This window comes from Sorghum bicolor, chromosome 4, assembly GCF_000003195.3.
Source record: "Sorghum bicolor cultivar BTx623 chromosome 4, Sorghum_bicolor_NCBIv3, whole genome shotgun sequence".
Taxonomy (NCBI): Eukaryota; Viridiplantae; Streptophyta; class Magnoliopsida; order Poales; family Poaceae; genus Sorghum; species Sorghum bicolor.
Window position 1 is genome coordinate 6882615 of NC_012873.2, and position 71815 is coordinate 6954429.

Below are 71815 nucleotides of genomic sequence, written 5' to 3' on the forward strand. Positions count from 1 at the left end.
TTCGCAGCCTAGGTCATTGCAGGTTACCGCTTTGATCGGGCACCAAATCTTCCTCGGGGCTCGCTCTAGAGTTTTTGGCAAGACCAGGTGATCTGCTAGAACTTTTCCCATCACCTGTGGTTCTAGCGCACGAGACCTCCTCCCCACAGTGCCACCGATCTTCACTCCACCGTGCTTTGCCTCCGGTCAACTTCAGCTTCCCCATCAGACCCTCCACGCCTTCCAACATCACCATGTCAGCAGATCGACCACAGCAGCAAGACTGTAACTGATGCCGGCTCTGCCAAGGGAGAAGGAGAGCACGACATCGTCTAGCCGGATGGGCCAAGGAGAAGCGTGCGTGAAAGGCATCCTAGTACCCATGTTTAGGGACCGGAATGGGAGTTAGCCCACGTGAGTAGAGAGGATCAACATTGACAACAGTTTTGTAACAACTATTCCCCAAGCACTCATCTGCTCTAATCAAACTCCTCTGATGTATATTCGTGCTTGCTTGCTACCTGTTTTACTTCTATCCTACCATCTTTGCATCCTGCTTACATCTGGTATCAGACTTCTTCGATTCTACTTCTCTACTATCTCTGATTTTCTCCGACTCATCGATAGCTCGCAACTGCTTTGGGTTGTTGAGATTGGCGTCGAATTTCTTCGATCCGATTTTTGTGTTTCCCAATCTTGTGACTTATACAGTTATACTACCCGCAACTGGTTCCATGAAGCACTCATCGGCAGACAGGATTTTTGGGTTTCTGTCTTCCATTTCGAGCCTTATGTCAGGGGAGTTGGCGAGAACAATCGACTGCACGACCTGTGACCAGTGCCGGCCCTGAGGTTTTAGGGGCCCAGGGCGAAGCCGAGATTTAGAGGCCCCTAATATACACATGGATGAAACACCTTTTTTAGAGAAAAAGATAGAGGGACAAAGTTTTAAGTCTCTACCATTTGAAAATGGAAAAATGGTACAAAGTGAATGAACTAAATTTATATAGAGAGTGTTAAAGATAAATGCTTAGGTACAATGCATATAAAAACTTTGGAGATATTTTATACAAAATATTAAAACTAATAAATAAAGAAGTAGGTTAAGCCTTGTCATATTCATATGCGCTTGGAGGAGGTAAGATAGTGAAGAAATCTAGCAAATTGCTCAAGCTTTCATGTCTTACTTAATAGAAGATGAAGAAAGCAAGTTAGCAGCGTAATGTACTGTCTCTGAAGAATAATATACATATTTTTCTTGAGCAAATAAAGCATAATATGTATAACTAAACCTAAACTATTATATGCTGGAGCCATAAGGGGCCCACCAGACAGCTCAAGAACGAAGTATTGTGAGAACCGAGAAGTAAATACATACAAGTACATGCATATACTCATGTGTGATAGATAATTTGGCACAATATACGTGCTAGTATAAAGTGAGCTGCATTTGTTAATCCTGCTGGCTAGCAAGTAGCAAGATGCAACGCCGGCATACATATAATGGTATACCTACGATGGGGCCCCTACGATGGGGCCCCACGGGATTGGAGGCCCAGGGCGGCCGCCCCGTCCGCCCGCCCTCAGGGCCAGCGCTGCCTGTGACAGAGCTCGGAGTTCATCCACATACAACCTGGTTTGTGAGTCGAGCTTGGAGAAGGGGGGTACGGCCAGCGGCCAGCGCTTCATGGATGGAATCCTGTCTGCCGGCGAAATGACTGCACAGGGCAGTGAAGGTAGCTGCTAGTAGCCCTGAGTACTATTCGTTGATTTAATATTATTTGAGAAAAACACTATTGAATGAATGATAGATACGGTTGATAAACTCAAACAAACATACTGAATATAGCTTCCTACCATGTGTCGATAGACGTACCGGAAGCTTACTGCGGTATTTGTTGGTGATTACACATTGTGTTGATGTCCCGTTGGGATAGACCGGGAAAGGCCATGAGCAGCCTGCCCTGTGTGTTGTCCGTGTGGACCATAGAAGCAACAAAATGATCTCTTATGCTATACACTACTTCATATATATGTTTCAAATCAAAATAAATAAACATATGGTATTAGAGAAGTCAACCAATTAATCTTAAATTTCATTAAATATATATAAAATACTAATGTTTATAATGTTAAATAAGCATCATTTTAATTAATCATATTATATTATTTTTATGCTAAACTTATTTAAAGCTATAAATATCCGCTAAACATAAGATTAATTAGTTGACTCTTTAGAATCTGGGATGCACATATATTGAGGCGAAGGAGTTGGCAGCTGCGGACAGCCAAGAGATTACTCGTCTCTGACAGTATAGATGCCTATTTGCCGTCTCTCTCCTACAGGACACCACGTGTATTCACGTTTCATGGATTCTGTATGCTTTGAAATCTTTTAGTTTTTTCCCCTTGCTCATATCGGGATGGAGATCGCGCGTGTATTTATTTATGCAACGTAATCTTACTATAAGTGTTTACACGTACTTCTACATTGACCTGCAGGTGGGTTATTACTCAACTCGGTGTTTATAGTCTTCTTTTCACAGCTAGCTAGCTAGCATTATCATGTTCAAATATTATTAGCAAAATTATTATACACCTCTGTTACAAATTACAAATTATTCTGACTTTTGTAGATGCACAGTTTTATATATTTAGACACATATTATATACTATGTGGGTAACAAAAGCTATATATTTAGAAAAAAAATAGAACGATCGATAGCATATGTTTAAATACGGTAAATCTCCTTAATACAATACACTTGAAATCGTGTTCTAGAAAACAAATAAATACAATAAGGTCTTGTTTAGTTTCCAAACCAAAAAGTTTTCACTCGTCACATTGAATGTTTCGACGTACACATAAAGTATTAAATATAAATAAAAAAAATAAAATAATTACATAGTTTAGTTAAAAATCAGAGATGAATATTTTAAGCCTAGTTAGTCTTTGATTAGTCTTAAGTGCTATAGTAACCTACCTGTGTTAATGACAGATTAATTAGGTTTAATAAATTCGTCTCTCATTTCCAGCCAAGTTATGTAATTTTTTTTAATATCCTTCCAATATCATGCGAAACAGAATAGTGTTTTTTTTCAAGGAGATGCTGTCGGTGCTAGGCGGTTGTAAGGGCATCCGCAATGGTGTTTAAATCGCTAGCTATTTGATCTCTAGGAAGAATATTATTGGTTCTCAATAGCAATTTGCAAATAGCTAGCTTAAGAAGTCGCTAGCTATTAGAAAGTCACTAGCTATTGTGGAGAGCATTGTGAGAGAGTTATTTCTAGAAGATTGTGCTAGATTAGCAATTTATGAGTCGCTAGCTATTAGGAAGTCGCTAGCTATTTGATCTCTCTCCTCGATAGCCAATGAAAGTGCTACTTTTTTATTATTTTTATACATCATCTCGCTAGCTATTTGTAAAGTGTTGTTGAGAGCCAATAGAATTCCTCCTAGCTAGCTATTTGATAACCATTGCGGATGACCTAAGTTTGCCGGAGAGAGACATAGATGGCACATTGATCGATGCTGCCATGTGGATTCTGAGTTCTGGCAGGAGATGCCTACGTCCCACGGGATACCACACGTTCCATGCAAATTCTCATTATTACCAAAGATTCTCAGTGATTTGAGATTTTAAATTAGTATTCTCCCTGATATCAGCATGCATGGAGATAGTGCGTATCCATCTAATGTGATTTCATGGTTGTTGACAAATAATATCAGCATGGAGAATGATGCCATGGGCGGTCTACAAATAGCTTGCTCTCCATGTCATCTTTACAAAACCAGCTTATACAACTGCCTCTCTCAAGCTCCTCGTATCAAATTAAAGCAGTAGCCATAACTATCGTGTGTGTCTAGAAATAGCTTGCTCTGCATCTCATCTTTACAAAACCAGCTCATCCAGCCTCTCTCAAGCTCCTCAGATCGGCTCGGCACCCATGAATATGATCCCTACCCCCACCAGCGATGAACTTCTCCAAGCTCATGCCGAGCTTTGGTGCCACAGCTTCGCCTACCTCAAGTCCATGGCGCTGCAAAGTGCCATCAAGCTCGGTATCCCCACCGCCATCCATCGCTGTGGTGGTGCCGCCTCCCTATCTGACCTACATGCATCTCTCCCTGTCCCTCCAAGCAAATGGCCATGCATGTCTCGCCTCATGAAGCTCTTAGCCGTCTCAGGAATATTCAAAGAGGACAAGCCAGACATGTACTGCCTCACCCCAGTGTCACGCCTCCTCGTGGAGGAGGACATCGACGATGGTGGTGGTGGTGGTGGTGGTGGCACGGCATGCCAGTCACAGTTCACGGTCATGGTCACTTCACCGTTCCATTCTGCTGCATCTCAATGCCTCCCCGAGTGGCTGCAGAGTGACGACGACCATGCCGTGGCGGAGACGCCGTTCATGATGGCGCATGGGGCGACATTCTATGGAGTTAGGGGCCGCGACTTGGAGTTCGGTGCGTTGTTCAATGAGGCGATGGCCGCCGATAGCCGCTTCGTGGCGGAGATCCTCACACGCCAGTGCGGCGAAATGTTTGCGGGGGTAACGTCTCTGGTCGATGTTGGAGGCGGGGACGGGACGACGGCCAAGGCCATTGCAAAGGCCTTCCCGCATGTGAGGTGTTCGGTGCTGGAGCTTCCTCAGGTGGTAGACAAGGTGCATGTTCATGGTATGGTGGAGTTTGTTGCAGGTGACATGATGAAGTTCGTCCCTCCGGCTGATGTTGTGTTACTTAAGGTATTCAATAGTTACTACTTCCTCAGTTCTAAAATAAAGTGTAGTTCTTTCTTTCCAAGGATCCAAACAATTTTAACTTTGATCAAATAATATATATGAAAGTATTCATATTTATAATAATAATTAGTATCATTAGATATATTACTAAATTTATTATTTACTCCCCACGTCTTAAAATAATATTACTATTATTTCCTATAAATATATATAGTTAAGCTTGACAAAGTTTGACCGGCACGAATACCATAGGGTTCACTTATTTTAGGATGAAAGGAGTATATCAGTTTTATTTACCTCATTTCATTTTTCAAGACGTGCACGTGGTTATTTATCATATTTGTGTTGTGTATATATAGGTTTATGACTTTATATGTTGATGTTATCTTTATCACAATTATTAATTGGTGAACTCATGAGATTGGCAAACTATCTTATTACAGTTTGTGCTGCATAATTGGAGTGACGAGGATTGTGTTAAAATCTTAAAACAAGCAATGTTAGCTATTTCTACTCGAGAACCAAAAGGAAAGGTGGTAATCATAGATACGGTGGCAAGCTCGGTGTCCAAACAGTCACTTGAAGCCCAACTTTTGATGGATCTATGCATGATGATGCTAACAACGGGCGAAGAGCGAGATGAAAAGAAGTGGAATAAGTTATTCTTGGAAGCAGCGTTTAGTGGATGTAAGATTAGCCACATATTTGGGTCTCGATCACTCATTGAGGTCTATCCATAGACGTTACTTGTGTATGCAAGAATGAGAACTCTCTATTATTGTACCATTATTATGGCACGGCAAAGAGGCAGTTTGCATGTCTTTTAGCCCGTACCTCCTTTGTTGTGGCTTTTTGGATTGTTTCTGTTTGTTCTATTAAGGGCACTCATAATGCAGACTCTATCATAGAGTCTAAAGTTATTTATTACCTCGAACAATGTGGATTTGGAGTCTAAATAAGACTTGGAGTCTTATTTTTTCTACTTCTTTCTTCAATAAATGTGCTGCCACATCAGCAAAATACCATAAATAATATGTAATTAAGTGTCTTGGACTCTATGATAGAGTCTTGCATTGTGAGTGCCCTAATGGAATTGTCAAACGACTTTGCTCCATTAAAAATACTTGCTACAACATTTGGTCCTTCCACACCAAAACACTAGAGTACATGATACTCTGTCCTCCGATTCAACGTTGTGTACGTGCTAACCGTTGCCGAGCACGTCCACAGTGGTTAGGATATTTTATTCTTCGTCTCTCACAATAAGCATAATAGATACGTATAAGTAGAAAAAATGCACAAAGTTAGTATTGATGATACTAACTTAAGGGGGTCACTACTGTTCCAAGTCAATGGACCATTGTCGGGCCTAAACACGGCGTCACTGTCTATTCCCAGACCCAACATTAATAGTAAGGTATCACTATGAGTACTAGATCCGACATTGATAGGATGATGGCCACTATGGCCTCATTTCCATTTTTATCAACATATATTTGTTTATTGAATTTAAATAGAGATTACTGTCTAATATTTTATATTTGATATTATTAATGTATCACATATATCTCACCGCCATCAAGATTATACTACAATTATATAGTTTAAATCTCCATGACTCCATCATATGATTCATCAATAATAAATATATCATAATTTGAAACCCATACATGATAGGTAGAGATAAACTCAATACAAAACCAAGTGTCATAAGGTACAAACCAAAGTCCGTACAAACATAATTACGTAAGCTACTAGTATATAAACATCAAATGAGACATAAGATCCAAATAATTCTAATCTACACACCATATTATACAACATAATTTTAGGAAAAAATGTTATAATTGATTTCATATTTTTCTGAGCGGAAATAAATTTCCTATGAATTTTCTAAGGTTAAAACAATTTTTGGGATTTTAAATTACATGTTTGAAAAATAGATGGTTTTGTGGATTTAATCCTCCTTAACTTTTAACTTTTCCCCTGAACTATGGAAATTAGGATACATGCATTAGAGCAAATATTATAGTGGACTGTAAGCTGATTAAATGCTGAGGTGGAGGATATAAGGAATGAGAGAAAGGAGAAGCAGATTGTAAGCTTACAGCCAGTTTAAGCACAGGAACCAAAAAACTTTGTAAGAGAGATATGTGGACCATATATTAATAGTGAATAGTTAACTATTGTATAGGTGGGCTGGAAAAAGGCTACAAAAAACCTTACAGCCATCAAATGAACTGTATTATTAAATTTGCTTTCTCAAGTGATATCCACGGGCAACTATATATGAGTCTCTACGCTAGCTAGTGAAGCCCATGAGTCCATGACGAGGGCCCAAACTTGCGCTCCAGTAACGACGGTACACGGTAGTCTCGTCCGTATGCTCATGTCAAACCAGCATGTAACCTACGTGCGACGGACTAGTTACTCCCTCCGTCCAAAAACGTACACAAACTCACAGCTAGAAAAGTCAGTTTAGCAAATTTGAGTAAAAATAAAGGGAAATAGTATCAATATTTATATTTTTCAAATAAGTTTGTTATGAATATATATAAAATACTTAATGTAATAATATTAATTATATATAATAAATACTAATATATCTATATACATTTGATCAAATTTAAAAAAAATAATTTCTTGAAAAGAGTGTGTGTTTATTAAGAAGGGTGTGTGTTTATTTGTTTAGACTGAGAACGCGAAAATCAGCCAACCAAACAGGCTACTCAATTAAACTCGTGGCATGCAACTTTGAGGAGTTTGGTTACCCGCATCACACTACCGGAGACGGAGTTTTTTCCGATAGCTCTCAAGGTTGCCGATGGCCGAGGAATCTGCCATCGGCAAAAAACAAGGTTTGCCGATGGCAAAGTGGAGCCATCGGAAAAACTATTGTTGCCGATGGCCGGGCCATCGGCGACAAAAGCCCATCGGCAACCGTCCAGTTTGCCGGTGGCCCGACCATCGGCGACTAAAAGCCATCGGCCAAGAATTTTTTTGCCGATGGCCGGGCCATCGGCAGACCTCCCCCATCGGCAAAACTTGCCAGGAGCGGACGGCCGCAGACACCGTCACGTTTGCCGATGGCCGCGGCTAACGGCAGACTATGGCCACGTGGCAGCCTGGGGAGCGCCCAGGCCCACCTTGTTTGCCGATGGTCGGCCGTCGGCATTGCCGATGGCTTTCCAAGGCCATCGGCAAACAATCAATTTTTTTTTGTTTTTTCCTTTCCAATTTTTTCTGGGACAATTTTGAACTTTTTAGCTATATTTCGTTGATTATTTCTGTTTCTTTTAATTTTTTCCGCACCTCAAGATTTGAACTGCAGGTACCTGAAATAATGCAGACTTTTGATTCGAAAAATGATATTCATGATTCTCAGAGTATGTTGAGGCCATATCTAGGAGCTCGCATGAAATTACGACCCTGTTGGCCTCGTAACATGGGTAGTGACGTGCCGGGAAAGTGTTTTAAAATTCTATAAAATTCAAACGAAGTCCAAAATTGACTTGACGAGTTGTGTTGGCATGGCATGTGTAGTGTGTGGTAAAAATTTCAAAAAGTTTCGAGCAAGTTGTGACGTTGGATAGTCAAAACCCAGACATCTCCACATGTGATCACGGAGTGCGCAGCAGATCGCGGGTCTTCAGGTAAGTGGAGTTTCATTCGTCGTTCGACCGTTTCACAAATAATGTACCTTGCCTTCAAATACAATCCACCATGCTCGTGTAATATTGCAGGCTCAGGTCCAGGAGGTGGTGGCCAACCAGAAGATGATGGCGCTTGCCTATCAGCAGCACGCGGCCTCAGTTGCGCAGCACTACGAGCAGGCGTGGTCGCAGATGTCCCAGCACATGCGTGCCATGGGAATGAGTGAGCCTCCAGCCGCTTTCTTCGCTCCACCTCCAGTACCTCCACTGCCACCTTTTCTTGCACCTCGTCCGGTGAGTTCCTACATTGCCTACTGCTTTAGCTTGTGATGCCAGTCCGCAGGTACTAATTCCATCACTTGGTCTTTGTGCAGACACACTCGGCACGTTCGAACCCAACTCCAGGTGCTAGCCCTCCAGCGAGTGCTTCTCCACAGGTTCCTCCTCCACACCCCGGTTTGGGTCCTTACCAGAGCCTCCTCCAGAGCGGGCAGCCGTTCGGCCCGACACGTCCACCGACGCAGGGGTACTCGTGGCCGCCGCAGGGGCAGCCCGGGCCGTCTCAGTTCCCCACGCAGCCGGGGTACTCGTGGCCGCCGCAGCCGCAGCCCGGGCCGTCGCAGTTACCTCAGCAGCTCGGCCACTGGCGGTACTCGTGGCAGCAGCAGCAGATGCAGAATCCGCAGCCGCACGGGGGTTGGCCTCAGTGGGAGGATGCTTCTGGGGGCTCGGGGACCCAAGGGGACGGCGCCACGAGCTAGGTAGCTTCTACTCCTTATTTTGGACCTTGTTGTGCCACGTCGGACATGTTTGGCCGACGTTGAACTTGTATGGATGCATTTGGACATGTTGGACTTGTATGGATGCACTTCTGATATGGACTTCTATGCATGGATATGGATTTGATGCTATATTATGTTTGAAATGGCGTATTATTGCGAATATATGTGATGAATGTTGTATATATTGCTTCTGATATCATGCTTGTGTTTAAATGTGCTGGAAATGGAAGAAAACAGGGAAAAAAAGGGAAAAAAAATTTCCCCACATGGTTAACCATCGCCAAACCTATGGAAATTGGCCCAGCGCGGCCCAGGTATGCCGATGGTCGTGGCCAACGGCAAAAAAATTCGTGAAATGATGTTTAAAAAACAAAATAAAAAAAATGCCGACGGCCCTGGCCATCGGAAAACAGGACTATTTGCCGATGGCCACGTGGCGTCAGCCATCGGCAAACCCGTCGTCAGCCTGACGGCGAGCCGGATGACGTGGAGGGTTTGCCGATGGGGGTAGCGGCCATCGGCAACCCTTTTGCCGATGGCTTCTGCTTTTGCCATCGGCAAACAAGTGTTTTCCGATGAGAATTTTGCCGATGGGAGGTTGCCGATGGCCACGTCACTTTGCCATCGGCAACCTCTTTTCCGATGGCTAAGGTCTTTTTGCCGATGGCTTCAAGCCATAGGCAAAAAGGTTGGATCCGGTAGTGTCAGTATTGGAACTTTCTTCTTCTCATATACGGATTTCCACTTTTTTCCAGCCTGATCGGCCGTCCTACATCTATTGGCTGCTGTAACTATGCCCTCACGGCAATCAGTGGCGGACGCAGAAATTGAAGATTGGGTGTACATGGTGTACATAGATACAGAAGCAAACCATTATAGTATATGTAAAATTAAAGCAAACAGTACTTGAGTATTGAGTACATTAGTATAATTAATTAGTTAATATATAGTATTTGTGAAGTCTCAACTGATAAAGGAACATTACAAATTTAATTGTGTCATGATGTGTTTTTTGTGCGGCTGTCGTGCCGCCTACTGGTGCCGAATTTGCGCCAATACCATTGAAATCAAACCGTAGGTGGCCGAGCGGCGCAGGTGGGGAACAAAATTTTTTGGTCGATTGAGAAAGGTGAGTTCAAGTAGGCAGGGCAAGTGCTTGAGGCACCGTCATGGACGAGCAGAGGCCATCACTTCTGGTTAGCTGGTTCCCTCCATGAGTTTGCTTCTTGAGCTAGCAGTCAGACCTAGCTAGATAGTGGAGGGGAGGAGGCAAGAAACGTGGCCTTTTTACTCTTAGGTCCTGTTTGGTTACCCACATTAAACTTTAATCTCTACCACATCGAATGTTTGGATATATGCACGAAGTATTAAATATAGTATTTACGAAACTAAAAACACAGCTAGAGAATAATTGGTGGGATGATTTTTTAAGCCTAATTAGTCTATAATTAGACATTAATTGCTATAGTTACAAATATGCTACAATACCTATTGAACTTTAGTCCCTTCAATCAAACACTCCTTTACTTAGATCAAATATACATAATTTGGTCTACTTATATGTACAATACATACAAATGTATAGTGCCTGTATTTTTTTTCTCAAAATTATTAGGTGTACATCTGTACACCCATGTCCATATACTGTGTCCGCCAGTGACGGCAATAGTGCTGTTTGCAGCCACAGCCCAAGAAAAAAAAGGACAGCCAATAAGGCTTCATTGTGTTTCTCACAGAGTAAGATTAATAAAGCTAAGTGTTTATCTATATATATACGATTATAATACAGCCAAGTGTTTATCTATATATAAGTTAAGTTATAACAGCCAATCTATAGAATAGTTAATGTTCTATTTATCTACAAAATTTATTATATGATTCCATTCTCTTTCCATTCCTCCTTATATACATCTCTATTTGGACCACTAGTACCTATGCTTTTGTAACTAGCTTGGTGCTTCTCTCTTCTATATTAGCAAAAATATTGATTAACTTGGCTATAATTAAGCCAATTGTTATACTTACTCGCTCTTAGGCTGACTCACACGTCATCGGCTTTTTATTTGCATTTCTAATTAGGCTGACTCACACGTTTCTAGTGAGCTTGACTCATATGAGGGCAACCGTAATGGTATAAGCCAGTTACTAGCTCTAAACCAAAGTGCTAGCTTTTAGCAATAGCTCATAGTATGATTAGACCCACATGTCACTCTCACATGATCTTGGAATGTGTCTATAAACCTAACTTTTAATCAAGAGCTAGCTTTTCTTTCTCTTCTATTAAAATATAAAAAAAATACTTAGAGCTAGCTTATGAGTCAGCCAGGTGCTGATGCAGTGCATAGTTTCTTAAAAATGTTGTTAACATAAGATTAACAACTATTAAGTGATATTAATATATTAATATATTTTAAAGTAGATTAAGATATTAAAAGTAAAATAGGGACTACTGCTAGAGTGTAGTTTACATAAGTTAAATACTATAAGATTACTTTCTTTTTTATTTTTATTCATTAATTCAAGACGATTCTATGCATACGAACCAAACACAATCTCTTTTCAGTTACAATATACACATGTCAATGACCAAATAAGATCAAGAGCAATTCCACTAGACTAAGTAAAACCAATCACCTTTCCCTATACCTAGTGATAATAAAGGGTATTGAGGCAAAAGAAACATGCTCCAGTAGTTCCCTTTTCATAAATTTTTTCTTAATCCCTCAAAATCCCACCTGAATCCCTCAAATAAAGGGGAACAACCACAAGTTTTTTCTCAATCCCCTTTCCCTCTTCTCCTGACACTGACAATTGGGTCCATCGGGCCATGGAGAAACTACCGTTGCCACCAATCGATGCATAGGGCGGAGAAAACCCACGACCACCGCTGTTGTGGGCCAACGAGTGCTCCGGCCAGCCACAACGCCTAGCCACTAGGGATGGCAACAGATTGGTAAGATACGGGTGGAGTAAAAGCCTTCCCTCAACGACGTCGTGATATTTAGCTAAAACCACCCTCGATGAGATTGATTTATGGGTGCAATGTCACACCTGCACCCGCACCGACACCCACAGGTGACTTGCGGGTTTTAGATCTGTGTTAATAAGAAGTTAACATAGAACAAAAAGATTATAAGATATAGAGAAAATGACACACAATTATCAACTTATCATCACCAATAAATCTGAACAACTTAAATGTAGTCTAGTACATACTATGTAGATAATATACTTCATATAAATCATCCTAAGTTCTACGTAGGTTTTAGCCGAATATTAGTTCTAGACTTCTAATTGGAGGTGGGAAAATAGAAAGAACATATATACTAGGCCCTCTTGAGGCAAGGTTGCCAAACGAGCACGAGAGAGATGAGAGATAAGGAAGAGAGAAGAGGAAGAAGATATGAGAGTTGAGGCTTACATGTGGGTCCAAAAAAAAGGTGGATTTTTGCTCTTACATCTCTACGGGTTATCTAGCGCTGCTGCTACAATAATTGAAGAGGGAGAAAAAAACAAAATGACGGCAGCCACTTTGCTTTATGAAGAGCCAGACATTTTTAAAATAACTAAATACATAAAAGAAATATACTAATATTTATGATATATAATAACCATCATTAGATAGAGCATGAAATGTATTTTTATAATAAATTTATTTAAAGATATAAATGTTCCTACTATCCTCTGTAAGGCCACCTTTGGATTGGAGGTTTTCCAACAAAAAACAAAGGACTGAGCAATCCTAAGGAACATGTACTGTAGGGGTTTTAGATCTGTGTTAATAAGAAGTTAACATAGAACAAAAAGATTATAAGATATAGAGAAAATGACACACAATTATCAACTTATCATCACCAATAAATCTGAACAACTTAAATGTAGTCTAATACATACTATGTAGATAATATACTTCATATAAATCATCTTAAGTTCTACTTAGGTTTAAGCCGAATATTAGTTCTAGACTTTCTAATTGGAGGTGGGAAAATAGAAAAAACATATATACTAGGCCCTCTTGAGGCATGGTTGCCAAACGAGCACGAGAGAGATGAGAGATAAGGAAGAGAGAAGAGGAAGAAGATATGAGAGTTGAGACTTACATGTGGGTCCAAAAGAAAGGGTGGATTTTTGCTCTTACGTCTCTACGGGTTATCTAGCGTTGCTGCTACAATAATTGAAGAGGGAGAAAAAAACAAAATGACGGTAGCCACTTCGCTTTATGAAGAGCCAAACATTTTAAAATAACTAAATACATAAAAGAAATATACTAATATTTATGATGTGTAATAACTATCATTAGATAGAGCATGAAATGTATTTTTATAATAAATTTATTTAAAGATATAAATGTTTTTACTATCCTCTGTAAGGCCACCTTTGGATTGGAGGTTTTCCAACGAAAAACAAAGGACTGAGCAATCCTAAGGAACATGTACTGTAGGTGTCTTTGGTTCACATGTAGAATCCATAGGAATACTGTCGGTACCCTATGTTTTCACAGGATTTTATGGGGAAAAAACATCTGCTGGAACCTCTTTGTTTCATTGGCTCGCGCATGGGAACGCTGAAAGGATCAAATCAATGCTTTTGCTGGTGTGCTGATCCACAGGTTGGTGGCGTTCTTCGCCTTGTTTACATCCAAAACATTTTAGATTTGTTATTGTAGCACTTTTATTTATATTTAGTAATTAGTGTTTAATTATAGGTTAACTAGGTTCAAAAGATTCATCTCATGATTTATAGATAAATTATATAGTTAGTTATTTTTTATCTATATTTAATGTTTTATGTATGTGCTATAAAATTTGATATGATAGAGAATTATGAAAAGTTTTTGGATTGGGGTGAACTAAACGAGGCCTAACTGATGATGTTTTTTTTCTATAAACACAGTTGTCACATTGTTAGTTAAACCAATCCTATAATTCATATTCCTATTAATTTCCTTTTTTACGATAAAAAAAGAATTATATTAAATGATAACTGAGTACATCAAACACGTTATAGACACTTTAGATTACAATATAGTACTCACACTGTGTAAAGTACAACTCAAAACCTAACCTGTTAGATGCTTTGCAGTATAGATGACCGCATAGGCAGACACTCGGCAAATGGTTGAGAACAAATGCCCAACGAACGACGACCAATATTCCGGTAGACAGAATTGAGGAACTTCTTCTTTCTGGTGTCGTCTTTCTTCTTCTTTCTGCCACCGAAGAGTGAGGATGACTAATCTGAAAATTATTCTTCCTAGTCCTTCATTGTGGCTAGATCTAACCACAATAAAACAGAGAAGAGACTAGAGAAAATTATTCCATAGCGGCGCCATCATCTCCGCCTTGATTTCGCCGTTCGGAAACAAAAGTCTCCATATCGTCATGTCGATAAAGATGTTGACGCTGAAGTTGTCGTCCTTATCTTTAACAGAGTCGCCATGGAGAAGCCGATTCCACCTCTCCTTCACCGTCACTGGAGAGGAGAAGATAAAACTCCAATACTAAAAATTTTAGTATGGAAAGACACTAACCCTAGACTCGATCTACTAAAGAAAAACTTATTAGAAACAATAGATCTCCACTCCCTTCAACCTCTAGCGAGATACCAGAGGAAAAAGAAATGGGACCAGCGACGCCAGAGGAAAAAGAAATGGGACCAGCGACGGGGCGCTAGGATAGGCTCTATACCCATCCAAACACTCTATTCATATTAGTTTCCTATGTTTTCTATTCCTTTTTACGGTTGCAATCCTACAAAATTCTTACTATACTTTTTCTATTCCTATTCATGTATTTAAAAGGGGCCTAATTTTATCAAATTTAGAAAAGTATAACTCCTCAAAAAACAAGACGTGTACGTATTTTAAGATGGAGAGAGTATTCTTTTGATAAGTACAATTTTGATGGATGATCATGCCATTCTTTCTTTACACGAGATTTTATTTCAGGAGACATCTGCTGGTGTGCAGCGCAGACGCGCTCGGGGCGGATCAGTTGCACGATCTCACACCAATACACAACGGTCACGAGCTCACGAGACAAGAAGCACGCACACGAGTGACACGACACGCATCATCATCACTGGACCTTGACCTCGGTGACGTTCCGCCTGCGCTCCCCGGTGCGCGGCACGGTGACGTACAGCACGCCGTCCTTGACCTCGGCGGTGATCCCGTCGGCGCGCGCGTCGTCGGGTAGCAGCAGGCTGGCGTGGTACCCGGTGGCCGCCGACCACCACTCGCCGCCCACCTCCTCCCCGTGCTCCCGCTTCTCGCCCTCGATGACCAGCACCCCGTCCTCCACGGCCACGCGCACGTCGTCCTTGCCGAGCCCCGGCACCTCGAACCGCAGCCGGTACCGCGCCTCGTCCTCCCTCACCTTCCCCGACAGCAGCCGCGACGGCGCCAGCCGCTCCAGCGGCCTGCTCAGCGTCTCCGCCACCTGCGACAGCGCGCTCCCGAGACCTGCATGCGTGCGTCAACGGATGCTTACGCGTCAGTCAGTGTCCATGGCCGGCCGGCCGGCCGGCGGCGTGCATGGGCGTTGCTCAATCAAGACGATGGCCGGCCGGCCGGCGTGCATGGGGGTTGCTCAATCAAGACGACGGGCTGGTGCTATAGGCCGTACCGTCGACGAGGCGGAACGGGGTGAAGTCGCGGAGGTCACGCCACGCCCAGCGTCCGCCGCGGCGTGCGGGGGCGGAGCGCTCCTCCGACACGGCGACCTCCCGGCGGCTCGCCTCGCCTGAGGCGGCAGAGTCGGCAGCCGACGTTGACAAAAGGGCGCGAAGCTTCAAATCTGTCTCCGGGGCTACGGCGTACGCCGGCCTCGCCAGCGCCTGCGCGCGGCCGGCGGCGACGGCGAGGGCCCTGTTGAGGCACAGGCGAGCTAAAGCCATGTCGAACTCGAAGCCTTCGCCGAGCTAGGCACTTGACTTGATTGTCGCTTCGTCGAGATGCAGTGCAGATGGTGATTGTGTATTTGTGTGTGTTCATATAAAGCGGCAGAGGCGGCTTTGCACGCCACGGATGCAAGCTGAGAAGGCCGGAGAGGCATACGGACACTTCCATCACCTTCTAGGCGCGCCGAGCATCCATGGAAAGCAGATTTGACATAGGGATATACTTATACTCAAATGTAAGATGTTGGTAAACTTTTTTGACAAATCAAATGGCAGTGGCAGCCAAAAACTTTGGCTTGTCCAAATTTTGGCCATCACAAACTTACCAGGCTCCCGTTTTCTCTGTTCCTTTTGTTCCCTGCAGACGTTCTGATTTCTTTACGAAAGCTAACGTGTACTCAGTATAAAACAATGAACTATACACTAAACTAAACGAACTAAACGCTGTGAACACAATTTACTAGTAATAAAAAACAAAGGATATTTTTACATTTGCTTAAGCGGGATGCCATCCTGTCTCCGAGACAATCCAGTGAATCCACATTCATCACGACACAGGCTTTCGCAGCATAATGAAGTTGCGTTACATTTCAGCGAATCATAACGTGGCTACAAACAACACACTTCGCATAACCAACTCTAATCGTATAGGCCTTCCTGCTCCCAGCTGACCACGAGGAAATCCACCATTTCCTGACAGCAGACAACCCAGGGACGTCAATAGCATTGTCTAAACAGGACGCATATATCAAATGGAAGATCTGATGGCATGTAGCTTTTCAAGACAACTTACACCAAGAGGGATCGGTTGTGGAAATGGTTTCGAGCTTCCCAGAAGGCTCTCATATGTAGCATTACCACTGCAGTCACCAGGCAGATATTAGTTCAGAAGCTACCATAATTTTAAAGTATTAAACAAGATTTCGCACTGCTGGTGCGCCACTATCAAGGAGATTACTATAAATAGCATATCATCGATAACCACAATATATCACAACCTTGAGGCATTTCAAATGACAATTCAAAGAGTGGCAGAAACCACAACTGGTTCATTTTCAAGCATGAAGAGAAGAAGATATTTCACATAACTAAAACTACAACACCAAGGAAATATTTTGGTCACTGCAAAGATGTAGAAAATTTAAGACCATTGATGTTCCATAAGAAAAAAGAAACTTGGAGAACTAACCTTATTTTTGGTTCTTGACTTTGTTGACCCTGAGAATTACGCCTTCGTTTTCCAATCCAATGCTGTCTAGTCTGGTGCCATAGTAGAAGACCTATGTTTGTACAAATACGGGGACAGAATATCAGGGAATGGACCACCGGTGGTTTTCTTGCTTTATAATATATAAAATGATGCAATGAACCACCAGTGGTTCTCCCTCAGCGCCTACCCTTTAGGGTTGGGATTCAGGAGTCATAAGAGCAAACAACTTACATTTGGCCATGTGGCCACTGTTAGGGTTCAGTTGGCCTATTGCCAAATAAAAACTTACTTGAGAAACTCTTTGTCACAATATATTATTTCCTTCTATGGAGACCAAAAAGAGTTTAGATGGCTTATTGCTAGATTATAGGCTGCATAGCTAACATGTAACACTAATTAGTTACCAATTATAGGAGCATAGCTGAGTTCTAAAAACTGCTGCTGCATACAGTCATGCTAGGTAATAATTTGCATAGCGTCTTGTAAAATTGCCATTTTGCTGAATTTTCTGGAGCACAAACACACCATACTGAAATGCAGTTTAAATAAGCATGAATGGAACTCCAACAAACAAATATTGGTTTCAAACTCATGGGAGTACAGAACAGACAATGAAACATTGTAAATTAGTGCACCATAAATTGACATAAGCACCATCTGTTCTGGAGAAGTAGATATGGAAACTAGTTTACCTTGATTTACAAAATCATTTGGGGAGCTGCTACTTCCAGAAGCATGCTGATCATTAGGTTGTGCTGCTGTGCTGATTGAAGACATACTATGTCGGGATTGCAAGGCACTGTTCTCCATTTCGTGCGGGCTTGAACTCCAAAAGTCGTCAGATAAATTGTGCCTTTTTACTGAACGCCCTTGAATTCTTAAACCTTTTGCAGGCTCATCAACAGCTATTATCGGAGTAGGCTGGGCACAACCAAAACAACCTCTGCTCTGTTGCAAGCCAGGATTGACCAAGAAATGATTAGCACTACAAGGTACTTGACGAGTAACAACACAAATAAAAAAAATGGTTTCATTGGAAACAAATAGTTAGATAATTCCAAATGGTGGAACGGTACATGTTCAGAACCAGCTACTAGACCCAGCTTTAACTCATCAGTCTGAAATTATTAGGACAATCAACAAGTAAATAGTACAGACATGCACTTAGTCAAAGCCGCACTCCAAAGCTCAACAGCCTGGTGCTGGACCTCCACGACACACGAGTGATCCACCAGGCGGTTCATTTTCCGCATGGCTGACGCCCAAGGAACTCACAATCAATGGAACTCACTAACTGCTTCACGATTAACATGTGGGATATTCCCTTGGCAGTTGGCACCACCACCCGGCCAGCGAGTTCGGCAGGCTCATGAATCTCTCCCTTTCCTGGTGCCATGATGATCTTGATGCCCTGCTCCAACTTTGTCCGGGATTGCGTATTCTACTTGAAATGGCAAGTTGTCAAGCATGACTTCATATTCTGTTGCTTGATGGGCTCGTTGTGAAAGAAACTTCTGGAGGATATTATTATTGTAGTGCTGGTGCTTAAAAGTTGAAGTTGATACTTAGATTGGATGTCAAGCTCAGAGCAATACCAGTGGTTTTTAATATACGAGGACATCCATGCTACTTTTCTCAGCTATGCCACCATTTCGAGACTATAAGGGGAAGCAGGGGATCTAGATCAGAATGGCACTGGTAAAGTGAGAGCTTCATGAGAGTGGAAACTACCCGGACTAATACAGTGCCAAGGGCATGTCCTATGTGTAAACTGTGAGGGAGGCACTGCAGTTCAGGTAGTTTAGGCATGGATGGTTGATAGAGCCATTTCACTTCTCTAGTTCTCCAATCTGGACCCTGAGTGATGGTGAGTTTCTTGGGCGTGAGCCATGTGGCTGCACAAAGAAGCAAGGAGCTGCCTTTGCCGATCACTTGTGCTTCATGTGTGTGGAGGTCTGGAGGAGGTCCAGCTTGGCAATGGCGGAGCTTAGTGAGGGCCATAGTGGGCCAAGAATGTCTTAGCTTCACTACTTTAATTAGTGCTAACGAAATACTAATCTACCCCCTCTTCTCATATTTCATATTATATTGGCCCCTCTTCTTTTATTGGCCAAGCTCCACCACTGCAGCCTGGGGCTGGTGTGCTGTGTGGAAGTAGCCTCCACCGAGCATGTGTAGACACATATTACCCTGGTAACAAATAAATGATACACTAGAATATTAATAGAGGGGAGGAAACATCAATACATGTGTTTTTCTTTTCTATCGGTTACTTGTGGAGGACATTGATTGCAAGCATCAGGGCAATCACGAAGTGTAGGGCGACAACCAGCATTGCTGGAAGATCACCAAATACGCTGATCAGAGATAATGGCTAGTGTAGAAGCAACCAGAATAACATCGCAAATCAATCAACCATTTCATACAGCTAACTGTAATAAGGCCATTCTATTTTTTTCCTTTATATGAGTTGGGTTGTTAGAGCTAACAGCTAACTGGGTTTTTGAGACTAACAATCATTTTGGAACCTGCTAAGTGCTAGTAAGTGTTAAGTGCTAGCTATCCATTTAAACATATATTGAGATTACTCGATTTCATCAAGGGATACAACACAGGGCCAATCGCGTCGATACAGGTAAACCCAATCCACGGCCAATCACATCGCAGCAGCAGCAGCAGCAGGAAGCAGACAAGCCCAGCAATCAACTGACCGCGCGTAGTAGAGGGCGGGAGAGAGAGAGAGAGAGAGAGAGAGAGAGAGAGAGAGAGAGAGAGAGAGAGAGAGAGAGGGTGGCTTACCCAACGCAGGCGACGAAGCGGCGCACCCAGGAGGAGAGCGACCCGCAGCTCAGCAGCATAGCATCCGGTTCCCGCGCGCCGGCAGCCGGCGGCTAGGCTACGAAAGTCGAGCCCGCGCCCGCGATCCCCGGAACCCTAGCCTTGGCCGGCACCGCCCGGCCAGTGATTCACCTGCCGTCGCCGGAAAGGAAGAGAAGACAAAAAAAAGACAAAATAAATCCCTCGCTCTCGCTTCCTGCTGCTCGATGAAGATTTATTCCGTTTCCCTCCTCTCTCCCCTCGCCTCGATTAGAGGATGACGCGGCGTGCTGCGATAATGGCGGCCTCCCTCCTTATCTGCAGCAGCAGCTCACTTCGCTTTCGGGAGGGGGGGCGAAGGGGAGGGGGAATCATTGCGGCCGCCCGGCTGGATGGGGCCCGCTGGGCGCCGTACGTGGGGGCGATCAGAGGCGTCCGAGGCCAGATCAACGGCTGGATGGGTGCTGCAAAAAGGACGGGCGGGTCCAAGGGAGTCGTTTCAGCATTAGCCTGCCCGAGGTTAACGGACCGAGATTACGTTTACGTGTGGCGCTAATCGCGACGGGGAATCTTTTTTAGGGCGAAATCCTGGCGTGCAAGTCGCGTCAGGCAGCCGTGGTTTGGGTGGGGGCTAGAAAAAATCCGTTACGTGCTCCCAATCGCAAGGATATGCAGAGGCCTAATTTTGGGCGTGGATGCCCCCTACACAAACCGCAAACCTTACAATTATTGGACCTGCTCAGCTGCACTTTTTGTCGTAGACCTGTGGCTATTGATTTCATTATTATTTCTGAGAGAAATTTGTACCATTATTATTATAAGTGGGTATGGTATCACTTTCTTAATCGCACGGAAATAGGTTTAATATGAACACGTTATTGACGGTGTATTAGAGTTGGGAGGGAGGAGGAGGAGAAATCACATCTTTTATAAGGATTTTCATTGCATTAGAATCAGCTTACGTGAATAAAGTCTAAGGCTATCTCCAACAATATGAACGAGAACCGTCGGATAGTTTGGGTTACGCATAGTAAAAGGGTCATATACCCAAAACTTGTGTTTTCCAACAACCAAACACAAAAAAGACCCCGCGAACATGGAAGCATTTTTCTCTTCTCTCCATCTCCCACGAAATATTTGTGCGCAAGCGATGAGAACCACATATTTTTTGGTTCCACTTGGCCTCGCACCCAAATGGGTTCTTGGTTTTGGCTAGGCTATTGGAGACAGTCTAAGAGCAGCTTCATTATGTATTTTAAGATGGTAGAAGTAGGAAAAGAAAAAATAAATGAGGTGCAAAATATTGGAGAGAAGATGCTAGTTTAGCACCATTTTGCATCAGTTTTCTTTTATTTCTTTATCATCCCACCTTCTGCGTTCTCTCGCCACTTAGACATTGATTTCGAGTCTCACTATAATTTATAAGAATAGAGATTTTAATTAAGGCCTTGTTTAGTTGAGGAGGTGAAAAGTTTTTAGATATTGTAGCACTTTCGTTTTTATTTGATAATTATTGTCTAACCATGGACTATCTAGGCTCAAAAGATTCATCTCACAAATTACAAGAAAACTGTGCAATTAGTTATTTTTATCTATATTTAATGTTTCATACATGTGTCGTAAGATTTGATGTGACAAAAATTATTGAAAAGTTTTTTGGTTTTGGGATGAACTAAACAAGGCTCGAAAATATACCTTCCAACATTCTCTTTAATTGGATCTATAAACATAGACATCCTCTATTCCGATTTTCTCGCTAGTTGAAGATGACGAACGAGGATGGTTCTCTGGTACACACAAGCTATACAAAAGTTATTGAAAAGTACAAAGATATAGAAAGCGATATTTACTCAAATAACTCCCCTCAAATAATAATTTAAAAAGTAAATTTTAGAAAGACTGCCGGAGATGTCTGTATCAATTATAGGTTATATTTACCTTCTATGTCAACTTTTATTTACCAAAAAATTAAACGAAAATAGAACTTATAAGTTATATTTACCTTCTATGTCAACTTTTTTATTTTTTTAAGGATAAGAAAAGTTACCAATTATATTTGGGAACATATCTAGTGCAAACCACAATCTCCGTGAAAACCTGTGCAAACCATAGCAAAAAAGTTGTCTAAATTCATCAAAAAAAATCACACATGTAGATGATTTGATGATACACAACATTGTAAAATATCTTGTCCAAACTCAACTTTGTTTGTGAGATATAAAAATAACAAATTTCAAGCCAGAAAGGTGTCCACAGGATTTGCTAGAAATTTGTTATTTTTATATCTCACAAACAAATTCGAGTTTGGATAAGATATTTTACAAGGTTGTGTATCATCATATCATCTACATGTGTGATTTTTTTGGTGAATTTAGATAACTTTTTTGTCATGGTTTGCACAGGTTTTCACGGAGGTTGTGGTTTGCACTAGATATATTCCCATTATATTTACCCTACCCATCCTACCGGCTCTTAATTTTATTTCTTCAAAGGAAAATAAAGCTTATAAATTAAACTTGTCCTATATCTTAGATGTCTAGTTTTTTTTGTTGCTGTTTCTCTTGTGAATTGTCCTTGTAGCTACTAGTTGTTTGGGTAAGATTGTTGTCAAAATTTCTAAAAGAATTCAGGCTCTTGAAATATAAGAACTCCCTTTAAATTATATTTACCCTTTCTACCGACTCTTTTTATTAGTTTTAGGCCTGTTCGTTTCACTGGGAATGAAGCCCAGCAAGAATTTTGGACGGAATCATTACTTTAATTTATATAAGCTCTACTGGCTGGATTGATTCTTAGCGTAAAAAATGATTTAATCGAACGAGACCAGATTAATAAAACTTATATTATGCATAGGGAGGAGGACACATGGTCAGTGCTTCCTTCTCTTCTGTTCTTCTTGTTGACTTGTAAACTTTTAGTTCCTGCTTTGTTTAAAATAAAATCCTTGTAGAGGCGTTTCGGCCTTTCCAGTCCTTTCAAAAAAAAAAAAAATGGTCAGTGCTTCCGTCATATCTCCCAGATTGTTTGCCTGGCTAGTGCTCTTGTTCCTGCTTTGGCCATCGCTGTTTCGTGAACACCTGGAACGTTCAACCATTGTTGTAAGTTGTCCTCACAGCTCCATACCAAGGGACATAAGCTTCTCCTACTGTAGTTATGAAATTGACCTATATAGCCAAAGTGACTCATGTGTGATTGTGTGGTTGTTCCAAACTAGTACCTCCAGTTAATCCTTTTACTTGGATGAAAGTGTAAGAATCTGCAATTGGGTTGTGCTTTGCTCATTTAGATTCGCATTTTAGGTGGTGATTATGGGTTTTTTGTTTGTGCTTTAATTTGGTCATTCAGATTTATAATTTAGGTGCTGATTGTGGGTATTTTATTGTTTGGGGGATCCAATCACCGACGACTATAGAAAGGGGTTTGGGGGTGTCAACTTTGACATGGCGTGGTGGTAGGACGGGATGATGGTGCGGTGGAAGACGGCGGGAGCATCGCGGCGTGAGTAGTCTCCAGTGGGCTATGAATAGGGGAGGACGAGGTCCAGGGATGATAATGGGAGATGGGCGGCACGCTCGCAGAATCACTTATGTTTCTATTTAGATTTCTATTTAATTATATTTCTATACTATACTTATTTGATGTTGTAAATTTTTATAATTTTTTTTTATAATTTTGGTTAAACTTGAGATTTTTTTTATTCTCCAAGATTCTTGAAATATTTTATAATTGGAAATAAAGAGAGTACGAACTTATCGAATGTTTATTATTGTGATTGATGGTAAGATGTAGATGGCACTCAATTGGAATACTAACCAGATGATCGCACATTTTTGTTTTAGGTCCAAATATTATAGATCAAAATGTGGTAAGAGTTTGCTCCTGGGCCTTACAGACTTCCAGTCGTCTCCGTCTCCAAAGGGAGGAAAAGGGCTTCTCGCTCGCGACCCAGGAGAGGTGGGGCCCAGATCAACAACGCCCAGCCTTCTGAAAAAAAAAAACTCCCAGCCAAGGCCCAGGAGCCGTCGAGGGTACCGTGCCGCAGATTGCCTGTGTTGTGTGTGGTGAAATTGGGCTCGAAGATGGACTCGCCTAAACACCTTCTATTAACTTTTTTTGTTTTTCCAATAATCATCGCCCAATTTACTTTTACCGGGGCAAATCAATGTACTCTAAAGTAAAAAGGAGTTTTTTTTTTGCGAGGATACAACTCCATGAACTCCCATTCTGCCTTGATCCCTCCCTGGCGCGACGCTTTTACAGCATGGCTTGGCTGGTCTTTTCCAAAAGAGTAAAATTTACCAGTAGTCTCTAAAGTTGTCTAGATGTATCATGTAGCTTGGAACTGACAAACACGACACGTATTAGAGACAAAGCTCCACCTTAGAAAGATTCTATCTTTTTCTAAATTAAGATGATTTTTATATGAAAATTGTAGATCATACAACTTTCTAATTTTGAGTTTTTTCATTAAAGATTATTATAAAATGCTAAAAAATAATGTAAAGTTGTAGCAGCATATTAATAACACACTAAGGCTGGTCGTCTTAGTAATATATTTATTTTATGGTAGCAGATAAAGATACTTTATATATAAAGTTGTAGATTTCGAGAGATGTATAAATTCCTAGTTTTGAGTTTTGTCATTTGAGATGATGCTAAAAAAAATACAAATTTTGAGTTCTCACGCTTTATTATATTATTAACATAAAGTGAAACATTCACTACCGAAAAGTTAGAATTCCCTCAGTGTTTTTAAGTAAGTAATAAATCACTAACACTAGTTATAACATATAAAACCCTCGCTAGGAGACATTCGGTAGAGAAAATTTATACTAAATTTTAAATGATAAAATACTAAAAGAATCTCACGTTACTACGAAAAGTAGAAAATTCTAGTTGTGATTACAAACGTTTAGGTTCCAGCGTTTTGAGGCGCGGCCGCACCACTTAGGCCTTGTTTGGATGTTGTCATATTCACTTCAATCCATGTGTGTTGGTGTGAATTGGGTGAAATTTAGTTCAAATTCTACTCCAATTCATCTCAACACATGTGAAATAATATGACTCCGACTACATCAAACAAGGCCTTGAGCTGCCAACGATACTCATCCACCACAGCACAATATTCAGCAACGCTCCCAGCTGCATGTTGACACAAGGAAGAAGGAACATAAGTCATGTGTAGTTGTGTACTACTACTTCCTGAATCTCTACATGTTCAAATGCACTACGAAGCATTTCCAATGCGACTAGCGAGGAACGCTTCTGATCTTGATGGCATAAAGGACGCGGCAGGAGGACGGCGGCGAACTGGCCATTGCAAGTCTTTATGGGCTCTTGGACTGGACTCGGACCGCTTTAATCCACGGGCTAATTTAATTATATGGGCCGGACCATTTTGGTGCTACCTCTGCGTTGCAATCCTATAACTATTATTATTAATACCGTATTGATTTTCTAACCTCATGATACAAGGTTTAAATAAGCACGAAATAAACCCTTGCTTCAGAGTTGGGAGGGGAGATGAACGGGCTTGAGCCTCCGCTTACCCCTGGGCCTGGAGCCGGCCGACCAGGGCAACGATGCTGGGACACCGCCGTTGTGCAGCCGTGAGCCTCGCCCCCCACTCGTCTCCCAACTCTTTTTATTTCTCATCTCGTCTTCCAACTCTTTTTATTTTCTTTTCTTTCTCTAGTGACATCTATCTATCTTAGCAGCCATTTGTTTTTATTTCTCTCATCAATATAACACACACACATACTCTCTCTCTCTCTCTCTCTCTCTCTCTCTCTCAAGTAACCCCTGATTCGTTCAAGTTACGTCGCCCATCAGACATGTGGCCCACTTTATATATTTTTGAACTTTTGCACATAATAGCCACATATAATTTAAGTCAATCTCATGTCATTCTTATATGGGATTAATCATTTATTACACTAATGCTTTGTTATTGATTTTTATTTATAAGCTTGAGCCAAATCCAATTAAATTCAACAAAAACTTCACTTTATATAATTTTTAACTTGTGCACACAATAGCCACATAATGAAAGTCAATCTCATAAGGGATTAATCCTTTATTGCACTAATGCTTTGGCCTTGATTTTTATTTATAAGGTTGAGCCAAATCCAATTAAATTCAACAAAAATGTCTAGCTTATTATCATTGACATGAGCACCCCACAACAATTATATGTCCTGTTGGAACAAACAGATATGTTTACTAATCTTGATCTATATCTATATCTATATCTATATCTATATCTATATCTATATCTATATCTATATCTATATCTATATCTATATCTATTCTTAAATATTAAAAAGCAAAAGGATTCTTCCATTGGTCTTTTTATTTTTCAAGGTACCCTCACGTCCTTGTGTCCTATGCATGACCTGAGCTCACGACCCATAATCATACGAGTTAAGAATAACTCGCGTTCAATGATAACACATAGTCCGATTCGAAGATGTATTGGGTTCTGTTACAACGTACATGCATGTTTGCTATAAATAAACAAAAACTGAGCCAACAAGCCCCTAATCCCAATGGACGATCGATCAAGGAAAACATCGCAAGGGTCCAAGAACATGGGAGACTTACACCGCGCAGGCGAGCACGCATGGAATGACACTAGGGAGCTAAGGGCAACATGACTGAGTCGTCATTGAGCTAGGCCATGAGGGCAATGGGCAACCACTCCTGCCGGTTGCCCCCGTTAGAAACATGGTTCAAAATTTCAACAAAATTTTAATTTTTAATGATTTTGGTTGTGGCTGAAAGAAAATTTTAAAATTCCATATTACATACCACATGTGCTTTATTGTAAATATATGTAACTCTAACACATATTTTCTATTGTTTATATTGCATATTCTTCTGCTCAATACATATATACCCATAAATCTTGCTAATGTTTTATTGGAATCTAACAACTTTTTTTAAAAAAATCTTACGTTATATTTGAGTATGGAAGAACGAATCTTTTATTTTCTCTGGTCGCCGGAGTGAGGTTCCTCGTTACAATAGCCAACAATTGCAAACCGGAGCGGAGAGCCGGAAATCAGCTATCGTTACCAGGGAAAAGAAATGAAAGAGCACAAAATTCGTTAAAGCCGGAGTGAGGTACTACGTCGTCACAACTCACAACAGCCAATCCTTTCTTTACCAGGGGGGAAAAATAAAAAAAGGAGGAAGATTACCAAATCAAAGCCAGGTTTACCTGGGAGAAAGATGAATGAAAAACAATAAAAGAAAGGAGGAAAATTACTAAATCAAATCAAAGCAAGGTTTACCTGGGAGAAAATTGGAATTGGAAAAAGGGGGAGACAAAAAAGCTGTCATAGCCAGGTTTCGTTCCCGGGATCTGTGAGCTGTCGGCCTACCGCGCTTCCGCTGCGCCACTACAACATTGGTGATTATGATTTCCTTTCATATTTTTATAGCATTTGAACCAGTAGTTTTTCCCCCCCATTTTCTTAATCCTACAAAGATAGGGAAAAGACATATTTAGAGTTGGACGGAGAACAATTTCTTGTGAACTTCACTCGAATAAATCCTACAAAGATAGGAAAAATACTTATTTAGAGTTGGACGGAGAACATTTTCTTGTGAACTACACTCGACTAAAGGTTTTGACATGTCACATACCCATGTTTGTTAGTCTAATATTAAAAAGAGTAGGGATTCTTCTATCCGTCTTTTTCTTTCAAAGTACCCTTGCACTCTCTATGTCCTGTATGTGACATAGGCTTACTACCCATAGTCATACAAAGTTAAAACAACTCGTTCAACGATAATACAGAGTTTGATTTGAAGACATGTGAAGTAACGATATAGAGTTTGATTCCAAAACATATTGGAATAGATAAGGATCAATGAATAATTTTTTGACCCGCAAACTATCAACATTGCTTCACAATAAATTGTATGTCCATATTGCAACATACGTCACATTTGCTAGTAAAATATGAAAGTAAAATAATACAGAAAGAGATAGGAGTATAGACAAATGGCCTATGGAGCCAACTTGGAGCCTCAAGTCGAACGAGTCACGACTTTGGTGGACACCCACAAGACCTGCCAAGCAACGTCATTGCCACCCAGGCGACTCCGGCGCTATCGACCAATGTTATCCTGTATGTTAAACGGTAAAAGTCGGTCACCCATTATTTAGCGTTTAAATAGTTTAGACAGTGTTTAAAGAATTAAAACGATCTAAACGGTTTTACACAATATTACAAAAATATGCATATTTTTTAATATAAAATCAATTATTCTAACATTTATACATATTTATGCAACTAAAAAAATCATTTACTTTAGTATGTATATGCATGTTAGGCCTTGTTTAGTTCCTAAAATATTTTGCAGAATTTTTCACATTCCTCATCATATCGAATCTTACGGCATATGCATAGAGCAGTAAATGTAGATAAAATAAATAACTAATTATACAGTTTACCTGTAATTTGCGAGACGAATCTTTTGAACCTAGTTAGTCTATAATTAGACAATATTTATCAAATACAAATGAAAAGGCTATTGTTCATATTTTGCCAAAAAATTTGGAAGTAAACAAGGCCTTAGAAGCATGGGCGGCGCCAGGGGTATGCCCCTGTATTCCATAGAATACCCATGATTTTTGTGACAAACACAAATATATGTATATTTACACATATGTATAACATGTTAGTTTGTTGAATGTTATAAATATGTAGCCCATAAGTGTCGACGAAAGCTAGTCGGCAGTCTACCTTGGGGTATACCCACGGTAGTAGTTTATCGGTAGACGGTGCGCAAACTACGAACTCGATGGTGACGCAAGACACGGACAAGCTTTTTATCCAGGTTCGGCCGCCGAGTTGGCGTAATACCTACGTCCTGCGTCTGGTTGTATTGATTTGTGCTGAGAGAATATGATGTCCTAGGGGGGTCCCTTGCCCCTCCTTATATAGTCTGGAGGGCAGGGTTACAGATCTGGAAACTAATCCTAGTCGGTTACAATTGCTATAGATAGTTCAATATCAATTCCTATTCTAACCGACTAGAATCTTGCTTGATCTCCACGTCTTGTTTCTTTGCGCGAAACTCCGTGCTGTCGGATTAAGCCTTGAACTCATCTCGTAGTGGGCCAAGCTTCCTGGCCGAAGTCTAGCCGTAAGGGTATAGGGGTTTATACCCCCACAGCTAGTCCCCGAGCACCATGTATTGTGATGCAACACGCCGTCTTGAGCTTCTTCGATCAGTGAGACTTGGCGTCTTCAATAAGCGGGAAAGTCGCCCAAACAGTTGCAACGGTTCTTTGACCAACTTGAAAGACAGTTGATCAACATTGACATCGAAGAAGCAGGTTGTTCGAAGAATGCATGGTGCTCTTAAAAAAAATTTCTTTCCTGGTGAAGTGTGCCCACTTTACCTTTTTGAAAGGTAGAAACATCAAGAAAGCAAGCAAATTCACCGCTAGGTGAAGTGTGCCCACTTAGTCCCCGAGCCTGGTAGTAGGTGACGTAGGCACGTGGTGCCAGGGTCAAAAGAAAATTGCCCAAAGTAGTTTTGAGACTGAGATGCATCGCGAGATGCATCGTACCGATGTAGTCCCCGAGCTTGCTGGAAGGCGAAGTATGAGCCTTGTAGCAAGGTCTAAACTGAATTTGCCAGTCTCCGAGCATGTCATGCTCGTCTGCAATTGAAGAGACCAATTGACCAATCCCCGAGCACTAAGTGCGCTCCTTGGAATTCTATGTTGCTGTACCGTACGACCAGTCCCCGAGCATCGAGTGCTCGGTGGTCGGTGCATGCTTTAAAGCTTCGAGCTGATAAACTAGGCGACCAGTCCCCGTGCATGTCATGCTCGTCTGCAATTGAAGAGACCAATTGACCAATCCCCGAGCACTAAGTGCGCTCCTTGGAATTCTATGTTGCTGTACCGTACGACCAGTCCCCGAGCATCGAGTGCTCGGTGGTCGGTGCATGCTTTAAAGCTTCGAGCTGATAGACTGGGCGACCAGTCCCCGAGCGTCGAGTACTCGGTGGTCGGTGCAGTCCCCGGATTGTTGACTTTCTGGCATATTTGTCTTCTTGTTTTTGAAAAGATCTTTCCAGTTAAAGTTGACGTGACGAGGCCTCCTAACCACGGGGTGTCAGACGGATGCATGAAAAGTTGCGCCTGGCAACTGTGCAGCCGCCCTTTGCATGGTTTGAGAAAAGGAAACCATCAATTGGTACGAAAAATCTGCCGCATTAATTGTCCATAATCATTGTAAACCGAAACGCCGCATCCGCCGCATGGCCCGCCCACCTCCCGAGAATACTGGAAGTAGGAGAGGTGGAGTTGCGGGCTATAAGAGCCTGATAGTTCCGCCTGTACTGCTTACCCTGCCATTGCCTTCAAACCTTCCGCTCTCATCTCCTCCAATCGCCTGCATCTTCCTAACTCAAGCCCACATTCGCACCTCCAATGGCGAAGAGCGACTCCAGGAAGAGGGCCGAACTGATGGCCAAGGAGTGGAAAAAGTCTCGCAGCACCACGAAATCTCTTGGTGACCTCGTCGATATGGGGCTTCTGCACGACGCGGAGCTCGGCGGCTGGAGGGCACCGGAGGGGGAGAGCTACCCCGACCCTCGCGCCGGTGAGATCGTCGTATTTGAAGATTTCATTAAGAGAGGCTTTGGTGTTCCTGTTCATCCTTTTCTTCAAGGTCTTCTTTTGTACTATGAGATCGGGATTTGCAATCTGCACCCGAACTCAATTCTCCTCATTTCCACCTTCATCCACCGGTGCGAGGCCTATGTTGGCATAGAGCCGCACTTCGATCTTTTTCGGTATCTTTTCTGCTTGAGGAAGAAGGGAGCAGTTGGAGGCTCCAAGGTTGCAGGTGGAGTATACCTCAACCTTCGTGATGGAATGAAGAATCGCTACCTGCACTGCCCATGGAACACTTCCTTGACCGAATGGTACAGGAAGTGGTTCTACATCAGGGAGGAACCGGGCAGTTCCACGTTCTGCGACGTGGGATACATTCCTGAGAAGAGGACGAGCTGGACCGAACGCCCGGAGTTCGACGGTCCAGTGGCGGATCTCATGAAGCTGATCGACTGGTCGCGCCTGGACGGGCTTGGCGTGGTCGGCAACTTCATTTGCCGCCGGGTGATGCCCTGCCAGAAGAGGGTGCACTCGGCGTACGAGTATGCCGGAAGCGCGGACCCGACCAGGATGCGGCCGGAGATCTTGGAGAAAGCGGAGGTACAACAGCTGTTGAACGAGCTGTTTAACTTCGCGGATGGGGGCTTCATCCGTGGCAGTGATCGGGTGCAAGCCTTCAAGTTAGGACGACCAGCACCAAAGGTATGTAGCAGATTCTGTTTTAGCATTCGTATATCGTCTGCAGTTGACTCATCTCTGTTGTTTTTGCAGATCGGCGATGTCGACCGGTGCACAATGTATGTATCACTGGCACCGGGGATGGAAAATCCTGCGGGAGAAGTCCCGCCAGAGGAGGACGCTGCTCGGTGTACTCATTACACCAGCAGTGAGGAAGACCAAGCCCGCCCCGTCCCGACCTCCGAGGAGAGGGTAACGGGGAAGAGGCCATTGCCGGCAGATCCCTTGCCGACACCGGAGCTGCCGGCAGATCTACCGGCGGAGAGCAGCCAAGCACCGAAGCGTCGTCGGCTCGTGCGGATCGTCGACGACGACGACGAGGAGGAGGCTGCGCCGTCGTTGGTCCGACGGCCTCGGAGCCGCCCAGACAATGCGTCGGTCGCCACTGATCGAGTGGCCAGCGGCGCCGCTGCCCCGCAAGCTGTCGAGATGGGGGCACAGGTGCCGACCGGCCGGGCGAGGAGGAGGTTCACCGCGACCCACCGTCGTTCAGACCTGTAAGTGTTCGACTTACGTATTTTGGACTCCTCCTTTTTTTTAACTTTTGTTCCTGTAGTGCGGCATCGGATGTCGACCCCGGCCAAACTGCCAGCCAGGGAACGGGCGAGCCTGCCCGCGGTTCTGGGGATGCGGCCCCCAGACCACAGAGCAGCCAACAGCTGCAGTCGCGCCTGGGAGCACCGAGGGGCTCCCGAGCGCGGCGCCGACTACGACAAGCAGCCCGACCAGGGCTGGAGAGGCTCCCCCAACTGACTCCCCAGAGAAGGGAAGATCTCCGACCGCTCCTCCTGCCGGGGGGAGTGAAGTCCCCACGCCGCCCCGAGCAGGAGCCTCTTCGGCTGCAGGCTCCCCAGGTCTGGTCCAAGGGCCAGTAATACCTGGGACCACCACCGGGGGTGACGCAGCACAGGAGGAGGAAACCCGGGCGGCCTCCGATGATGAGGTGGAAGAGATCGATGGTCGTCCCCGTGATGGCCGCCAACATGTGTATGTGTGGCGCCAACGCGGGGATCACTTTATCGGGCATGAGGAGCTCGCCGAGACCGAAGAGGCCGCCAGGGTGGAGCGCGCGGCCAAGCGCCTCGTCGACGAAGTCAAGGTAAGCGGCTGTTTGTACTGCTGCACATTCTTTTGCCTTGTCTTGCATGCTCGTTATATGCTTGCTTTGTAGGACGCAATGAAAACGGCGAAGTACCGGAAACGGTGCTTTGACCAGATAGAAGGCGTCATGGCCGAGAACAAGGCCCTTGCCGCGGAGGTAGACCGGTTGCGGGCGGAGGTCGGGGAGAAGGTGGTCGAAATGAGTGCCGAAAAGGAGCGTCGTCTCGACCTCGCTCGTCGTTTGGCCGACCAGTACCGGCTGCAAGAAGGTTAGTCACACGCTCCGAGCAGCTTCGCGTACTTGTATAGTTTGCTTTGCTGACCAGTTTAGGATTCACGCAGACTTGGAGGAGGAGGTGGCGAGCCTCCGACAAGAGAAGGAGCAGCTCAGCCAACAGCTCGCCGGTGCGCTGGAGTCCGGGCGGCGAGCAGAAGAGGAATTGGGTCGAAAAGACCGGGAGCTATCTGGTAATGGGTGCCGCCTTGTTGGTTGCTGCCTGCCCCTTTGTTTGTTTGGTATGCCGAAAATAACGCTTCGTTTCATTTGCAGTGCTCAAGGTGAACGCCAAAAAGCACCTGGATGATCTGATCAAGGACCGGGACTCCTGGAAGGTCAACTGTTGCAGGATCTGGAAAGGAGTGTCCCCGGTCCTAGACCTGATCAGTCCCGAGCTCCCGGAGAGCCAGCCCCGCGCGCCACAGTTGACCCCGGTCGAGAAGGCGCAACGGGCGTGGGACTGGCTCCAGCAGTTTGTGAAGGACGCCGGGGAGTTTGCCGGCGCGCACGTCCTCAGCATGGTGCGCGCCCACTACCCCCTGGTCGACTTGAGCAGGCTGGAGAAGGGGTACCCGAAGGAAGTCGGCCCACAGGAAGCGGACGAACTTCGGGGTAGTCTGCTGGACTTGTCGTCGACAGTGATCGGCGACATCAATCTGTGCGGAACGGCCACTCCTCCAGACCAGCCGAGTTCAGATAGGTCGGCCAGGGAGTTGTCGGGCGCGTCCGTTGCGGGAGATGGGCGGTCGACGCCTGCGGTCTCGACCAGCCAGGCGCCGGTGGCCCCGACCCCTTCGTCCGGGCAGCAGGGCCAGGCGGGTGATCTGCCCGAGCAGCTAGGCCAATAAAGTAGTCTGTAGGAATAGACTAGTGTCTGCCCGTCAGGGTATTTATTGTAAACTTTGTATGTAAAGTTTGTAATAAAGTTTGCTTTTTGTCATGACTGTTGTTTTGAGCGCTGCAAGAATATCTGAGTGACGTGTCACCGTATTTGTCTTGGTTGTCGCTAAGAGCATCCGTTGCAGGAGTTTTGCCGAGTGCTGTGTGTGACAAGGTATAGGCAAAAAATAGAGAATTTCATTATCAAAAATTATAAGATACTTACAAAAGAAAGTCATTAAAACTTTATGGATAGAAACGTCGCAGTTTGTCGATGTGCCAAGAGTTAGGCACTCGTGTTCCGTCTGGGTATGCCAATCTGTAGGACGTAGGTCGTGTGACCTCGGTCACCACGAAGGGTCCTTCCCAGGGAGTGGATAGCTTGTGCATTCCCTCCTGGCTTGTTTTCCATCGAAGCACCAGATCGCCGACCACGAAGGAACGGTCCTTGACATTCCTGTTGTAGTATCGCCTGACTGCTGCGAGATATTTTGCTGTTCGGAGACATGAAACTAAACGCTTTTCCTCCATGCAATTGATTTCGAGTTCTCTGGCGTTGTCGGCGGTCGCCTGGTCGAAGTGCTCGATTCTAGGAGATCCGAAGTGTATGTCAGACGGCAGGACCGCCTCTGCACCGTACACCATGAAGTAGGGAGACACCCCTGTGTTTCGACTGGTCTGAGTTCGGAGGCCCCAGACCACTGCCGGCAATTCTTTCATCCATCGACCGGGTGCTCTGTCGTTTTCGGTGTACAACCTTTTCTTTAGGGCGTCAACGATCATTCCGTTAGCACGTTCAACTTGACCGTTGGCACGTGGATGTGCCACTGACACATATTTTATGACTATGCCTCTGTCATCGCAGAAATCCCAAAAAGTGGTGCCAGTAAACTGAGTGCCCAGGTCGGTGATTATGCTGTTCGGGATGCCGAATCTGTGTATGATTTGATTGAGGAACTCCACAGCCTTCTCGGAGGTTGCCTTGACCAGGGGCATGTATTCAATCCACTTGGAGAACTTGTCGATTAACACGAAGACAAACTTGAAATTGCCCGGGGCTGGTTTAAATGGTCCGATCATGTCAAGCCCCCAGCAAGCAAAGGGCCAAGACGACGGGATGGTTTGAATTTCATGGGCAGGTACGTGGGTCCTCTTAGCGAAAAACTGACATCCTTCGCAATGCCGAACCAGTTTTTCTGCGTCGCCGACCGCGGTTGGCCAATAAAAACCTGCTCGGAAAGCCTTTCCGACCAGCGTTCTAGATGCGGCGTGATTGCCGCAGGATCCAGCGTGTATGTCCTCCAAGAGCTTGATACCATCATCTTGGGGTATGCACTTGAGCAGTACTTCGGAGCTTGCGTTTTTCCGCATGAGTTTTCCGTCGACCAGGATGTAGTTCTTTGATCGTCGGATGAGGCGCTCGTTCTCTGTTTTGTCCTGAAAGCCTGTCCCGTCTGATATGTATTTGATGAACGGGGTACGCCAGTCACGCCCACCGGTTGTCGGAGTGGCGTCATCTATGAGCATTGCCTCGGTGGGTTGCTTGTCGACCAGGGGGGAGCTTACGCTCGGCTCATGGATGTCCTGGACGAAAATACCCCGCGGGATTTGGGCCCGAGATGAGCCTAACTTTGACAACGCATCTGCTGCTTGGTTCTTATCCCGGACCACGTGAATGTACTCTATGCCATAGAAGTTAGTTTCCCATTTGCGAATTTCTTTGCAGTAGAGATCCATCTTCTCGTGGGTTGCGTCCCACTCCTTGTTGAGCTGGTTGATGACCAAAGCGGAGTCGCCATAGACATAGAGGCGCTTGACCCCCAGTTCAACGGCTAGTCGTATGCCATGCAAGCATGCTTCGTATTCGGCGACGTTATTTGACGCCGGAAAAAGGATCCGAAGGACGTAACGGAGTTTGTCCTTGTTGGGTGATACGAACAATATCCCAGCGCCTGCACCGTTGATGTTCAAGGACCCGTCAAAGAACATTGACCAGTGGTCTGAGACATCGGGAACGGAAGGCTCGTTGAGATCCGTCCATTCGGCAATGAAATCGACCAGGGCTTGAGACTTGACAGTGGTGCGACTCTGGAACTCCAGGGAAAATGGACATAATTCCATTGCCCATTTCACGATTCTGCCATTGGCGTCTTTATTGCGCAGGATGTCCCCGAGAGGGAAGCTGGTTGTTACCAGGACTCGATGGCCGTCGAAGTAGTGCTTCAGTTTTCTTGACGTTATCAGGATGGCGTATATAAGCTTCTGTATTTGTGGGTACCTGGCCTTGGACTCATTTAAGACTTCGCTTATGAAGTAAACGGGTCTCTGGACCTTGAAGACGTGACCTGGTTCATCTCGCTCGACCACTATTGCCGTGGAAACAACCCTGTCGGTTGCAGCAATGTAAAGGAGTAGGTCTTCATTGGGCTGAGGCGCTGTGAGGACAGGTGGTGAAGTGAGGAAGGTCTTAAGCTGAGTGAACGCAGCGTCGGCTTCCTCTGTCCACGAAAATTTTTCTGACGCTTTCAATAGTTTGAAGAAAGGGAGGCCTTTTTCTCCCAGCCTTGAGATGAAACGACTGAGGGCGGCCATGCATCCGGTTAGCTTCTGAATATCCTTGACGTTCTTCGGTGGTCGCATGTCGAGTACGGCTTTGACTTTTGAAGGGTTTGGTCGTATGCCGTCGCGACTGACGACGTTGCCGAGCAGTAGACCGGAAGGAACGCCGAAAATGCACTTCTTGGGGTTGAGCTTCCACTTGTACCTATTGAGTGCCTTGAAGGTTCGGTCTAAGTTGTCGATTAGGGTGCTCGCGTCCCTTGTTTTTACGACCACATCGTCCACATAGGCCTCGACGAGGTCATCGCGGATCTCGTCGTGGAGGCATTGCTGGATGGCCCTTTGATAAGTGGCCCCGGCATTTTTAAGTCCGAAAGACATGGTAGTGTAGCAGTATGCGCCGAAGGGTGTGATGAAGGATGTTTTGATCTGATCTTCTTCCTTTAGCGAGATCTGGTGATAACCAGAGTAGCAATCTAGAAAGGAGAGGAGTTCGCATCCGGCCGTTGAGTCGACCACCTCGTCGATGCGAGGAAGACCAAAAGGATCTTTAGGACAGTGTTTGTTGAGATCGGTGTAATCAACGCACATTCTCCATTCATTATTCTTTTTGCGTACAAGAACCGGATTGGCGAGCCAATCGGGGTGATACACTTCTTTTATGAATCCGGCTGCTAGAAGCCGTGTTATTTCTGTCCTAATAGCCTCCTTTTTGTCACGAGCGAACCGTCGCAGTTTTTGCTTGATTGGTCTTGCGGTCTTCGAGACATTTAAGGAGTGCTCGATCAGGTTTCGTGGGACACCGGGCATGTCTGCAGGTTTCCATGCGAAAACGCTCACGTTGTCCCTTAGAAAACTGACGAGCGCGTCTTCCTATTTTGGATCCAGGTTAGCCCCGATGAGGGCTGTCTTCTCGGGGTTGCCCTCGACCAGCTGCACTTCTTTGTACTCCTTGGATTTCGAGTTCTTTCTGGCTGTCTCCTGCTCGGGTAATCGGAGCTGGTCGGGAGGCAGCTGTGCAGCTTGGTTTGCTGTTTCCGCCATGCGGATTGAGAGGTCGATTGCCTCGGTGATCTTGAAGCTTTCTTCTTCGCAGGTGTACGCAGTGTAGACGTTGCCTCTGACGGTTAGGACACCCTTCTCCGTGGGCATCTTAAGGACTAGGTATGAGTAGTGCGGGACTGCCATGAACTTTGTCAGCGATGGGCGGCCCAGTATGGCGTGATAGGTCCCGTCGAAATCCGCGACTACGAAGTTGATGAACTCCGTCCGGAAGTGATCGGGTGTGCCGAATTGGACAGGCAATGTTATCTGCCCGAGGGGCACCGAACTTTGACCTAGCAAAACCCCCCAAAATTGGGCGTCGTAAGGTTTTAGTTGTGCCGGTGATATCTTGAGGGCGGGCAGGCTGTTGCGGAAGAGGATGTCGATGGAGCTTCCCCCGTCCACGAGCACGCGCTCGAATCTGATGCTGTTGATGCAGGGGTCAAGAATCAGTGGGAAACGACCCGGCTCTGGGATAGCAGCCCACTGGTCCTTCCTGCTGAACGAGATCTCCCTGTGGGACCACGTGGGAAATTTCGGATCTGCGATCAGCCCGTCCGTGCTGTCTATGTTGAGGCAGGCTCTCTTTAACAGCTTTCTTTCTCGCTTGGACTCAGTGGAGACCTTGCCTCCGAAAATGGAGTGGACCACGTCAGTGGGGCTGACGTATTGGTGTCGGGGGTCCCTATCTTGGTCCTCATCCTCATCTTCGTGGTCGTGCCCGTCGCGCTTGTTATTTTTCTTGGCGGAGTCGTCTTGGGCGGCCCGCCGTGTATAGATACTTTTGAGGACGCGGCACTCTTCCATGGTATGATTGGACTTTGGGTGTAGTTGGCATGGTCCCTTCAACGTTTTGTTGTAGTCTTCTTGGTAGTCCCGTCGTCCATTGGGTCGTTTGACCGTATTTACTTCGTGGTCGTAGTCGCGGGGGCGTTTTCCTCTGAAGTCGTCGCGCCGCCGATCCCAACCCTCTCGGTGATCGCGGTTGTCGGAGCGGCGGTGATTTCTGCTGTCGTAGCGACCACGACCGTCATCTCGCCGGGGAGGCTGGTCGGGACCTCTCGCATCGTCTCGGATTAGTTTTTCTGCGTCGTCGGCATCGGCGTAATTTTTAGCCGTGGCGAGGAGCTCTGCTACCGTTGTTGGACGTTTACGCAACAGCTTGTTCCTCAGCGCTTCGTGGAATCGCAGGCCCTTGATGAAGGCTGAGATGGCCTCGTCATGAGAAATCTTCGGGATTTTGAGGCGCATATCCGAGAATCGTCGGATGTAATCGCGCAGAGGTTCGTTCCTCCTGTCCCTTATCCTTTCAAGGTCATACTTGTTTCCAGGCTGCTCGCATGTGGCGATGAAGTTGTCGATGAAAGCCTGGCGCAGCTCTTCCCAAGAGTCGAAGGAGTCCTCGGGCAAGCCGAGAAGCCACTGATGACCAGCCTGGTCGAGGACTACGGGGAAGTAGTTGGCCATGACGTGCTCATCCCCTGCCGCTGATCGGACGGCGATTTCATAGAGGGTGATCCAGTTCTCTGGATTTTCCTTGCCGTCGTATTTTTTAAGTTTTTCGAGCTTGAAATTGCGGGGCCACACGACCTGGCGGAGGTGTGAGGAGAACTGTCTTAGGCCCGGAGGACCGTGCGTTGCATCGTACTCGATGCGGCGCAGGTTTTCGTGGACTGCCCTCTCTGCGGCGCGCCTGTTGATGCGGTCCCGGGCATCTTTGGGAGGGATGCTGTGGCGGAGATCCCTGTATTGATTTTCTTCTTGGCCGCGTGCGCGGTTCTGCTGGCGGCGGCCATCGGCGTCCCGACTACCATCGTCGCGCCGTGAGTCCCCTCGACGGTTGTCGGGGGAGCGGCTGCGGTGACGCCTGCTGGGTGAGGCCCGGCTACGATTAGTCTGGTCGGAGGCGGCTCCCGTATAAGAGACGTCCTGGACTCTCTTGAGCAGAGTGGCTGTCTGTCCCATTGCGGCGATCAGGTGTGCTCGGATGCTGGTCCGGACTCCCTGGCATTCGGGGGTATCAGGAAGCCGATCTAGGTTAGCCATGGCAACAGCCACGTTGGCGCTTGGCGTTTTGTAGACTGGCTGGTCCCCGACCATGTCAAAGGCATCGTTGAGATTATTTGGTGGCATTTGTTGTTGCTCGTCCGCACGTCGTCGGGCGCGCTCGGCGTTACGCTGTTCGCGGAGTTGCCTCTGGTCATCTGTTTCTCCATCAACGTCGGGTTCGTCGGCGCTGACATTGAACACAATATCCCCTCGGCGGGGGGGGGGGGAATATCGGGAATCGGTCGAAACCCGGAGGGTGTGAAGGAAAATCCAGGTCGTAGTCCTCATCTTCGGTGTTTATAACCTCGGTGGGGACGGAGCCGGTGCTTGAGTTGGTGCTGGAAACCTGGTCGTCCCGTATTTCTCGGATGGTCACCATGTTGACGTGGTGACGATTGTTCCTTGTCGGCAACCAACCCGCCTTGCTGAAAGCGGACTGGATGTGCTGTGAGTAAACAGAGGCCGAGTTGTTCAGGCCGCAAGGATAGCCTTCCTTCTTGAGCTCGACGGATCGTCCTGAGGGGGTTGAGGTTATCGTCAAAGACGTTCCCAGCCGTTCGTGTGTGGTGACACGAGTTGGCCGGCGAGATTTGAAAAAATCCGCTGGAGCAGCTTGGTCGGGCCGACGCAGAACTCCATCTATTGGTTGGGAAACTTCGAGTAGCTTGGAGTCAGCGCGATCAAGCGCTTGGAGAAGGTCCGAGCAGTCGATCTCCTTTCCCTTGTAGAGTGGGAACGGTGGTCGGGCGCTTGGTGCCGTCGTGCGCGTGGTCGGAGACGGCGTGATCTCAGATTGGATCTGGGTCTCTTTTGGAACCGTAGTCGCGAAGCCGCCGCTGCATGTCGTCCACGTGATCTGGCGGACGGTAAACGTGAGGCCTTCGGGCACGGTCGCGGAAGCTGGGATCGTGACCATCTTGTTCGCCGGAAAAGTTGCACGCACACCCCCTACCTGGCGCGCCACTGTCGACGAAAGCTAGTCGGCAGTCTACCTTGGGGTATACCCACGGTAGTAGTTTATCGGTAGATGGTGCGCAAACTACGAACTCGATGGTGACGCAAGACACGGACAAGCTTTTTATCCAGGTTCGGCCGCCGAGTTGGCGTAATACCTACGTCCTGCGTCTGGTTGTATTGATTTGTGCTGAGAGAATATGATGTCCTAGGGGGGTCCCTTGCCCCTCCTTATATAGTCTGGAGGGCAGGGTTACAGATCTGGAAACTAATCCTAGTCGGTTACAATTGCCATAGATAGTTCAATATCAATTCCTATTCTAACCGACTAGAATCCTGCTTGATCTCCACGTCTTGTTTCTTTGCGCGAAACTCCGTGCTGTCGGATTAAGCCTTGAACTCGTCTCGTAGTGGGCCAAGCTTCCTGGCCGAAGTCTAGCCGTAAGGGTATAGGGGTTTATACCCCCACAATAAGCCTAGTAGAACGAGCATATTCGTTGGTCTAAAAAGCCATAGCTAAAAGTAATGTTTATTGATTTATCATGAGGGAAAACATTATTGACTGGCAGGAAAATACGGCTAAAGGAAGCAAACCGTGAGGCCTTGTTTAGTTACACTCAAAATCTAAAAAAAATTTCATGATTTCCCATCACATCGAATTTTACAGCACATGGAGCATTAAATATAGATAAAAAATAGCTCATTATACAGTTTGTCTATAATTTGTGAGATGAATCTTTTAAGCCTAGTTAGTCTATTATTAGATAATAATTGTCAAACACAAACGAAAATGCTACAATAGCCGAATTCAAAAAGTTTTTGCATCTAAACAAGACCTCATTAGAAAGACAAAAACACCATCGACGGCATTCCTCTGGCTGCGGCGGCGGTCAGTGGTCTTTGCAGGCTCCCCCTCGGCTCTAGCGTCCGGGAGTCCGACCCTCCCCTTCGGTGTCTCTTCTCATATATGGCTTGAAGCAACAACGAGGCGAACACAAAGACCCACATCTATTTTTTTTATTCTTCAAAGTAAGAATTGTAGGTTTTGTTTTCTTTTTTTTGCATTTTTATTTTTTTTTAAAAAAATGTTGCATTGTGTTCTTGTAACGTAGATAAAGAACTTATACTTTGATTATTACCAGGGCGACACCAGCTCACTTTGCCTAATGCCTTGTTACCACTATAAACAAATATTTTACCTAGTGTATATTTTAAGAAAATTATATATACTACTTGAGTTGTGCATCAGGATCAATTTTGTACTGGTTTTTGTCCTTTATTAGGCCTGGTTTAGTTCTCAAAATTTTTTAAGATTCTCCATTACATTAAATCATTGGACACATGCATGGAGCATTAAATATAGAAGAAAATAAAAACTAATTTTATAGTTTGTCTGTAATTTGCGAAACAAATCTTTTGAACCTATATCTATGATTAGACAATATTATGAAATACAAAAGAAAGTACTACAATAGCCAAAACTAAAAAAATTGTGAACTAAACAAGACTTAATTTATAATTGCACATATACATTGGAAAAATTTTATACATGGAATACCCAACCGTGAAATCCTAGCTCCGCCATTGCTTAGAAGAATCAAATATACATATTTATGCATGTAACAAATCAATGTGTATATATTTATAAATATAATAAATTTAAGTATATAAATTGTTTACCTGGTATTTGCCTAAACGACCGTTTAAACATCTGTTTAGCCCGTTTAATACCGTTTACAACCGTACCGTTTAGGCCGGTACCTCATTTTTTGACAGTTTAAACGTTCAACTGTTTAATTTTCTGTTTACCCCCTAAATAAAAATTACTGTTTAATGGCCGTTTAATAGGCCCGTTTAGGCGAACACCGCTAGCGACCGCACGCCCCCTTCTTTGCCCCCAACATAGTTGACCCGTTTGCCGCCTCTCAGGAGCTCTGCTCGACGTCTATGTTTTGGCACTTGCACAGTTTCCCCTCCACCCACCACCAGCCAACGCTAGAAGTCAAGATTTAAACACACAGTATGGATGAGTCATTAAAGCTAGCAAAAATCCTACATGATCAAAATACTACACGGCAGAAGTATATGTAGGTTCACCCAAAAACTATGGAGTATTAAATATAGACGAAAATCTATATCTATCTGTAAAAAGTCAAAATTTTAGTCTACCTTTTTTTTTTCTTCTGCCCGTTGTCTCCCATCGCGCCCGGGCTCTTTCCAGCCACGCGCTGCCCGTCACGTGACCAGTGGCGCGGGGGCTCGCTTTGGTGCCGTCATTTGTCAGATTTCTGTCCGCCACCATGGTTCTGGTTGGGCGCGAGACTGCGACACAAACGGAGAGTTGTCGATACGACTTGTACTCGATATACAGCCTTGGGCCTTTTACAAGGTACGACTCCGATCCGTATGCAATACAATGCTCCTTGCATGCATGCTACACATGTATGGAAGACGGATAGCCAAACAATACACAGTCAAGCAAGGCGTACTACCTATACGACATTGATTGTTTTCTTTCCTAAGAGCATCTCCAAGAGTTTGCCAAAACCACTTGTTATCTTTTATTTTTGGCAAAATTAGAAAAATGAATGGTCCAACAGTTTGGCATATGGCTTGGCAAAATATGAGAACTTGCTATCCTTCGGTCCATCACGCGCATATTTGCGAGCTGTCTCCGACTTGGCATCGCGAGAATTGCCGCCCTCCTCTCCTCTCCCGCGCGCGTATGGAAACGTCACCGTACCCTTCGTATCCCACGCCAGAGCGGTTCCGCTTCATATACCGGACCGACTCCGAGAGTCCCCAGCGCCGACGTTGCTGATCCCATCGCCCAGATCGTGAAGGACTCGAAGACACAACCGCGCGGTGGCTTGCCGAGTTCGTCAAGTCCGTGAAGGACTCGCCAAGTTCGTCAAGGACTCGTAGATCCCATCGCCACATTCCAGAGATCTCTCCCGTTCCTTTGAGGTATGTACCCGGCCTTGATCTAATCTCAGACTGCATCCATGCCTTGATTTGATTCCCTTCTATCTGTTGATTGGATTTGTTGTATGGTTCATATATGCCTTGATCTGGTTCATATGTTCTGCTAGAGTTGATCTTTGTGTCTGTGGAAGAGAGGGCCGATGGGAAGAACGACCTAGTTCTTGGAGTAGATGGCCGCCACAGCTGCAGGTTTCTGTTTACTGTCCGTGCTGGAAGAGAAGCTCGAAGAAAGACTGCCGCATGTGCTCGAGATCGATGACGGCGGCTGCAAGGGAAGCCGCGGCCTGGCGAAGAAGGCGAATAGTCACGCGCGGACTCGCGAGTCGCAGAGAAGAACCGCGGTCGCAGGCGGCGCGTGCGCGAATAGAGCCTCGGTCGCCCGTGCTGCTGGAAAAATTAGTTGATGGAGGTTTGGAAGTGGGGCCTACTTTTTTATTTTTATCAAGCTCATATGGCAAACTATTGGATAGACTACAAAATTACACTTGTTATATGTTTTAGCAACTTGACAAATCACAAGATTTGGCAAGTGAATTTTGGCAAACTCTTGGAGATGCTCTATTTTCCTAATAAATAGTTGCTAAAATTTTTGTCCGTCAGAAAATTCTGTTTGCCAACTCCTTTTGCCAGGTTCAGCTCGAACAACGTTTGGACTGGTTCTAGATGGAATTGATTTGCTATTGAGTTTGGTTATAACTGAGTTTGACTAGATGATGTAGTAGTTCGGGACAGGACAAATGAAAAAGAATAGAAAAAGGCAAACCAAGATAATAGACAATTTTATATATTTTTTATTTGGATTACTTAAAGATAAGTAATGTATTTATATTAGGATTAGAATTCCTAGCTATCAAGGTTACCCTATATAGTGTCAATATAAATCTAAAATCAAACTCTTGAATTAGAATTCCTATTTAGCTTACTCAAAAGATTGAAGTAATCTATTTATATTAGGATTAGGACTCTTTCTAGCTATCAAAGTTACCATATATAAGACCTATATAAAACTGGAATCAAACTCCATATCATGTTAGAGAGCTATTTTAACTCATATAAGCACGAGTTATATATAAGTCTGGACGAAAGAAACTCTGCATTATCAGAAAGTTAGAGAGAGACGGACAAACAATGGACGGACAAAAAATAGGCTGAAATTTTACCTCTTTGTTATTTTATATATATATATATATATATATATATATATATATATATATATATATATAGGTAATAGAGATATAGGTATAGATTTGATAGCTTTTTTTTTCTCCCGTTGCAACGCACGGACATTTTTGCTAGTAAAAACTAATTACGCAATTTATCTGTAAATCATGAGATGAATCTTTTAAGCCTAGTTACTTCACAATTGGATAATGTTTATCGAATAATAAACAAAAGCGCTACAGTTCCGAAAACCGAAAAGTTTTCGGAACTAAACAAGGCCGTAACAACCAAACCGAATTATATTTGTTATTAAAAAAATTATTTGTTTTCTGGCATAACAAAGCTAAAATACTAAAAAAGAACAATATATTACTGAGAAAAAAAGAGAACGAAAAATTAATTAGTCCTAGGTCTTTAACCTTTGGTCCACCAATTTAATTAATTCTTAGACCGAAAACCAAATATGGTATTAGCATGAAAAGAAAAAAGACAAGAAAGATTACATGAAGCATATAATCCAAAATAATATAGATGTCGTTACAGTGGCGAAGCTGCTGACGCCTGACGGCGGGAGACGCAGTGGCGGTTTCACGGGCACGGAGCCCTATGGGCTCTTGGCCTGGGCTCAGCCCACGTCGGCCCATGGGCTCATTTTTGTCGGGCCACAACATCGTGTCATAAAAACTGGGCTATATTCTTGAGTTATTAGTACTTATTAATTAGTGCCGTATTGATTTTCTAAGCAAGTAGAAGCCTGCTCAAATAACGATATTACAGTCCACGATCTGGAGTTGGGAGGAGGGGTTAAATGGGATTGAGTGGCCTTTCCCATAGAGCTTGGCCAACGAGCAAATGCGGCGCGGCAACCGCCAGCTCTCTCGTTGGAGCGAGGCAACCGCCAGCCTGTTGCTCGTTTGGATCCTTGCTCATCCCTTCTTCCAAACTCTTTTTTTTTTCACGGCTCATGGTATTTTTAGGGCTACTTTGTTATAACCCTGCTACTAATCGGTCAGTTTTTTTAAAAAAATCTTTTTACGGGCCACGCCAAGGTTCAGCTACTAATTGCATGCGGCACCGATGATGATTCATTGTAAATGGCTTGGACATCAAGAAAATTGAACATGTCACTACCATAAAACACAACAACAAAGCCACATGCGCATTCATGAACACACCTCTTGTTCCTATGAGCATTATTCGCATCTATGGCGTCACCATAGATGTCTCGCTATCGGCACATCGTCTACAGTCTAAAGAACAACACTATTAAATCTTAAAATAAATTCAGTAAAATGCGAGTCAAATCATGGACGTGGAAAGTTCGGATGAGACAATGTCTGGATTGAACAGATATTATAAAGGGACAGCTTCCCTTAAAAAAATATGCTCTTTTATAGTGTGATGACGGTGACTAGTGGGCATGCACATATTTATTTTATATATTCATAATAGAAGGTTTTAATAATAACAAACTTTCTAAAACTCAACTTCTGCGTAGCAAATTCTAATCCTAATAACAACTCAACAACTCATTATTGTGTTTACTTAAGAAATTCATAATAGAAGATTTTAAATAGGGAAACCCCAACTTATATACATGTCAGACATATACAAGTTTAAAACATGAAACTTGTATTAATATATTTATATTCAAAGTTCCTCTAATATTATATTGACTCTTTAACTAATGACAATATATAGTAAGAGAAATTGACGATCAAATCTATTTTAGTTGACATTTTCATGATCAAAATATGCTTATCATCTTAGGACGGAAGGAGTAATGAGCATGAAAATTGCCATCGTGCAACTTACAAGCATGACGTCATTCAAAGTTACACAACATCTATGTATACAAAAAATGATGATAAAGTTGGGCCTTCTAACAATTTTTCACTACCATCTTTCATGCTAAATAATCAAAACATAAAATTTGATAAATTTGCATGCTTGAAAATTTGAATTTAGAAGACGCAAGGAACATAAGTTTCTCCATAGTTTTTCATCCCACCCCCTTGTTCATGTCTTATGTGTTCCAACCTTCTCCTACTTGGTTTTTATTTATTTTTTCGGTCTTCTTCTCCGACCCAACCCTCCCTCCCTTCTCCTACTCGGTTCCTCCTTTTCCCCCTAGTCTCCTTCCCCGACTCCAACCTCCATAATTCCCATGGCACAAATAAGACATGGTGAAAAGATACCCTAAAAGTAAAACTATGATAGACCTGGAACACAAGACTTCATAATATCAGAGGACATTTCCATATCACTATGTCAAGCCAACACTTGTGAGTTATAATATAAATCTTTTTTGACGGATAATTCTAATGTAAGTCATTTTCTATATAACATTTGGCCTATGTTTGGAGCGTTTTCAGCATATCATCTATACAAATTATTGTCTGGGTGCCAATCGGATGCATAAGCAATTAAGGGGAGCTCTCCCTATCTCAGGGTAATTAACTAATGAAATTAACATTAATATGGTATGGGCAATTTCTTTGAAGGACAAGTACTTGGCGGGTTCTTGAGGTGGTGAGCCAGCAAAGGCAAGCACGTCACGCGGTAACATGTCTTCAAGATTGGGCATGGACGATGTCAATAATCCTCTCAAGTCGACGACAAGAAGAAATTAATTAAGGGTTTTCATTAGTGCGTCATGAACTATTTGCATCCGCTTATTAGCAACAACTACAAATCGGCTGGAAACAAGGCTTCTCGACTTGAGTGGTTTTTTTATGATGTTCCCATGTATCTTGGTAAGGGCTAAATTTTTATATGTATTTTCATTGTGAGTTCTTTATGGATCTTGATACTGGTTTATTTTTCTCCAGTACAATGCACATACTTATTTTGCTATACGAATATGATAAGTGTAAATAAATAAGAGACCATGACTGCTTGAATCTTTAACTCCATAATAAGAAACAAAGATTTTTACCACTAAAGTATTTCCATTACATGTTCCGAATCATGACCCGTGCTAATATGAGTTGAACAACTCACTCACGTCAAGCAATAATATGAGGTCATATTCCAAGACATATTGGATCTCACTGCAAAACACGGACATAATTGCTAGTTTATATCTATTTCTAATATAGCGAATAGATTCTTCCATCCATCTTTTTTGTTTTCTAAAATGCTCCAGTGTCCTCTGTGTCCTATACATGACCTAGGCTCGCAATCACGGGTCTAATGATAATACAAAGTTCAATTTCAAGATGTACTGGATTCCACGTTCATCAACAAAAACAGAGCCAACAAGCTCCCAATCCCAATGGACGATCGATCAAGGAAAGCAACGCAAGGGACGTGAGAGACTTATACAACATGACCGCAAACCGTCATTGCCTGATCCACGCCATGAGTGCAATGGGTGCTCACTTCTGCCAGTTGCTGTTAGAAACATGGTTTAAATTTTTGATGATTTTGGGTGTGGCTGAAAGAAAATTTGGAACTTTCATATTACACTAACACATGCTACTTATTGTAAATATGTAACTGTAACACATATTTTTTTTACTATTTATATTGTATATTCTTTTGTTCCCATGCATATGTAATCATAAATCTTGCTATGTTTTATTTTGATGTAACAACTTCAAAAAATCATACTTCATTTAAGTATATATGTAATTTTTGGTCGAAGTTTGGGACGGCCGAAAACATTCTAATACCGAAATTGAAACCCTGATTAGAAGAACGAGTCTTTCTTTTTCTTTGGTCGCGGTGGCAAATCACAGCCACGTTTATTATACTAGGGAAACAAATAAATAAATAAAGTGGTCACGGGAGTCAGGTGCCTTATCAAAGCAAAGCCAGGTTTACCAGTGAAAAATAATAAAAACAAGGGAAAAATTAAAAAAAATTATCAAAGCCAGGTTTCGATCCTGGGACCTGTGGGTTATGGGCCCACCACGCTTCCGCTGCGCCACTTTGATGTTTGTGACAATGGAGTCCTGTTACTTTATTTAAACACTAGTGACCAGTGGGCAGTGGCCACCCTTGTTAATTTAACTTCATGCTTCTTCATCCCATGGTAGCGTGATCATGACCCTCCTATGTGCCGTCCAAACCGTAAATATCTATACTAAACTAGAAATAATTTTGTTTGTCCAACTATTTTCTTAATTCTGCAAAGTGAGCGGTGCTAGACTAGATGATCAAGGCATTTAAGTACCACCTCGGCGACTCAGATTCAGCTCCCCATAGGGCGTATTCACTGTGTGGAGGTAAAAAATCCTCTCGCCTATGCACATTCTAAAACACATACATGTCTAATAACTGGACCACTCACACAATAATAATGCCGATGTGTATAGGTGGGGCATAGGGTTTAGGAGTCTAAGGACTGGCCCATTTACATGGCAACGGTGCCGCTGTGTATGGGGGCATAGGTTTAGAGAATTTTCTTAGCCTGCATGAAAAGTCTTGTACCTTAAGGGCACTCACAATGCAGACTCTATCATAGAGTCTAAAGTTATTTATTACCTCGAACAATGTGGACTTGAAGTCTAAATAAGACTTGGAGTCTTATTTTTTCTACCTCTTTCTTCAATAAATATGCTGCTACATCAGCAAAATACCATAAATAATATGTTGTTAATTGTTTTGGACTCTGTGATAGAGTCTTGCATTGTGAGTGCCCTAAGTAGAATCCTCTTCCCGTAGGATGTTCTTTTTAGAAAAGGACATATTTAATGTTGGGCAGAGAACACTTTCTTGTTGACTTAACTTGACTAAAGATTTTGTCAAGACTCACGGACTCTGTTACCATTTTAGCATGAAGTTTTAGAAAGTTGGAAATACAAAAACCTTATCCCGGTGGCAACGAAATATAGCATCATTTATTAACTCTACTTGCCTTTTTACCTATATAGTGTACATCTAGTTTATAAAAACCTAACAAAACTAGTTTCACTTCTTTAATGATTACTTGTCTGATTTATGATTATGTATTTTACAAGTTTAAGCTGATTTGAGCATTTTTAGAAAACTAGTTTCACTGTTCTACTCTGTTGTAGCTTCGTTTAGCTTCCGAGACAGTAGAATGTAGATAGGCCTACCTAGGGGGGTGTCCCTCATTACGAAAACAATATCTGTTGCCATCGTCATGGAGGGATGCTGCATGGATATATATTGCTTGCACTTGCAAAACACACAATTTTTATATGTCATTCTTGTTCAGACTCTTCAAATTTTATTTCGCTCTGTGTTTCAACTTGAATGTTGACTGGAAGGGGGCTGCCCTTTGATGCCATACATCTTTCTCGTTTGAGTCTCCACACTAATGAGTATCTACAGTGTATTATAAGCCGCATGATGATGCTTGGCAGTTGGCACCAGTAGCGTGCACCAAATTAAAACTTACTACAACTACAATTTTTGATGAACACTAAAAAGAAAAAAATGGCTTGAACTAATCTCAGGTAAATGGGAAACTTTGAAAATCGAATGAAAAAATAGTATGACTGATAGCTTGTGCTCCATTTATGTTTGTTTGTCCATATGTTGCAGCGAGAAGTTTAATTGATTAATCAACCCAAACTCACCACAATTGCAGATTGTTATACCTGGAGCACACTGAATTTGGTTCCGGAGTCATGGTCGGTGTTTTATCAAACATCTTGCAAGCAACCGTTTCTTAGGCTAGAGCAATACAAGAAAAGGAGCAGCAGTGGCAAAGACGAACCTTGGCAAGGACCTAGTGCATGATATGATGGTACATGGTAGGCTGCAAACTGTTGGCCAATCTCACCTTTTTCATCACTGAAAGGAACCTCTATCATGAGTCCCTTCACTTCACGATGGAAGTATTGTAGGTTCAGAGTGGTGTTTTGGGGAGAAACAGACAGTACCGAGTAAGCCCTCAATATATTCGCACATCACCTGATGTTATCTTCTTGAGAAGTGAGTACTTGTTCACCACTAATCAATATAGGAATCAATTTCTTAAGCATCCTAAAGCTTGCCTGTAGATGAAAGAAGGAGGTGTTGGCATCACCATCGTTAAGGTAATGTTCCCGGGAGTGAAGCTGACCAATTCTTCTTTCAAGGGAGGCAAGAGCGAGACCAATAATGCTTTGCGTGGCCAATCTTTGCTAAGACAGTTTGGATTTGGAACATCGAAGTGGTGCATAACCACTTCTCATCAAAGTTAGTTTCTCGCGCCACCATGCTCTTCCTGACCATCTCAGCCTCCAAAAACATAACGTGTCTTGTTTCTATAAATTTCGTACGTCTGCCAGGACAATAGAAACGATAACATTTTGACTTATCTGGATAGCCAATGAAATGGTAAATGATTGTCTTAAAGTCTAGCCTTTCAATGTTTGGCAGCTGGACAACCCCACACACGTAAATGGTTATGTGAGGGTTCTCTTCCTGTCCACCACTCGTATGAATGACGATTTTTAACGCTTCCATCCATAGACCTATCGGTAAAGTGGAGTAACTTATCATACTTCTCATCATATCCAAATATACGGTTGGATCTTTCAGCTACTCCATTCCTCCTAGGCTCGCCAATGTAGAGTACCGGATAACTATGCCGACAAGCAACGGCAACCATCGCTGACCTGCTACAGCTCATCAAGGATGAAGCCGATTGATGGATACAAGCGGAAGCTCCTGGTTTGAAAATTTTGGCGCAGGGATAGCTTCTTAGCATCTCGCGATCAATTTTGGTTGTTTTCTTTCATAATGTAGATTCTCACAAAACACTAACGCGGGGAGCGGCACTTGTATAAGTTTCAAACTATTCTCTTCTAATACAATGATATGCACTCTCGTGCATATTCGAGAAAAAAAAACTTCGCAAAAGGTTCAGAAACTTGGCCATATGGGGTATGTCGACCGTACTACTCTCCAGCACGGTTGGATCTAATTATCTTAATCTTTAAATTGTGCTGATTTTCTACTTCAGCCTTAAATCTCTTACATTTATCCAATACTTTTGATCTTTTCTTAATTAGATAAATATAGCCATAGCGAGAGTAATCATCTGTGAATGTTATAAATGAATCATAACCATCTACACTTTTCACAGAAAACATACCACAAATATCTGTGTAAATTATTTCCAACATTCCTGCGCTTCGTTTGGCATGTTTCTTTATTTTTCTAACATACTTTCTTTTAATACAATCAATACATTTTCTAAACCTAAAAATTCTATTGGCGGAAGAATTGATTTCTTAATCGGTCGTTCTATTCTCCTCCTCGAAACATGGTCTATACGAAATGCCATAGTTTCGATGATACATCATGAATTCTCTTTTACTTATTACTTACATTCATAGACGAGGAGGCATTCTCATTTTTAGTGCTCACAACATTCACATTCACATGCTCGTCTTGTCGTTAGGCAAGACGAACACACTTATAATTAAATATAATCTTACATTGGCCATTACCAAAATGTATCAAATCCATCATTGTCTAAACATCAAACACTTACTGAGTTTCTATGCAAAGAGGGTACATAAAGGATATATGTAAGCTTTATCACTACCAAATTGGTGGAGTTCTTTTAGTATTTTTAATTAGTAGTAAAACACTATCACTAGTCATAACACTAGGGAATCCTCACTAGAAGACATTTACTAGGAAAAGTTTGTATTAAATTTGAATATAAAACACTAGGAGAAGCCCACATTGCTAGGAGAAGTTGAAATTTTTGGTTGTGTTATCTTAGTAAAAAAAATTCTATATCTTGTGAACATTCTAGAGGGACAATTCCACTCTCCATCTTTAGTGAGTGAGAAATCCAAAATATAGGAGGACAATATTTGAATATCTACTAATTAAAGAAATAGTTGAAGGACATTTTTCACCAAAATCTTGACTATATCCCTATCAAAATAAGGAAAGATATAAAGAGGCTTTGCTCGAGAGTGAAAATTTTGACTAGTGACACTAGCTAAATGCTTTGGTGACATAATGTAGATTTAGGTGACGAACAACGTGAATTAATGCTTATTTTTTGCTCTTCTATTTTTATTTTGTGACTTAGGGCACTCACAATGCAAGATTCTATTACAGAGTCTAAGACAATTAATTACATATTATCTATAGTATTTTGCTGATGTGACAGCATATCTATTGAAGAAAGAGGTAGAAAAAATAAGACTCCAAGTCTTATTTAGACTCTAAGTTCACATTGTTCAAGGTAATAAATAACTTTAGACTCTATGATAAAGTCTGTATTGTGAGTGCCCTTAAGCATAAAGAGAAGAATTAGTTGCTGTTCTGGCCAGATGCAAAAGCATGGGCGGATCTCTAGAACATGGATTAATTATTCATACGGAAAAACATGCTTGTGCTTAGGCCAGTCTCAATGCATAGTTTCATGATACAGTTACCCAACTAGGTAACCGAGCCACGTGAGTTTTATGGGAATGAAACTTATCTCTTATTTGATGAAACTCTTTCATTTAATGATCCTGTCAAGTCAGCAATTTTGCTTATGTGACACCTTATTTAATATGCATGACACTCTTATGAAACATGCATTGAGACTTGGAGCAAACAATTAATGTGAGAAGGGAAAAACGGCCGAGGGAGTTCCATTTGAATTTATTCTTTATATCTATGTCATCAGCACGTTCCGGACTAGTGTCCAGATACTGGTTGCTTCTTCATTTGATGTGAATGAGCAGTCCACACAAAAATGGCTGAACATATCACGCTGTACCGATGGTCAATGTATGGTCCATTCGAATCATCAGTCCAACAAAAAAACACACACACACAGATATATATATATATATATATATATATATATATATATATATATATATATATATATATATATATATATATATATATATATATATATATAACTTAAACTTCCAGAGAGACCGAAAACAAAGATTGTAACTTTGGCCGCAGACTGTCCATTTCAAATCCATCAAGTTTTATCAACTGGTATATCATATATTATATGTTAACCAGCCATTGATACTGACCATGGCGCCAAATTTAATGTGAAAAACTTTATCATACATGCCACATATTATCCTGCCACTGATATTCACCATGCCAAATTTACCGTGAGAAATTGGAAGAACCCAAATGCCACATCCAACAATTTACTGCTCTTCGCCTCATTCGCTGGCTCGAAACATTCAAAGAGACAGACGCAACACTCTGGCCGAGTCTCAACATCTTCGCCGACATTAGCGACGAGGAGTTCAATCGTGACTAGAAATATCACACGATGGAGCGACATAAGCTCCCTACTTTGTGAAAAAATAAAGGCACGGCTACAAAGGTCAACCATGCTTGGCTCTAGCTTGGGGCGGCGAGGGGCGAACAACGAGGACTCAGCTGTGCAACTATTAGAGCATGAGATCGTGGATTGCGTTACGACAAGCGATGTCGACGCTTTCAAGTTAGTGGTGAAGTTATACATATGGGGCATAGTGAGAGAGATGCAAACTGGCTTTCAAGTAAGTGTTGAAGTTATACATATGGGGCATAGTGAGAGAGAGATATGCAAACTGAACATATTACTATTACTTTTCAATAGCGAAGCGCTCTCTGGTGACTTAGGAATCTCAAAAATCTACTGTCTTAGTATTTTATAAAGGTTAGAGTGCGTGCATCATGTTTGATCAAAGGAATATGTTTTTCTATAACACTCACTGATCATAAAAACAAACCTTCTCTTCCATAATGTGCTCCAGTCGATGATAGAATCACACAATTATACAACAACTTTGGGTAAAAGTAAAACCATGTAGAAATTCCCGGTTACCATATACTAGTAGTAATACAAATAGAACTGCTAGGTTAATCATATCCAAAGAGAGGTTAACAAAAATCTTCACATACTTGTGGTTAGCCCTAGAATATTGTTCCCTTGCCTGACTACCAAAGCACTACTCAAAATCTCATGAGTCCTTTGCACATACGAAGCCAATACACCATTAAAATATGCATGCGTTTGATCTGCAGAAGGCATTACCTACTTTGATCTGCATCGGCAGCGACACCAGCACCAGCAGCGCCGCCGCCGCCGGCGCAAGAGCAACCGTGGAGCCCTGCTCCATCCTGTCGCCGCCAACGACGACAAGGGTGGTCACTGGTGGGTGGGCTGTGGGCCTGGGCTGGGCCTCAGACACTAAACTGGCCGGGCTTTGGGCTTCGGCGCACCGCTATGCAGCATTGCTATTCTTTAAAACGGTCACTTTATGAACAGAATTTTCATATATGTTGAAAGTATATATTTTGGAATTGTTTCGCTCAGGTTCCTGCCAGTGACAGGCTGGCAATTGGTACCTACCCACCGGTTTGAACTTAACAGCATTTGAAATGCTATACTCCTCCGTCCCACTAAAAATAAAGTTTTTAACTTTTGACTACTGTGTTTAACTACTCATCTTATTCATTTTTTTTACAAATTATAAAATAAATAAATGATTGTTAAAGTATTTTAATTGATAAAATAAGTCACAAAAATAGATAATATTTATATTAAAATTTTGAGTAAGACAGTCAAACAAGATGACATAGAGTTTAAAATAATTTTTTAATAGGACAGAGGGAGTATATATACTTAGAAATTTTGCATTGGTCACAGGAACCGATGATGATCTTCCTCCATCATATCAGGACAGCAGAGGCATGAAAGGCACTGACGTATGTATCACTGCTAATGGAAGCTGCTAATGGAAGAGACACTACTAGTGCTTCTTTGTGTGCCAGAGTTCAACCTCACGGCCCGTTTAGTTCGCACCCTGAAAAGTATTTGGGCATTATAGCACATATATAACTATACCAATTAGTATTTAATCATAGACTAACTAGATTTAAAATATTTATTTTGCAAAATATATGCAAATTGTGCAATTAGTTATTTTTATCTATATTTAATATTCTATACATGTGTCTAAATATTCGACGGGATATGATGAAAAGTTTATTTAGACACATGTATAGAACATATATATTTAAACCATACTGGGCCGTTACATGTGTCTATACATGTGTCTAAATATTGCTTGTGGCATTCCACCGAGTTGTATTACCAAAAGTGGTTTGACAGGCAATGCAGCTACCCATTGGGCCGACGCGATTTGTCTCCTGCCGGCAGTGCGGGGCTATCTCTTGCGCTTCACGTAGATGCTTGATGTAAATGTATTGTCGAATTTTGTTAGTTCATATTCTAATCTTAGTGCATTCAAAGCTCAGTCTGATGTAAATGTATTGTCTCGGTGACCTGTTTTAATACACTGTTTCCAAAACAAATCTGCTGACAGAGCATCAATGAAACGAATAATGAAACAACTTCCACAATGCATGAATTTCACCTTGACGTTTTCTAGGCTGGGCAAAGCATTTAATTACTGTAAAATGATTGGATCACATACAAGATGGTGAAACGAATTAGCTCTCAGTGGGGATTTCATCCCGTTTCACCGCGTGGGAAACAACGCCCGCGGAGTTTCACCATGGTGAAACTATTTCCTTCTCTCTCCTCTTCGTTTCATGCAAAAAGTGCAATTTTGCTGACATGACGCTCTAATAAATGTGCATAACATCCTAGTGAAACCCCTACTGAGACTGACCTAACATGGACAGTAGTATGCAGTCATCTCTTCATGTCATTAGCCTTGCTCCTAATTAACGCACACGCACCTAAAAATAAGAACTCCTTTGTCACTCTTCCTCACATGTGTTCTTTTCCTAGGGCTCATTTGGTTTCACTTGCTAATTTTTAGTCAACTAAACTTTAATCACTTTAGTAATTAAAGTTCCAAACACACTAACTAAAAAAAAGCTAAAATATTCCCTGCAGCGAACGATAATCTGCGCTCTGATTCCAGCAGATCTCAAGATCCAACTAAGTAGACTAATATTCCCTTCAGCGAACGATAATCTGCACTCTGATTCCATAGTACGGGTAGTATCTCAAGTAAAATTTTGAAATGTTTTAATGCGCAAAAAAACTAGAAATAGTTCGAGAAAAAGCCGTGGTAGAACGTATTGTTTGCTGATTTAACTTATATGCAGATTTGTGACACTACAGTCGTGTAATAAAGATCTAAATGGTGGTTAAGTGAATGCGTGATCACCGGGCTGCTTTAGCCTTACATTACATGACACAAAGGAGTTGCTCATATCTTGTGATTCTAGTTGGAATATGAAGATTAATATCCTTCAAGTTCCATACAGCTTATATAGTCCCAGAGATTGAAAGTATTGTAACCGTCTCGTTTGTGAGGGCTTCCAGTTCAGTTTTCAGCAACATGCATGCTATAACATCAGGCGATGCTGCAGCAGAGCATGTTCTACAACCTACAAAAGCACGGGTGTCTACATAGAGCGGTTTGAACCGAAATATTCAGTCGTTTTGCAGCAAAAGGAGGATTTGGTGTGGTATGGAATCCCCTGGCTCATTTTATTTTCCTAATATATTCAGGATTCAGACCGGCCACCATCGCCGGTGATCGGCGGCGTGTCCTTGCCAGGTCGTCGGGAATGCCGGCGAGGGTCTCATCTGACTCCGACTTGCCGCTAGATCAGGAACACCGCCTCACCGACGCCTTTCCCCGATGCGAGTCTCAACGGACCCACGGGCCGGTCTGGGCCGGGCTGAAGAATTACATACTGAACAGACACAGCTTTCTCATAATTCTAGTACAACGCAGACACTCAACACGCACGCACACTCACCCCTATGAACACACGTACGCAAACCCTACCCCTATGAGCACCTTTGAAGGACTGAGTCGGCAAATCTTGAAGTTCACGAAGTCACCACAGACGCCAAGTCACCACAGACGCCTCGCTGTCGAGGGGCACGTCGCCTACCACTTAATGCATAGCGCCGGAAAATCCTGAAATAAATCCAGAATAAAGTGCCGTACCCAGGATTTGAACCCTGGGTGGGAGCCCCCCAACCAATAACCTTTGCCATTGCGCCGTGAACCTCTTGACCTTCTCGTAATAATTCTAAAAAAAAAGAGCTTTCTGGTGTTCTCTTGTAGTCCCACATCGTTTCTGCAGCACAACGAAAGCCGGCTCAAGTAAGGACACGACAGGCCACGTCTCAGAGATGGTAGGAGGGGAGAGCGGGCTTGAGCCCACGTTGCGAACCCGGAAGCCGGGCCTGTTCATCAGCGATAGCCCCTCGATTTCTAGACTGGGATTCCCGCAGAGTCGTTACCGGGGCAATCCATCACAGTGGTGTACTGCCACTGTTGCCTAGGCGCTCCACGATTGGGAGCCCTGCTCTGTGGAACGTTGGGCTCGCCTCGCCTCCACCCTTCCTACCATCTCTTTTTATTTTTATATTTTCCTTTGATTTGAAGTCTGATTGATTTGAAGTCTGATTTTTACTTGTTCTGGTTCCAACTTGTAAGGCTAGCTTTGCAAAAATTGACTAAATTTTCCCACCAGTAATTCTACATTCTCGTTCCATATCATGGGTTTTTTTTTCCCAAAGGAAAAATCTAGAAAGGTTCGGAGGAAAATGAACCAATTCATTTATATGCATGTTTGTGGCACTACGGTTCAGTAATGATCTAAATGGTGATTCATGTGATCAACCAGCCGCTTTGGTTTAACCTCACACGACGCATAGGAGTTGTTCACATCTTAGGCCAGTTTCAATGGAAGTTTCATAGAAGTTTCATACACATTAAATATGCTGATATAACACTATATTGATGAAGAGAGATGATGAGAGTTTTATGAGAACATAGATAGTTTCGCGGGGATGAAACTCTTCTATACTGTTTCCAAAATACAAGTGTTTTGGAAACTGAGCCATGAAACCTCCATTAAAACTGGCCTTATTATGATCCGAATTGAAATATTATTATGGAGATTAAAACTTGCAAATTTTTACAGAGGTATGGTAGGGCTTGGATGACGAGACAGCTCGAGCTTAACTTGTTATAGGTTACAGCTCGTAAGGATAATGAGTTGGCTCGTCTCGGCTCGGCTCGGCTCGTTTAGCTTGGGAACCAGCTCCATTTGGCTTACGAGCTGACTCGTTAACTATTGCAACCAATACATAAATCAATATATACTCTCATATACATATAACATAAAACTAAGCTTAATTGCTACTAGTTTAGATTGTTGAACTATAAAGTATTTGGCATGTTTAGCTCGTGAGATGGCTTGCGAGCTAACTCAAGCTAGTTAGCTCATTAACTTAACGTGCTAAAATATTAGCTCAACTCGTTAAGAAAAAGTAAATGAATGGCTATCTAACTTGTTATACTCCCTTCTCACACGGTACATGTGCCGATAAATTTGACTATATTTATAAAAAAAAATTAGCAACATTTGTATCTTCAAATAAATTTATTATAAAAATAGATTTAATGATCTATTCAATAATTTTAATTATATACCATAATATTAATAATTTTTTTATATATATCTAGGCAAAGTTACTTCTTAGGAAATGTAACCGATAATTAAAAAGACACGGAGGTAGCATGTGAGTATAAAATCCTTATTACAAATAAGGCGGTCTTGCAATGATCAAATCCTGGATTAGACCGATATCTGCCAAGTATATGTATATCGGATGTGAAGGCCAAGTCCGGACTGATTAAACCACTGTATCAGGCTCATCACAAACCTCGCATGAAAAAAAAAAGGACAAGCTGATTACACAAGCACAAATAACCACACATGTTTTTTTTTTTGAGGAACAAATAACCACACATGTTAGGCAATGGCTAGCTGAACCACCAGCAAAGACACGTCTGACCACATGACTCAGCAAATCACACACATACAGGCCTTGAAGATGCCGAACTTTTTTTTGTTGCTTGCTTGCATTGAGTAGCCGGATTGCTGCTACTGCGGTGGGTCGTCCGTCGTCCCCGGCACCGGCAGCACCATGCCGCTGAACCAGTGGTTCTCACAAGGGTAGGCGGAGCAGAACGTCTGCAGCGCCGTCATGAGCAGCAGCCCGACGGAGGCGACGAGCGTCAGCATCTTCCACGACCTGAACACGTACCTCCTGAGCAGCTTCCTCAGCCTCGCCGGCAAGCTCCTGCTCCGGTGCGCGTTCACCGCCGAGATGACGGCGTCCAGCCTGGGCACCTTGGTGAGCCTCGTCGCCCTCGCCATCCCGTTCCACATCCCCGCCGCCTCCTTGTTGCTCTTCATGTGGTTCACCACCACGCCGCTCCGCCGCAGGATCTTCACGTCCTTGGAGGTGTCGATGATGCCGTTCATCAGCTCCGTGTAGCGCGCCAGCACCAGCGGGCCGCGCACGGCGACGGCCTCGTAGGCCACCAGGTTGCGCAGCACCACCTCGGTGTTGGCGTCCAGCGTGATGACGGGGAGACGCAGCGTCGCCGTCGCACGGTCGAAGGCGATCCCCTCCTCGATGCCGACCTCGGGCGGCGCCGGCGTGAACCGGACGCCGCACCGGGCCAGCGCCTCCACCGACGGGATGCGGATCTCGTCCGCCCGCGGCGCCGTCATGGCAGTGGCACCGCCGCCTTCCTCCGCTGGATGCTCCGCGCCGCCGCCGTTGAGCTGGGCCTCCACGTCCACGGACTGCATCAGCTTGCCGAGCACCGGCAACAGCGCCGCCAGCGCCGGCGCCTTGCGCGAGATCGTCCCCACCACCTTGGCGAGGTTCTTCTTGATGAACCGCACCGGCGCCACGTTGAGCCTGGACGCCATCGACGCGGCCTCCTTCACCTTGTCGTAGTCTTCCTCCTCCTGCTCCAGCGTCGGCTTCGTCGCCTGCTGCGCCTCGACGTCGTCGTCCGAGAACACCTCCTCGCCGCCGTCGGCCGCCGCCGTAGCGGGCGACTCCTCTTCCTCCTCCACCACCACCTGATCATCGACGTCGTCCAAGAGAGTGGCGTCCGGGACGAGGAAGTGGTAGAGGACCTCCAGCAGGTGCGCGTGCTTGGCCAGGTCGCCGATGGCCGCCGCCCCGCGCTTATTGTTGGCGGCGTCGCTAGCGCTGTTCTTGAAGGGGGACACGTCCATGATGAAGCGGAAGACGACGGCGTGCAGGGCCTTGGCGGCCTCGTGGCGGGTGCTGTGGCGGAGCTCGAGCGCCCTGGCGAAGACGAAGAGCGGGATCTGGTTCTCCAGCATCATGGCGTCGCGGACGACGGCGTTGATCCAGTTGGCCGACGAGGACACCACGTCCGTGGCCTCGCGGCGGCGGTAGTTCTCGATGAAGTCGAGCAGGAAGCAGGCGTCGATGGCCATCATCCAGGCCAGCGTCGTGTCGTTGAGGTCCAGGAACCGGTGGTACACGGCCCGTATCCTGAGCTCGAGGCCGCCGGCGAGGAAGCGGTCCTTGAGATGCTCGATGGTGGTGTGGCCGCCGCCGCCGCCGCCGCCGGAGAAGAGCATCTCGAAGCGCTTGGCGCCGGCGAGCTTGAAGCGCTGCATGTCCATGAGCTCGGGGCGGGCGTCGTGGTGGTAGGGGCCCAGCGAGAAGACGTGCGGCGCGTACGCCTCCGGGTTGGTCTCGCGGAGGGAGCGCGGGACGGTGAACACCTTGGCCGCCGCGCCCAGCGCCTCCGCCGTCTCATGCCGCAGGCTCTTCTCCACCCACCCCACCCAACGCTTCTCGTCCTCGCTCTGCTCCTCCACGTCCGCCAGCACCAACGACCTCGCCCGTAGCTGCTGCGGCTCCGACGAGGAGGACGACATTTATCGCGCTAAACACTTACACTAGCTAGTATATTATCTTGCTTATTAATATGAGCTCAAGAGGCCTCGCACGCACACATGCAAAGTTGCTAAGGACAAGTTAATGTTTATATAGACTTATTAGTTGCTGTCAATGGGAGGGCTAGATATTTTTTGAGATACAAATACAGATGCCATGCGCACATACATATGAACGATCATGGGTGTGTTCTAGACCTATCTCCAACAGTTTGCTAAAAAACGTTTACCAAATCTTGTATGTTGGCAAGTTACTAAAAGATTTGGCAAGTAAAATAATTTATCATCTCCAACAGTTTACCAATTAGACTTGCCAAATTATAAAAAAACAGACCCACCATTATAAACTACCAAATCGATCCATCGTACCCCCTACAACCATCGCGAGGGCGCGCTGTTGTCCATGGCGCCGTCTCCTGCTGCCGTCGCGCAGCCGCTGCAGTACGCCGCACGACGCCGTCTCCTGTGACCATCTCCACAATCTCCTCCTCCACGATCAGCCCATGATCGAGTCCTCCCTCTCCTCCACGGTGCAGCGGGTGCACATCTCCTTCCTCTGCAATTCTCATTAAATTGATCTAGGTTGTTTATATTTCTCAATACTTGTCCATTAGGAATCATACCTAGGAAGAGGTCCCTTGTCCAAAGACAATTGTATGATTCATCATCCGATGATGATTGTTCTATGATATTATCGGCTGGTCAAATTCTACTAACTGCTAGCAAAGAAAAAGGACCACATTAATCATGAGGGCTTTAATCATGCGGGGCACGCTTAATCATGTGGGACACGCTTTTGGGACATTGACACATTGACATTAATCATGAGGGGCTTGTGTTATCATGCATAACATGATAGTCGAAGATGAAGGATTTGTGGTCAATCATAACGAGCAATTTGAAAATCAAGACGACAGTGTGCATCCCGATCATGGCCGACCCACTCGCACACTCGATAAATATATTCAAGCGCATCAGCAAATTAGAAACAAAACATATGCAGTTGAAGGAAGACCTGATCGAGCATCTTTGGAACCATCACCCAGATTTGTATTCGTACAATATCTAAAAAAAATCCTGACTCGTCGAGTTTATCTTACTGTCATTTGATGTAAACCCATATTTGTATTTGTACTGTCATTTTATTTGTAATTGTAGTCTATTGTAATTTTATTTGGTTAAATAGTAGCAGCACAACATCTCGGCAGAACAACACATAATCACTAATTAAATCATTCGCTGTACAAAGTGTCTCATCCATCGCTATCAGTAGCAACGCATGTCATCGCGAGTAGCTCTGCAGCAACAAGCAGGACGGCAGGAACAAGGCCAGAACTTTCACCTGTCTCGCGATGACCGCGGGAACAAGGCTAGAATTTTGACACGTCTCGCGGGAACGGCAGCGAATATGCAGAATCGCGCGATGGCAAGCGCGTCCGGGCGGTGGATACTTACGCGCGTGGGCTCGCGAGCGAAACAATTTGGTAAGTGGAAATACCAAACTGTTGGAGCAAGTTTTTTGCCTCTTTTGCTAATTTTTTTAGGATGGCAAGTGCTTTAGGCTTTGTTTAGATTGAGGATAAAAATTTTTTAGGTGTCACATCGGATGTGTCGGAAGGATGTCGGGAGGGGTTTTTAGAAACTAATAAAAAAACAAATTACATAGCTCGTCAGAAAACTACAAGACAAATCTATTAAGCATAATTAATCCGTCATTAGCACATGTGGGTTTCTGTAGCACTTAAGGCTAATCATAGAGTAACTAGGCTTAAAAGATTCGTCTCGCGATTTTCAACCAAACTGTGTAATTAGTTTATTTTTTTATCTACATTTAATATTCCATGCATGTGTCTAAAGATTCGATGGGATGGATGAAAAATTTTTAGGTAGGGAACTAAATAGGGCCTTAGCAAACTGTTAGAGATGCTCAGTTTGGTATTTTTTCTTTGCCATTTGTTGTAGTTTGCCAACTCTCAAAACGAAATGGGGAGGAGAAAACAAGCCATCTCCAAGAGTTTTGCAAAATTGACTAGGCATTTACCAAATTGTGGACCCAACTTGACTTTTCGTGAAATTTTTGTGCGAGGGAGTAGCGCGGGATTCGCGGCAATCACGTTTGTCGAGTGCTCCGCTGGTTTGCATATATGCACAACTTGACTAGGTAAATGGCAACTTGCCCAAAATATCAATCCAAGATGCAAAACTGTTGGATACGTGTTTTCGAGATCTTTGGCAAAAAAAATGCCAAACACATATGGCTAACTATTGGAGATGATCAGGTAAGCCAGGGCTATTAAAATCTAACTCCGGTAATGCAAGAAAGTGTTGTATGGTTCGCTCATCTTAGCTAAACCTGCGTATTGTGAAGATTGTGTGTTCGGTTGGTTGGTTAGCTCGGATATATTTAACTTGTACTTCTTCTATTTTACATTATAAAATATTTTATTATTTAGACAGTAGTTTTTGCTATACACCTACTAGATATAAAGTATGTCTAGAAATATAGTAAGAGAAATATATTGTGTTTGACAAAGTCTTAGTACCATCTTACTGGCAGGTTTTATTTAGGGGGACTTATTGGACCAGAACCTCTGGTCCATGTTATAGAAGAAGGAGGATCATCATTTGGTGAAGATGGGATGCAATACTATTGAGGTAAGTAGCCATGGAGGTGTTTGCAAGATATACAGCTGACGATTTACCAATAGGCTTACATTTTAGTTGTGGTTTCTGGAAATACTTTGTGTTCTCGCTATGCCTCAACTTTGTTTTTGAGATTTCTTGGTTTATTTTGTGCTAGTATGTAATAAGGAACAATCATATACATTGGTCGATGCAGAAGCTTGGATATCAATATATTTTCTTTTCTAGAAAAAACTACAAAGCCGAAGCGTCTTATAATCTAGAACAGATAAGTATTTGTGAAGGTAAGATCACCGCCTTCTTGCAAGCACAGACTGTGCACAAACATATTCAATCCAACATCGCCAATAAAAATCAACCAAGAATGGTGTTGCAAGAAATCCAGGTATCTAACATTGTCCATATTAGGCACACATTGATAATGCCACTATTGGGAGTGGCATGGAGGTCATCCCGCACATAGCTAAGGGTGGAGGACGGTCGGTACAAAAAGTCAATGCAACGAACATCCTACGCGCAGCTGAGGGTGAATGCGAGGGGAGGTGAGGAGACGTAGTATGGCTGCATAGCCAAGCTTGGCTTGCAGGAATGACCACCCCTCGCATTTCCAATGGGCGCTTAGGGGTGGTCGATGGCTTACCTAGGCTAGATTTTCAGACCTAATCAGACAACCAAACATATTAAAGTTGCGTTGCTAGAGCTTGGGTAGAGCTAGGACAGAAAACCAAACACATTCCATATGTATAAATGTACTCGGCACACACATCCTAACTCTATGAACACCATGCCAAGTATGGGATTTGAACCCGATAGACATACTGTGCTACAAGAAATCAAACCAACTAAAATACGGTTTGTCAAGTTTTAATGGAATCATGGGATATTGTCATGGGTCGTTTCCTAGTCCTAAATGTTGGGCCAACACCTGGTCCATGGTGGCCTGGCCGTGCATACTGGAGGGGGGAGGAGCCTCTTGGAGAAGTTTGGATAGGAAAAATGATTAGGGATAGGAATAGATAAGATTAAAAATAAAACAAAATATAGTTTATTTAGGAATCTGAATTCCATATCTATATGGATTCCATATTTATGTTGCTTGCTAGATAAGTCCCAGTGGAATATAAATATAGGAGAGATGTAATATGCGGATTGAACAAGAAAACAGAAGATGATTCTCCTCTATTCTCTCGTTGCCCTAAAGCTCCCGGCACCGCCCACACCTTGGCCGCCCCATGCTGCCCTAGGCTGATGGACCTCCCTCTCCTTCTTCCTCTCTATCCCCTAACAGCCTCCAATTAGCCCATCACAGTATGATATTAATTCCAAATAAAACTTGGATTATGTTGCATTGGGGGCTTATAAGCAAATCAACCCTAGATAATAGTGCAATATCATCCAAATGTTTTGTTTTACTACAACTTATAGGACCATACTTTTCCAATCATCTTCCTCAACGCCCTCTTATTCGATCGGTCTTGGTATCGGTCATGCCTATTCAATGGATTTCATGTAGTTTCGTTCTTAAAATTTGTTTTTTGTTGCAAGACTTGGTTTCTTGCATTAGACACAATTTCTTGTATTTTTTTCATCTCTTATTTTTTAAAAGAAATGTTATCACATCAACAAAATATCTTACATGGCACCATATTAAATGGCAACTATCCTAGTCATAGTATTGGATTTCCCTTAAGTATACTATATACTAGCTAATACTAGTGGGAGTCTGAGTACTTACTACTATACTCTTAGCAATGCTGTCTCTAATATTAATTGTATACAATTAAGACACCATATGCTCTCTATTATTAGAGTATGGAGGCGATGCCTCTTCAGTGTCCGGCACATTGTTGCTTTATCTCAAAATTTTCTTTTCTTCACTTGTGTGAACACTATGGACCTAAACGGTTTAACGTAAAGAATAGGATACACGAATAGACTCGTGAATGAAATATTATGTTTCGTGTTGGAAATGGATTGGACTCGCGATGCAACAGCCTCCCCTCCCCATATTGATTTTTTTTACATCAACCACTGAACTGTTAGTCCCGCTTCTCATAGAGGGGCTACATGTTCCTCTTTGTGCTAGAGTTTACTATATTTGACATAGCTCTGGCTCCAAGCTTCGATCAGATAATAGATTTGTAAGCTAAAACCAAGAACATTGAGACTCTTTTTTTATATATAGAATAGAAAGAAAATAGCTCAACTAATAAACAACTCATGTGTGTATCCCACAACTCTATGTCTACGAAATTTGGAGTTGTTCGGACTCTGACAAACAAGGTCTGCGACTATATGGCTGTATGGGCACAGACAGCATACTGTTGTTGAGTTGTTCTCATGTTCTGTTGTGTGTGAGAATATAACTTTCTTTCAGTCAATGATTATTACGGGTGCTCCATTGGGACAATTCCTTGTTTATCACGGTTGAACACTACTGAAATCTCACTCTTAAACCTGTAATCCCTCGTCGCTCAGATCGAAATATGTGGCAATTTTATGTTGTTTGTTTCCAAAACAAACTTTTACTGATATCAAGACAATTACATCAAGGCGATACAACATTTTGAAATCAATTCCACGATTTCTATACAGCCTATAATAATATGTTGTGAGAGAAACACTGCTGAATGGCTGGTAGATTCGACAAATAACATAAGCTAAAGCGAACAGGGCAAGTTCCGAAAAGTTTTTTAGTTGGTTACTGTAGCATTTTCATTTTATTTAGTAATTAGTGTTCAATCATAGACTAATTAGGCTTAAAATATTCGTCTCGTGATTTACAGGTAAATTGTGCAATTAGTTTTTGTTTTCGTCTACATTTAGTGCTCCATGCATATGTCCAAAGATTCAATGTGATGGGTGAAAAGTTTTTGGGTGGAGAACTAAACAAGACCACAAGCACAGTACTGACTATCAATTTGTAAAGTTGTTCGATGGTCCGAAAAGTCATGGTTGAAATTATTGTTCGCTGATTTATTATGAGAGAAAAACACTGCTGGCTGACAAAAAAACGTACGGCTTATAAGACAAGCGAACAGCAAAGCAAGCCACTAGACAACTTGGTAGATAGTAGCCTACATATACGTATTAAAGAATACAATGCATGATATTTTCGTGCACATAGCCACAAGGGCCAACTCTCCTTAAACCCCGGCTGGCGCATCCTATTCGCAGTTCACTGTAGGCGCACGAACAAGAGCGACACGCAGGTACCAACTCTCTGCTAGCCCCTCGAGCTTCCTCACGCATAGCAAATCTCTCCAGCAGCGTGCTCAGGACGATATGGATTATGAACAAAATAATGCGTGCTCAGGGCGATACGGATTATGAACAAATAGTAATGCAACGTGATTATATATTTCGAGGGACGGATGGTACCGAGGCACCAACAAGATGCGTGGCCACGCACGATGTGGCGATTGGGACGCTTCCAGGCTTGGCGTTCGCTCGTGAAGAGCGATGCTATCATGCGGACCAGATCACCAGCTTAATTATTCTATTCCAATGCAAGTTTGGCAATCAAGGAATTGGGTGCTTGCATGCATTTACGTACCCCCATTCAGACCAGACTACAGCCATATATGCATTGCTATCATTGGGCATTTGGGCAGAGCCACATTACAATAGACAACAATGACTCTGGACCAGTTCATTGAATTGTAAGCATTGAGTTCCCCGCCCCCCCCCCCCCCCCCCCCCCCCCCCCCCCTCCATTTAACATTTTAGCGCCTGCAGTCTTGCCATTGTATATATGCGCTTAGAAGTGATTGATCTTGGATTCCCTTCTTGAACGGGATTGCTATATTTTGTTCCAGCATTTCTTCCTCTTCCTCGCTTGATTTTGGCTGCATCATATTTGATCCAACATTGTTATTTAAATCTGGTGGATATATAAAGTACAAAACATATAGATCTAGATATAGATTGCAGCATAGAAACACTGAAGCCAACAGCAAAGAAGTGAAATGAAGCATAGCAAGAGAGGCTAAGAAAAAAAAAAGGGTAAATAAGGAATTTTCAGTTTAACCTGATTACAAAAAATCAACCTCCTTTTATTTACAAAAAAGGGTAAATATGGGTGCATATAATACACCCCCATTCATTTTGGCACACGTGTGTTAGTACATGAATGGATTGGTTTCATCTTCTTTGCAATTCCAATAGGACAGATGCAACTTTGGCCACACGCCGTGGGTTCCATAAATATCATTATGTTCCATTGCAAGATTTGCAACCACAGAATTGGGTGCTTTGCATGCATTTGTGTAAACCCCGTTCAGACTATAGAACTGTGGTTATGATAAAATCTCTTCATCCTATCTCTATTCAACATTTTTGTGCCTACAATCTTCTCACTAGACCATTTGTCAGTCTTGAGGATGCGAGTGACAGGCATGGATGAGTGGCTCCTGGAAGTATATATGCACTTAGAAGTGGTCTTATTCGATTCTTGAAGGGGATTGTTATGTTTCGTTCTAGCTTTTTTTTCTCTCCTCCAACGTGATTTTTTTATGCATCAGTTATTGCCCTAAATTTTTGTTTAAAAACGGTGGACATATGAAGTAAACAATAAAAAACATAAAAAAATAAACCATGAAACATATGCATGTGTTTCTTCCAATACCATGTCATTGTGCACCATCTCTATGCTGGTAGCTTGCAACATGTAGGCAAAGCTGCTAATGAAGATGTCATGAGATGAAGGGCACCTAGCTTTGCCATTTCCAAAAAAGAAAACAGGGCCTTTAATGACAACAGTCATCTTTAGTAGGAAAAGAAGACCTAAACTGAAGCCAACAGCAAAGGGAAATCAAGTATAGCAAAAGAGAGGCTTCGGTAAAAGTGGTAATTATGGGATTCCCCCTTTAACCTGGACACAAAGCCAAACATAAACTCCATGGTTTGCATTTAGGAAGCATGTAAAATATCTCCATTCATTTTGGTGCAAGTTTATTAATACATGGATCGATTTGGCTAGGTTTCAAATATTTGGGACAAAACAACATTAGTTATATGTCATGGGTTCCATACATGTTATTATATTTGATTGCAAGATTTGCAGCCACATAATTGTTTGCTTCCATGCATTCATATACCCCCTTTCAGACTATAGCCATGGTTATGATACAATCTATTCATCCTTTCTCCATTCAACATTTTGCAACTACAATCTTCTCACTAGGCCATTGATCGATGTTGAGGATGCCAGCGACAAACAAGGTTAGTGGATCCTAGAAGTATATATGCGCTTCGAAGTGGATGAGGTTGGATTCGATTCTTGAGGGGGACTGCTATATTTCACTCTAGCATTTCTTCATTCTCAGCACTTGATTTTTGGCGCATCAGATTTTATCCAAAAAAAATTATTTAAAGATGGTGGATATTTAAAATAGAACATGATGTTTTAATTTTGAGTGAGTGGTCCTGTTCAAAAAGCTAAATACCATCATCATCTTAGGGGCTTGTGCAATCTGGAATCAACGCAATCATTGTGTTTTTTATGGAATTTTGCCAGGCTTGAATGAGGTGATGGTTTTCATCAGAGAGGAGCCACGCCTTTAGTGTTTGGCTGGGGCACAACGCCACAACAGTCTCTCATCTCTTTGCCCTTGCGCAGTTGCGGCAAGTGATAATTGATGTTTGGCTGAGGTCATTTTTAATGTTTTTGAGTTTAGTGCCGAGCTTGTATTTTCTTGTTCAAGTGTTTTTGCCTGTTTTGGTGTACGGATTACAATTTTACAAAACTTTTCTTCTTAATATAATGATACACAGTTCTCCTATGTGTTCGTGACAAACATATATATATATATATATATATATATATATATATATATGTCTCAAACTATGTCTTTGTGTACCCTCCCCATGCTGGTGGCTTGCAACAGTGGGGAAGCTGTTCATGGAGATGAGGTGGACTTAATTTTGCCTTTAGAAAAGAGAACGTGCATGTGCATTTAATGACAACATCCAACTTCAGTAGCAAAAAATAACTAAACTTGAAGCCTATAGAAGAGAAGTGAAATCAAGTATATAAAAAAAAGCTTCAGTAAAAATGGTGATAAGGAATTATACCTTTAACTATTATTCTCATGATCTTTGAGAACAATGACCATACTTAGTTGAATAGAAATATTTAACTTATTCTAGCCAAGAAACCTGCAAAAAAAAGCTAAATACGCCTAAGCTTTAACCTAAAGCTAGGATCATATGACAGCTAGATTATACAATATCTGCAACCATAATAAAGTGCCTAAATGTAAGTACAGAATTCAAAGATAGTAATGAGAGAATATCCGATGTCACATAGATGGGGTAGGGGGACGAATAGCTTTACTGAAATATTTTACAAACTAAAGCAGTGGATCGTGGTATTCTCATGCATCGATAATACGGAATTCAGAAGCTAAAGTTTCGTTTCAAAGTAAAATTCAATTTATTCCATAGTGTCAACTAAGATGATAAGGTGAATGATAAATTAGCAGGACCTTTTAAAAAAATTGGGGCAAGATCTATGTTTTAAATACTAAGACAACTTAGTTCAATGTTTATGATTATGATCCATAATAAACAAGTTAAAGAAAAAGGTACACAATGCTTGAAGGCACCAAGATGTAAACAGTATGTTTAAAAGTGAAGACACCATAAATTTGGAAGAGGGTTACATATCCTATGATTTTGCCAGAGAAATCATGTAGAAATGTCAATTTGTTGTTTAAACCTTTGTAGATTTACTATGACATTTTAGCAAGCACCTTAAGTTCATGATAGCCTAGAAGTAAACGCATCACAAAAAAGATTTGACCAGTTCTGATCTTTCGTTCATTTCCATTGGCAATTCAGCACTAACACTGGTAGTCTGACACATAAGCTTGGCAGAGTAGCAAAACATGTCCCTAGAATACGTGTAGACCACAGATGAAATGAACAAAACCAAGTAGAGTAGGAGAAAAATGTGTCTGATACCTGAATTGCTTGCCATAGTGGAGCTGATGGCACTTTGCTCGCCGGCGACGGTCTTGAGCGGCGAGCGAGCGGAGCAGGCGTAGGAGCGGCTCCCGGCGGAGCAGTCGCAGGGCGCGGCGGTGCATTCGAAGGCGTGGCAGAGAAGGCGGCACACGTTGCGGTCAGTGGTCACGGTGGCTCCGAGGAGGCTGGGATCCGAGGCGAGGCGCATAGAACGGTGGGGAGAGATGGTGGCGGCCCAATCCGATTTGCGCGGTGGAGGAGCGCGGGCACGGTTGAGGAGGAGGTGGCTGCGGCTGCCGGCTGGTGATGGAGGGAGGAGCAGCGGGGAGAGGAGACGGCGGTGGGCGGTGGGAAGAGGAAGCTGGCCCGCTTGCCTGCTTCCTGGCCCAACAGACGTCGCCGGACTGCTGCTGCCGGTTGGGCCGGACGCTCAACCTTCCTTTATATATACTACCGTGTAATGTTAAGAAATTTCGGGTATGATCCCCTCAAAAATAATAAGAACTTTTGGGTATGAAGCGTTTTCGATTATGAAAACTCAAAATTTTTGGCGAAAAAAACGTTAGGATGTTCACCTCCAAAGATTTTTAAAACTCGAAACCACTACTATGCTCAGTAATAAATACACACAAAAACATAGAAATCAGTGTGTCCAATCGTAAATACTCTGTATTATTATTTATTGAGTATAGAAACCATGTACTGTGTACAAAATAGACATCATCAAGCTGCAAAAAAAAATGCCAGCAATTTAGTGGTGGGAACCGTTTTAAAACTCGATGTTCTAGGAGTGTGAGTGTATGCATGCAACTTTACCCAAAGATCAGATGGTGAACGCTCCTGCGTGCCGTTTGTGTGGGTAAGACTATCTCCAACAATCATCATCTAAAATACAAAACACATTTGTCCTTTGGGTAGCGCTACAGGTAAAAGGTTTCATACCTATTTTTAGTCTTCTCCAACAATAAGACCTAAAAGACAACACTTTCTGCAAATGGGTCTCGAGGAGAGAGGATACCCAAATTTTGGTTATGCCTCTTCTAATAC

At 43.3% G+C, this 71815-nt stretch overlaps 5 protein-coding genes, 1 long non-coding RNA gene and 1 other non-coding gene across 8 annotated transcripts; 2 read left to right on the forward strand and 5 right to left on the reverse strand.

Annotated features, from left to right (window-relative positions):
• On the forward strand, positions 3747-5679 carry LOC8071649 (flavonoid O-methyltransferase-like protein Os11g0303600). Its single transcript, XM_002451691.2, has 2 exons — positions 3747-4728; positions 5169-5679. Exons 1-2 carry the CDS (start codon positions 3928-3930, stop codon positions 5463-5465), a joined length of 1098 nt encoding a protein of 365 aa, XP_002451736.2. The 5' UTR covers positions 3747-3927; the 3' UTR covers positions 5466-5679.
• On the reverse strand, positions 15019-16351 carry LOC8071650 (23.6 kDa heat shock protein, mitochondrial). The gene is made up of 2 exons (XM_002453453.2): positions 15787-16351; positions 15019-15623 (listed from the first exon to the last, which is right to left on the reverse strand). Exons 1-2 carry the CDS (start codon positions 16055-16057, stop codon positions 15238-15240), a joined length of 657 nt encoding a protein of 218 aa, XP_002453498.1. The 5' UTR covers positions 16058-16351; the 3' UTR covers positions 15019-15237.
• Positions 16508-20498, reverse strand: LOC8082918. 2 transcript variants are annotated; one of them, XM_021460141.1, is made up of 5 exons: positions 20070-20498; positions 17963-18218; positions 17250-17340; positions 16854-16920; positions 16508-16753 (listed from the first exon to the last, which is right to left on the reverse strand). In XM_021460141.1, the coding sequence occupies exons 2-5, from the start codon at positions 18078-18080 to the stop codon at positions 16700-16702; spliced, it is 330 nt and encodes a 109-aa protein (XP_021315816.1). In that variant the 5' UTR covers positions 18081-18218; positions 20070-20498; the 3' UTR covers positions 16508-16699. The 2 variants fall into 2 exon arrangements, with proteins under 2 accessions (XP_021315816.1, XP_002453499.1); XM_002453454.2 differs by having other exon boundaries at positions 17963-18213; positions 20070-20425.
• LOC110435104 lies at positions 43027-43862 on the forward strand. Its single transcript, XR_002452767.1, has 2 exons — positions 43027-43300; positions 43426-43862. It is a non-coding gene; the product is annotated as an uncharacterized LOC110435104 (long non-coding RNA).
• TRNAM-CAU lies at positions 48349-48420 on the reverse strand. The gene has a single exon. It is a non-coding gene; the product is annotated as a tRNA-Met (tRNA).
• On the reverse strand, positions 59029-61697 carry LOC8082919 (putative UPF0481 protein At3g02645). The gene has a single exon (XM_002453455.2). It carries the CDS (start codon positions 61136-61138, stop codon positions 59306-59308), a length of 1833 nt encoding a protein of 610 aa, XP_002453500.1. The 5' UTR covers positions 61139-61697; the 3' UTR covers positions 59029-59305.
• LOC110434492 lies at positions 67494-71177 on the reverse strand. The gene is made up of 2 exons (XM_021458629.1): positions 70766-71177; positions 67494-67647 (listed from the first exon to the last, which is right to left on the reverse strand). The coding sequence occupies exons 1-2, from the start codon at positions 70974-70976 to the stop codon at positions 67517-67519; spliced, it is 342 nt and encodes a 113-aa protein (XP_021314304.1). The 5' UTR covers positions 70977-71177; the 3' UTR covers positions 67494-67516.

Bases quoted from the DNA above. Each gene is read 5' to 3' on its own strand.
- LOC8071650 (XM_002453453.2), bottom strand. From the start codon at position 16,057: ATGGCTTTAGCTCGCCTGTGCCTCAACAGGGCCCTCGCCGTCGCCGCC. The intron at 15,624-15,786 runs GTACGGCCTATA...GCACGCATGCAG, and splicing joins CCCGTTCCGCCTCGTCGACG to GTCTCGGGAGCGCGCTGTCG.
- LOC8071649 (XM_002451691.2), top strand. From the start codon at position 3,928: ATGAATATGATCCCTACCCCCACCAGCGATGAACTTCTCCAAGCTCAT. The intron at 4,729-5,168 runs GTATTCAATAGT...ATCTTATTACAG, and splicing joins CTGATGTTGTGTTACTTAAG to TTTGTGCTGCATAATTGGAG.
- LOC8082919 (XM_002453455.2), bottom strand. From the start codon at position 61,138: ATGTCGTCCTCCTCGTCGGAGCCGCAGCAGCTACGGGCGAGGTCGTTG.
- LOC8082918 (XM_002453454.2), bottom strand. From the start codon at position 20,128: ATGCTGCTGAGCTGCGGGTCGCTCTCCTCCTGGGTGCGCCGCTTCGTC. The intron at 16,921-17,249 runs GTTAGTTCTCCA...TGGTGACTGCAG, and splicing joins AGTCAAGAACCAAAAATAAG to TGGTAATGCTACATATGAGA. The intron at 16,754-16,853 runs GTAAGTTGTCTT...GTCTGCTGTCAG, and splicing joins CACAACCGATCCCTCTTGGT to GAAATGGTGGATTTCCTCGT.
- LOC110434492 (XM_021458629.1), bottom strand. From the start codon at position 70,976: ATGCGCCTCGCCTCGGATCCCAGCCTCCTCGGAGCCACCGTGACCACT. The intron at 67,648-70,765 runs GTATCAGACACA...AATATGATGCAG, and splicing joins CACTATGGCAAGCAATTCAG to CCAAAATCAAGCGAGGAAGA.